This window comes from Ziziphus jujuba, chromosome 1 (assembly GCF_031755915.1).
Source record: "Ziziphus jujuba cultivar Dongzao chromosome 1, ASM3175591v1".
In the NCBI taxonomy this organism is placed as follows: domain Eukaryota; kingdom Viridiplantae; phylum Streptophyta; class Magnoliopsida; order Rosales; family Rhamnaceae; genus Ziziphus; species Ziziphus jujuba.
The window spans coordinates 19,639,865-19,711,953 of NC_083379.1; the positions used below are offsets into that span (position 1 = coordinate 19,639,865).

General features: G+C 31.5%; 3 protein-coding genes across 3 annotated transcripts; all 3 read right to left on the bottom strand.

Moving 5' to 3' along the window:
• Positions 1-16,650: 16,650 nt before the first annotated feature.
• LOC107422027 (uncharacterized) lies at positions 16,651-22,113 on the bottom strand. The gene is made up of 5 exons (XM_016031423.4): positions 21,858-22,113; positions 19,928-21,266; positions 18,343-18,612; positions 17,845-18,000; positions 16,651-17,067 (listed from the first exon to the last, which is right to left on the bottom strand). Exons 1-5 carry the CDS (start codon positions 21,863-21,865, stop codon positions 16,948-16,950), a joined length of 1,893 nt encoding a protein of 630 aa, XP_015886909.3. The 5' UTR covers positions 21,866-22,113; the 3' UTR covers positions 16,651-16,947.
• Positions 22,114-53,453: 31,340 nt separating this feature from the next.
• Positions 53,454-54,906, bottom strand: LOC107421990 (protein MOTHER of FT and TFL1). Its single transcript, XM_016031366.4, has 4 exons — positions 54,526-54,906; positions 54,208-54,269; positions 54,085-54,125; positions 53,454-53,888 (listed from the first exon to the last, which is right to left on the bottom strand). The coding sequence occupies exons 1-4, from the start codon at positions 54,724-54,726 to the stop codon at positions 53,662-53,664; spliced, it is 531 nt and encodes a 176-aa protein (XP_015886852.3). The 5' UTR covers positions 54,727-54,906; the 3' UTR covers positions 53,454-53,661.
• A 10,550-nt stretch (positions 54,907-65,456) lies between these two features.
• Positions 65,457-67,178, bottom strand: LOC107421995 (transcription factor MYB102). The gene is made up of 3 exons (XM_016031375.4): positions 66,866-67,178; positions 66,587-66,716; positions 65,457-66,437 (listed from the first exon to the last, which is right to left on the bottom strand). The coding sequence occupies exons 1-3, from the start codon at positions 66,996-66,998 to the stop codon at positions 65,603-65,605; spliced, it is 1,098 nt and encodes a 365-aa protein (XP_015886861.3). The 5' UTR covers positions 66,999-67,178; the 3' UTR covers positions 65,457-65,602.
• Positions 67,179-72,089: the final 4,911 nt, after the last annotated feature.

A 72,089-nucleotide genomic window follows, 5' to 3' on the forward strand; every position in this document is an offset into this window, starting at 1 on the left:
TATATATATATATATATATATTGTGTATTTGACATAGATTTAATGATAAATATATATTCTATTTTTTATTTGGTTTATATTTTGTACATGAATTGTTAGATTTATTATATTAGATTTTAATGGAACCTTTACCTTAATGATATTTGATTGATGGATTTATTATTAATTTGTCTCTATCCAATTTTCTTGTGTAAATCTTGCAATTATTGTTTTAATATATTCTTACATTTGGGAAATTCCTTGGGTGTTGGATAGATTTACTATTTTATACTTAAAAAAGTTTAATTTATTAAATTGGTCACTAAATTAGATCCTAATTGATATTGGAAAGCTTGTTTGGAAATTGGGTAGCCACAAAAGAGAGGGCTAAAGGCATGAGAACTTAGGAATTTTAGGAAAGAATTTTAGTCGAACGAGGAGCCTAATAGAAAAAAAAAAAAAAAGAATTAATCAATAATTTTGATACTTAATGATGTTTTAAACATTAACTTTCTAAGGAACAATACTCATTTATCATTTTATTACTTGAGCAACCCGTATATTTGTAGAAATAACAAATCAAGTTTTTGGCACTGTTGCTGGGGCTTGAGCATATTAAACTATCTTTTGAGGATATGAATTGAGTATTTGTAAACAAGGTCCGAAATAGGATGAATGAGTATGAATCTTGGATAGACAAACTTCGAGTATTTTGGTTGATTTAGGTTCTTTAATGATAGCTTTGGAAGTACAATTGGGACAATTTGTAAATGAAGTTAAGGGTAAGAATTAGGGGAAGATTACAAGTGAAACTAATTCCAATCCTAAAAAATGTATGCTAAACACTTTGAGAAGTCAAGAGGACTTTGAATTCCCAAAGATCAAGGAAGATCAATCTATTGGAAAACTCATCAATGAGGAGTACGTAAAGTGAGAGATTGATAACAATGTGGAATTTCCAATAGAAGTTCAAACTTGTGCTACAATTGGGATGGTTAAACCTTGTGTGGGGTCAAACATTTCTGTTAAGGAACCTAGAACCTTACATGATTATGAATTAGAGAATTCTTCAACTAATGAAGAGGTTGAAGTTGAGAGATGTGCTATGGTTAAGGTTATGGACAAGAGTTGTGAATTAGAAGCTATACCATTGTCATTTGTAGATCTTTTCAGGAAAATGAACCTACAGAGGAAGTTGAAGAAGGCAAGATGATGTGGGAAGCTTTTCAAGCCTTTATGGAAAATTCTATGAGTCCACCGGCCATTGAGTTTGATACTAAGTATATCAATATATTAGAATTTCGAAATTTGATTTTGAATGATCACTATAACTATGAAGCAATTCAAAGAGATGGAGGAAATTCAAGAAAAGGACATTGGATATAGTACTATGGTTGAAGAAGAATTTCATGTTCCCAATGAAAAGCTTGGGGATGTGAATAAGTTTGTCACGGATATTCCCAAAGAGGATGGGTCACAAAATTCTAAGAGTTAGAAGAATATCACAATTATGCCCTCAAGAATGTTCAAGCTAGGAAGAAGTGAAAGAAGAAGAGGAAAGCAACCAAAAAGTGAAATGCAACCTCATTCCTGGTGCTAAAGTTCACTTCCTCACTCCTACATTGAAGCATGATCCAGAAAATGTTGAAGCCAAGGGTTCGGGAACCTCCACAATAAGGCGATTACTCTCATTTGGTGTAATTGAGCTTCAAGGTGAAGTTGGTGGTTTATTTCTAATTTATCGGTAAAGGCCAAGAGTTCTTTATTGAAGAAGAGCATATAGAACCAAAGTAATTATTTAGACTTTTAAATTTGGTTTCTAGCTCGGCTATGTCTAGCTAAAAATGTAAAACCAAGCACTTCTCGGGAGGCAATTCAAGTTCTTTCTAAACCTTCGCTCTTTCTTTTAAAATTTTTTGCCTTAAATTTTATTAAATCATAATTAGATTTGATAGGCTTATTTTGATATTTTAATGCTAGTTTTGTGAATCTTTTTCTTGCATTTTGTAGGATTCTTGATAATTGGAGGTTCATATTCCAAGTTTTGAAGGTGTGTTCATATTTTGGACTAGTTTCAAGCATTGAAGTTGAAAAATTGAGTGAAATGTTGAAAAAGAACTGTGTAGATAGGTCAAGTTTGAAAAATTACCAAACATAGCAGAAAATGATATAGTGCAATATGTAGATGGAAACTGTGGATGTCTAGTTTCTGCAGAATTTTATGAAACATCATTTGGAAGTCTATAGAGAGAGGTATTGCCATTTTAGTGACTGATGTTCAGTGCAGGAAAATTTCAGCATGCGTCCTCTAATGTCCATGCCTCAGAAACGCCTTTTTCTGTTCAACAGCAGCAATTTCACAACTTCCTAGCATGGGCACACTCATCCAACACGCTATGGAAGACTTTCAAGCCCCAGAACAGGATGTTTTGCGTGCCAACATGGCAAGACTGGTGTGTTCATTCCAACAACTATTCAGCAACTTCAACACTTCAAACGAAGGGTTCTCACCCTCCTAATCCATGCCCAAGCATGCGCCTCCATTTTGCTCCACGGCAAGCTTCTTGAGTAATTAAATTCTAGAATTAATGGGCATCAATTTGGCAGTTTTAGTGGCATTTACTTACGGCAAAATGGCGTGTCCTGCTGAAGCTCCCCACCGTGCTTCGTTAAACGAAGAGATGCTCTATGCTTTAATTTACACCAAGTAGGTGTATTCAACCAAGCTCCATACCAAGATAGGTGTGTTCAAGCCACTTTATGCCTCATTCCATGCAGCAGATGAAGCTTCACACGAAAAGAAAATGCATCTTCACAGTTTCAATGGCCTCAAGCTGTTCCAAGTTGGCGTGTACCCATTGAAGCTCCTTGCCATAGCCATTCATTCTCACACAAGCAAGAGCTGATTTGACAGCTTCACTAGCGTTTCCCTATGCCAAATTGGCATGACCATGCAAGCTTCACGCCAGATGAGCTACAAGACCAGCTTCTCACACCATCTCCTCTCAATTTCGCCATATGTCGATCATGTGATTTTTGTTATTCTCACAAAAATTTCAAGTTTGTCATTATTTAGTCATGTGCAACTCATGTGCTCTCTTAAAATCTATTTCAAAATTACAAAATTGCCATTGAAATGTTATGTGCATCGCATATGTGCTCCCATAAAAACTCAGTTTTATTTTATCTTCTTCCTCCATCGATTCCTACAATCTCCCATTCAAAGTTTCATTTTCCTTCCTTTCTTTCTTCTTTTCTTCTTCTTTGTTAAGAACACTTCCATATCATCATCTTTCTCTACCAAATCTATCATCAATTGTCACCAAATTTTCATCAAACTTAGTGATGAGAAACAACGAAGATTTTCATCAAATTTTCATGCAAATGAAGGAAATTCAAATGGGTATTTCTTAAAAGTGGAAAATTCTTCAATTAAAGAGCAATTTTCACCATCTCATCCCTTCATCAAGAAGCTCTCACCATCAAAAGATTAGAAGAATCAAAGTTTGAGGGTGAATTTTCATTCACCGCCCAAATATGTTTTCTTCAGCACTTCTCCTTAATTTTAAATATTGGGACAATGTTTATTTTAAGTATGGGGGATTGAATTCAAAGTTTTGAGCCTTTTTGAAAATTCGGTTGAAATTTGAAAATTTTATGCTTAATTGTTGAAACTTGAAATTTTTCAATCATCTTGTTTGAATTTTAAATTAGGTTTTTAATCGATTATTTTTGTTTTGAGAAAAATTTTTGAAAATCCATTAAAAATTTGAAAAATTCCAAAAATTCCAAAAATTTTGTACTTGCTTTTATGTTAGATTTTTATTTTTATTTTTTGAAAAATTCAAAAATATTTTAGGTTTTAGTAGTTTTTATTTGGTAGATAGAATAATTAGCCAATGATGAATAAATTAATGATTGGATGCATATTCTTATGATTATGAATTTGTGATTTGTTGTTTGATTACCAAAAGATACAATTTAATATTGTTATTCTTGAGAAATTTGAGCACTTAATGAGCATGATATATCTTGCATTTTGATAAAAATTTGAATGATTAGGGTACATTGTTGGATTAGCTCTAGAACTTACACGATTTCAACTCGAGGCGAAACATAGTTTTATATTGTGCTTAGGAAATGATTTAGGCCTTCCTTATTGAGTTTGAGCTATTTTAAAGCTAACCCTGTCATTTTATATCACTAGTACCCTTTTTGAGCTTTTAGAACGCATATAAAGATGTGTTTAGAGCCTTTTGTTGATAAACCACATTTATCTATCTTGATGAACCTAATTAATATTTTTAATCCCACCTTTTTCATACTTAAGGAATCTTAGTATTGAAATGAGATGAATTTTAGCTTGGAGTATGGACTAGGTAAGGTGAGTGAGTAATCTAAGTTTGGGGAACGAGAAATGGGGAATTGGGCTTTAGTGCACTCTCTATGGGGAACTTGAATGTAGTTAAAGAGGTTAGAGTTCAATTTTGAGGAATAAAGGGGAGAGGGAGAGTGTATTTGAGTTTTTAATTAAAAGAAAGTCAAGTCCTAGTTTTTGACAAAGAATTTAAAGGTTGAAAACTCAAGGAAGAGCAAAGAAATGTAATCTAGCTATTCCCTTTATTTAGGTTTTTTTTTAAAAAAGAGAGAGAGAGAGAGAGTTCAATAAAAAGGAAAAAAAAACTGTTTGTAAAATAATAATAATAATAAAGAAAACCAAAAAAGAAAAGAGAAAGAAGGAAAAAAAAAAAAACAAAAACAAAAAGTAAAGCATAAAGGATGAGGGACTAGCTTTCTTGAGTTGTTAAAATTGTCATTTTTAATAAACTTAGAACTCATTCATTGAGAGATTGAACTCGAATATTTAGAAGGAGCTTCACTACTCTGAAATGAAGGCTTATTCTTCAATGAAAAAATGTGTGTTGTGCATTAATGGGGAAAAGTGTGTGAGTGAGATTGAAGTAAGAAAATGGGAAATAAGGGTTAAAAAAGGGGTAGAGCTTTCATTCATGATTTTTGGTACTAAAAATTCTTCATGAATATATTTATCCTTTTCTTTTCTTTCTATGAACCCCCACTCCAGAGCCTTCCATTACAAGCTTATAAAGTCCTTTTGATCCTAAGCATGATAATAATTCCACATTAGTGGAGAGTTTGAGATTATGTTTTGCATATGAAGCTAAGTGCTAAGTTTTAAGACCCTTGTTGCCTAAATTGATTCAATTTCTTGTTATTGAATGTCTAAATCTATTCATGGACACCTTGAGAACAATGATATGTAGTGAAAATAAAGTAGTTGGATGACATTTTTACTTTGAAGCTCTCATATAAGGTTGCATTTTATTATTCTTGAGGCCAATCAAATTATAATATCTACCTTAACTTAGTATTTATATTTGGAACTTATGGGCAATTTGCATGGTTTTTAAAGCTTTAGGGATCACCTTGGAGAGAAAGAAAGCCACCATGCCTGAACCAGTCAAACATGCCATCCATTATTGAAGATTTTCAAAATGCTAATCTTCCATGCATTGATTTTTAATTTTGACTTTCATTGACTTTGATCAAAATGGAGCTTTAATGATAGCATATGCAAGGCATGTGCCTTTAGTGTCTAGATTTGCATGTCCAAATCATGTGATCTCATTCAAAATATTTATGTGAGAGCCATGTGCATATCTATGACTCTTTAATCTTGATTTAAAGATTGGATTTACCTAAAAAGAGTAGTATTTTGGAGATCATTTTAGGATACTTTATTTGGGTGGCCTATAAAAAGGGCTTGATAAAGAAAGGGAAGAAATGAGCCACCATTGTAGATAGCTTGGAGAAGAACTAGAGAACAACACACTCAATTTTTAGAGAGAGAGAGAGAGTGAGAGAGAGCTAAATCTAGAGAGAGAAAACTTTGGTTTGGAAGAAGATTGAAGATTGAAAAGATTTCTCTACAAGATTCCTCATCCTTTGAGTTTTCTCTATCTTTAGTCACTCTCTAAATTGTATTTACATATATATATATATATATATGTATATATATAGATATATATTATGTATCTAACATGGATTTAATGATAAACTATATATTCTCTTTTAGATTTGGTTTATATTTTATACATGGATTACTTGATTTATTATCTAGGATTTTGATGGAGCCTTTACATTGACAATATTTGATTGATGGGTTAATTATTATTTTGTCTCTATTCAATTTTCTTGTGTAAATATTGCAATTATTGTCTAATATACTTTTACATTTGGCAAATTATTTGGGTGTTGGATAGATTTACTATTTTTTACTTGGAAAAGTTTGATTTGATAAATTAGCCATTAGCTTTACAGAATTTAGGTCCTAATTGATATTGAAAAGTTTGATTAGAAATTGGAGAGCTACAAAAAAGAAGGCTTAAGGCATGAGAACTTAGAAATTTTAGAAAGGAAATTCTAATCTTCACTAGGGACTCATAAATTCTAATTTCATTTTGAAAAAAATGATTAAATTAAATTGAAAATTCTCTAGGATAGAAATTGGATAAAATTTAATCTTTTGTCAACCAAATTAATTAAATATAGGAGAGGTAAAGGAGAAGTCAAAGTCTTAGAGTTTTATATTAAAATATTTGCCATTTCCATTACTTATGTGTGTTGTTTCTCTTAATTTTTTGTTTTAGTACTTTAGTTTAATGTTAATACTAGTTTTAATTTAAGTTTATACTATTTTTAGTTGAACTGGATGCCCAAATTAAAAAAAAAAAAATAATCAATAATTTCGGTACTTAATAAAATTTCAAACATCAATTCTCAAGATAACGATACCCACTCATCATTTTATTATTTGTACGACCTATATACTTGTAAAAATAATATATCACTTCATTTTAATTTTATTAGACTACAAAAATATTTGATAGTTAATAATCCTTTGAAATTATCTAGGCATTTAATTTATTTGATATTTGATTTAATTGTATGTCAAAATTCAATTAATTGGAAACTTTGTATTTTGAATGATTGAAAGCCATTTAATGTTTGAATTAAAAAGTCTATTTGATTTTATCCAAATTATAAATTTTCTATTTTTTAATTTCCAAGAAAACTTATGGTGCTTATTTGTGTAATTTTGAATTTCTCATTAATCTTTTGTACAAAAAAAATTAAGCTTGGAATTGATTTTGTAATTTTGTTTGAGAAATGTATGTTTTATTAAAATTTCAAGTGTAAATTTTGTACTAAATTATTTATCTTGTGAACTAAGAAACCTTATATTATAAATTTTGAGAATTCATTTATACCTGGTATATGCTTAATTGTATTTTTACTTTTAGCAAGATTGAAATATCATTTTTAATTAAATATTAGTTTGGGAAAATTGATTTTGGACTTAGAGGGAATTTTTAAGAGGTGCAAGGGCACTTTTGACCTTTTGTTCCAAGAGCTTGGAAATTTGTCATTCTATCCTTCCACCTACATGCCTATATAAACTAATCTTTAGCATTTTTTTATCACTTTTTCCATTTCTTCAACCCAAAACTGGAGACACCCCCAAGCTCTCTCTTAAAAATTTTCCTTATTCCGTTTCTTCTTTTTCCATTTCTTCTTCTTCTTCTTCTTCTTCTTCTTCTTAACTAGTTTCATTTCTTTACCAAGACCATACCCACTTCTTATTCTTCTTCTTCCCCCCAATATTTCTTCTTCTTCTTCTTCTTCGCCTTCTTCTTCTTCCCATATATTGGAAACTTGTTTCATTTCTATACCAAGACCACACCCACTTCTTCTTCTTCTTCTTCTTCTTTTTCTTGTTTCATTTCCTTGCCACACCTACCCATACATTGAAAACTTGTTTCATTTCTTCTTCTTCTTCTTCTCTTGTTTCATTTCTTTGCCACACCCACCCATATATTGGAAACTTATTTCATTTTTTTTCTTTTTCTGATTCTTCTTCTTCTTCTTCTTCTTCTTCTTCCCATATATTGGAAACATGTTTCATTTCTTTGCCAAGACCTCACCCACCCATATATTGGAAACTTGTCTCATTTCTTTATTTTATTTTATTTTTTTTCCCAAAATCATCCCGTGACCTCAAGCAAACACTCTTTTCTCTTATTTTTGTTTGATTTGAGAAATTTGTTTCTATCTCACTCTTGTAACAGCCAAGAGGTACTTAGTGCTCAAGAAAGATTCTTTTTTCTTTTTCTTTTTTCTTTTTTTTTTTAACATATTTGCTTGGATTTTTGTCAAAATATTTTGAATAGCTTAGTTTCTAACATTTTGATTGTGTTGCATGTGGAATCTATTGAAGTTTTTAACATGAAACTCTTGTTTGTTGGTAAACTTGGGAAACCGAGAGATGCTTAAGGTTCAAACATGTTTCGATCTTGTTTTTCTTTCAATTTTCACTCAGATTTAAAGTTTATACTTTGGTATTTGTTGTTGAAGTGTAGATCTTGCATTACATGTGTTGATTTAATAGTTTTTCAAACAAAAATCAACTCAAAGTTTTAATCTTCTTCAAAACTGAGAACTTCTATGCTTGTTTCTTTAAATATTGTTTGATTTGTTTTGAAATTTTAAGTTGGAATTGTTCTATATTTTAAGTATGTTTCTAGCTTTAATCTTTGGTTGCATGTTGAGATTTATGAAATTTTCAAAGGAAAAATTGTTGGTTCTTGGTAAGTTTTAAAACCGTGATTATTGCTTGGAAATTTTTCATGTTTTTCTTTAAGTTTCTTTAGAATCTAAACTCTAAATTTTTGTATGTTGTGGGTAAATGTATTTAATGGGTAGATCTTGTCTTGCATGTCGTTTTTATGGAGTTTAAAAGGTGAAACTTGTTTATTCTTTTTTTCACTTTCAAAATTAGATTAGGATCTTTCATTCATAATGATTTTCTTTTTGGTTTTGCTTAAACTTTCTCAGGAGAATCCAATGCTTGGATTGCAGCACTCAACTCCTTATAACCATGATACAAATTAAGGGAAATTTGCACTCTTCGAGTTAGTGCCCAACTCCTCTCTAAAGGATTTTCTTCATTCAACAACATCTTTACAGAATGCTTCCTTAGACTTTATAGTTCCACCTTACACAATTTTTCAAATATTCAAAATTACAAATAATAGAAAAATAACATAAATCAAATCACACGTTTCCTAGCATTCCGAAGCGTGCCTGCCTCTCTTAATTTCATCTTTAGCCTTGACTTGGGTCTCTTCCCCTTGGGCCTCAATTCTAGCCCACTTACCCATCTGTTCCTAGACCTGGTTGCTGTCCAAAATTACTGCAGCATTACTAACACTTCCCCCTCCCTCAAAAACGACCTTGTTCTCAAGGTCGGGCACCTTGTACAGCTGACTGAAGGTATGGAGATCCTCCCAAGTGGCATCTTCAAGTGAGCTATGAGACCATTGCACCAGAACCTGTTTCTGAGGTTTATTTTGCACCTGTACTATTCGGCCAGCCAAGACAGCAATGGGAGTGAGCATTGGTTTGTTAGCATGACTTACTTCTAGTAGAGGATAGAATTGAACAGGAATATCTCGTTTGAAGGGCTTCAGCAAAGAGACATTAGAAGTTGGATGTATCTTACTGTCTGCAGGCAACGCCAAGGTGTAAGCCACAGGTCCCACTTGTGCCACGATGGAAAAGGGTCCGAAATATCGACGACAAAGCTTAGAATTGAGACGGCTTGCTACCGTTGACTAACAGTATGGCTGAAGCTTCACTAAAACCCAATCCCCAACCTGAAATTAGAGGTCTCGACTTTTCCTGTTAGAAAGTTGTTGCATTCGATTCCGGGCTTACTCCAAGTTCTGTTTTAATTGCTTTAGAATGGAGTCTCGGTTTAGCAAATCTGCCTCTACAGCTTGTATTGAAGTGGCACCTCTAACATAGGTGGGAATAGTGGGAGGAAGTCTACCATAAACAGCTTGGAAGGGAGTCATGTCGATGGCCGAATGGTGACTGGTGTTATAATGATATTCAGTCCAACCAAGAAATTAACTCCACTGCCTAGGATTGTCTGCTGTGAAAGCTCTTAGGTACTGCTCTAAACACCGATTTGTCACTTCTGTTTGACCATCGGTTTGAGGATGGTATGATGAACTCATTTTCAATTTGGTTCCCATTAGTTCAAACAGTTTCTTCTAAAATTGGCTTATGAAAATAGGATCTCAATCTGAAACCAATGTACATGGCACACCATGTAGCCTTATTACCATATGAGTAAAGAGTGCAGCTACCTTAGAAGCTGTGTAATGCACCGATAGAGCAACGAAGTGGGCATATTTCGTGAGTCGATCTATGACCACGAGTATGGTAGAGTTTCCTCGTGAATTTGGCAACCCGACTATGAAATCCAAGGCGAGATCTTCCCATACTCACCCTGGCATCTCTAGGGGCTGTAGTAGACCCGTAGGGGCTATGGTGGAATACTTAATGGTTTGACAGGTAAGGCATTTTCCGACAAAGTCTTTCACATCCTTCCGCATCCCCTCCCAAATAGGTCTTTTCTACTCCAGCGTGACCTCCTATAGGAGTTTCATGAAATTCTTACAGTGAAAGAGGCTTCAAGTGTGAGTCTTTGCTAATCATTAGCGGATTCTGGTACAACAAGAGGTCGTCCCGTATACTGTAGTTTGAATCAACCAAGGTGCCATCAAGGAGTCGTTGCTGTAACTCACGGAATTCTGGACATGTCTCATTCTCTTTTTGCAAAGCATCTAAGAAATCATACCTCCCAGCGGAAATGGCTGCAAGGAGTGCAGGACCTGAATTTTCATGACAGCGGGACAATGCATCTATTGCGAAATTCGCGGTGCTAGTCTTATATTCAATTAAGAAGTGGTACCCCGACAATTTCTGAAGGTAGTGTTGCTGTTTCGGAGTCTGGATAACTTGTGTGAGGAGTTCCCGTAAGCTTTGATGATCCGTACGAATAACAAAGTGTTGTCCTAACAGGTATTGTCACCATTTCTTAACCGCTTCAACCACAGCGCGTAACTCGCGCAGATAGGAGGAAGAGCCCATTAAACGCGGTCCCAGCTTCTTGCTGAAGAAAGCCAAAAGGTGGCCATCTTGCATTAGAACCCTTCCTATTCCCACATTTGATGCATCTATTTATACTACAAACGTTTTTGTAAAATCAAGAAGCCTTAAAACAAGAGTTTTAACCATAACCTTTTTTAGGCGCACAAATGCTTCGATAGCTGTGGCTATCCAACTGAAGTTATCCTTTTTGAGTAGTTCGGTGAGTGGAGCTGCGATGGTCGCATAATGTGCAACAAAGCGGCGATAATACCTTGTGAAGCCTAGGAATCCACGTAACTGCTTGAGTTTCTGCGGTTGAGGCCAGCTGGTCATTACTTCTATTTTTGCGGGATCTACTCGGACACCTTCACGTGAGACTAGATATCCCAGATATTCAATCGTGCTCTGAAAGAATTGGCATTTACTGCCCTTGGCCAAAAAGTGGTTCTCCAAGAGACACTGCAGCACCAACTTCAAATGGTGAACATGATCTGTCTGGCTTTTGCTGTAAATAAGTATGTCATCAAAGAAAACGATGACGAACTGACAAAGGAAAGGCTTGAAAATCTGGTTCATGGCAGCTTGAAAGGTGGATGGGGCATTAGACAAACCGAAAGGCATCACTACAAATTCATAGTGACCCTCATGGGTTCTAAAGGCGGTCTTATGCACGTCCCGACGATCCATTCTCATTTGATGATATTTGGATCTGAGATCAAGTTTAGAAAATACTGCTGCCCCTCCCAATTCATCCAAAAGTTCATCGATGGTTGGAATCAGAAATCGATCTCTGATTGTAATCCCATTAAGGGCCTTCTAGTCCATGCAAAACCGCTAAGAGCCATCTTTTTTTTTTTCATCAGCAACACCGGAGAGGAGTAAGGACTGTTACTGTGTCTGATAAACCCACATTCAAGCATCGCTTTGACCAAAGTTTCCATGATGTCTTTTTGAAAATGAGGATAATAATACGATCGAACATTTATTGGAATGGAACTTGGTTACACATGAATTTGGTGGTCAATGTTGCGGGCCGGAGGTAAGTGCTTTGGTTCATCAAAAACCTTCCGAAATTGCTGTAAAATGCCCTTTCCCGCATCTGGTAAGGCTACTTCTAACAAAGCAATCTCGTCAGTCCCTGATTGTGCTCTGCTACTACTGAATCCGAAATGGTGGACAATCGATCGACTCCTCTCACATCACCTTCTAAAAGCATTGTGCTGAATTAAGCAAAAGTAACTTGATGGGGTGTGAAGTGATAATCACTAGCCAACTTCACCTATTGGCCTTTCCAGTTGAACTCCATAGTCAGTGCATTGTGACCATGTAAACATGGTCCTAATGTGCGCAACCATTGCATTCCTAGCACCACATCCAAACCCCATATCAGCAATACAAATAAATCTACCTCAAAATGGTGACTCTGCATCTCCAGCTGCGCCCCTAAACATTGTTTGTCACAAACCATATGCTAACCATTTCCCATGTATACCTTAAACCTTTGAGTCTCCTCCCACTTCAGGCCTAGTTTTTCAGCTAAGGCTTCTTGAATGAAAGTATTATTACTGCCCATATCTATGGTGACTTCCAGAGTTTCGGTAGCATGCTTAGTTAGTAGGCGAAAAATATGGGGGTTTACAGAGTTTGAAAGGGTGTTAAGACTTACCTCAAGTTCATCCTCCTCTGTGTCAGCTTCGTTGGCTAGTGCGATTACCTCTGGACCAACAGGATCATCATCTTCCACATACATGAACATTACTCTGTTTTTGCGTTTGTGGTTGTTGTGGTACTTTTTATCGCAGGTAAAACATAGGCCCTTCTCCCTCTTTTCCTGAATTTCTGCCAATGTCAAACGTTTAATTGGCAATTTGGAGTTTCCGAGTTGAGAAAAGCCAGCATGATAGGTAAAAGATGCATCTCAAGGCTCCGATAATGCCGGTTGGGTTCCAATGGTTGGACCAATCAAGAATTTGGAGTTCCCAAGCTGAAAAGAACCAGATCAATAAGTAATAGATGTATCCCTAGGCTCATGTAATGCTGGTTGGTATCCAAAGGATGAATCAACCCTTGTACCACGTGGAGATGACTCTAAGGTGCAATAGTCTTCCTGCCGGTGACACCCAAATAGATCCTCATTCCTATCCTCAAACAATTGTGCCTTCGCCATAGCATCGGCCAAATCATGTGGACGAACTAGCAAAATCTCCCTACGAATATCAGATTTCAAACCCCAGACAAAAAAATTGAGGAACATAGACTCGGCTACACCTGTAATTCGAGTCATGAGTCCTTCAAATTCTGCATGTTACTGAGAAACCTTGCCGTGTTGGACTAATTTAAAGAGGCGACCCAACGGATCATCATATATGGAAGCACCAAACTGCTTACGCAACTCGTGAAGGAACAAATCCCATGTTGGTAGAGCTCCTCCTTTCTCCATCCACTGGTACCACATTGATAGTTCCCCATCCAAATGATAAGCCACCCTTGCCAGTCTCATTGCCGGTTCCACATGATGTAGGAAGAAAATTTTTTCGATCTTATAGATCCAGTTCTCTTTATTGATGCCATCAAACCATGGTATATCCACCTTCAAAGTCTTAAGCAACCAATTGATGTCTTCCGGAAGAAGATCGATTGTGTGTCGAGGATTCCCAATCTGGATAGTGCCAGCCCCAGGATTGGGTGAGCCGGATGTGAACTCTGGTGAAAAGCCCCTGTCTCGTCGCATCTGTGACAGTTGATTAAGTCGCTGATCGGTGGCCGTCATATGTTGCTCTAGTAAGGAAGAAAATTTGGCGAGCTGTTCTTCAGCATGTTGTTTGAAGCTTGCCTTTATGGTCTTCATGATTTCTACAATGTCTTCGTTCCTCATGGCGCCTCTCAATGAAAGCACAGTTGATACAAATTAATGGAAATTTGCACTCTTCGAGTCAGTGCCCAACTCCTCTTTAAAGGATTTTCTTCATTCAACAACATCTTTACAGAATGCTGCCTCAGACTTTATAGTTCCACCTCACACAATTTTTCAAATATTCAAAATTACAAATAATAGCAAAATAACAGAAACCAGATAACAGAAACGGTTATGAGCCAAGGCTTCCCGCAAATCTCAACTCTGCCTTGGCATAACAAAATCGTTGAGCCAGCGAGGTTTCACACATTTCCTAGCATTCCGAAGCGTGCTTGCCTCTCCTGATAGCTTCTTCCCATTTTCAACAGCTGCCTCTTTGATACCAGCTTCAAAATGACCCCCTATTCCCTTAATTTCATCTTTAGCCTTGACTTGGGTCTCTTCCCCTTAGGCCTCAATTCTAGCCCACTTACCCATCTGTTCCTGGACTTGGTTGCAATCCAAAATTACTACAGCATTACTAACAAACCAGGTCTAATTCCATTGAGTACATGGACCATAAGTTCATCATCGGATAAGGGGTATCCAACAAGAAGGCCATCTGATATCCTTTTTATATTCTGAATATCACCATCAACAGACAAGTTATTCTTCCGCGTCTGCATCAAACTATTATGAAGACACATCATGCGAGTTTCGTAATCAATTTGCATATGTTCTTTCCAATTTGATTCAGCATTCATGAGATATAGCTGCAGACGTGACAAGGGAAGAGAGAGTTGGTACAATATATTCAGTAATGGCTGTCAGAGCGAAGCTATCTTGACGCTTCCAAAATTTGCAATCTGGATTTGTGACAAAACTTATTTATCCAGATGGTGTAATAGTCTCTGGTGGACAAGGATAACTACCATCAATATAACCCACTGAATCATGCCCGAAGAGAATGTTGCAGAACTGAGCCCTCCAAGCAGCATAATTGGCCTTTTGCAAGCTTGAATGGCATTTGATTGGCATTAATTACCATGAGGATTGAAGTTTGAGTGGTAAGTGTGTTGCATGGGGTGGTGATAAAGGTGCGATCTGCACATTGGGTGGATGTCATGGTTTCTTTAGCCATACCTAACGTGTGATAGCCACGAATGAAAGAGAATAAATAGAAAGTTTTAGATGAGAAAGAAAAAAAAAATGCTAGGGTTAGGGTTTCCAAAAAGAAAAAAAAAATGCTAGGGTTAGGGTTTCCAAAACTTTCTTAAAGCAAGTGGGGTTGTGATACCATGTAAAAGAGAACAGAACGAAAGAAATTGAGCACACTTATTGATATTGTTAAGAGTATATATACATGTTACATGAGACAATAAGGGACCTTATTACCCTACGAGAATCCTGAAGGCAGAAATAAATTACATACATAACAACATCTATGTCAATATATAAATTTGGTATCTGTCAAGGAACGTTTTCTTTCAGATGTGTCAATTATAATAGGTGAAACAAATGGAGGACACATGAAAAGAAATATAAAATCCCAGTCTAAAAGATCATAAATATAAAGTCGATTAAGCACGTAAACATTATTTTGAGTCCAAATTCTTTTGGATCATATTTTTTTAAAAAAATTGTTTTCGATCATACTAAACCATCACATTTTTATAATCTTCTAATTAACATGGTGAGCAACGGGAGAAAAGAAAAATTATATGTTAAAATATGACTTTTATATTATAAAATTGATAATTTCTTTTACTTTAACATCAATGGAATAACATATAAAACAAACTATGAGCCAAATGATTCAATTGATATTTAAGTGTCAAATTCTATATCAATGCCTATGAGCCAAATGATTCAATTGATATTAAGTAACAAATTCTATGTCAATGCCTTCACAATCATGCTTTATATAATCTTCATCTTCAGGAATCAAATGAAGTCCTAATACATCTAATAAGGTGGATGGACATCGAAAGTCTCTTGTAAAAATCTCTTGGAGATGCCTTAAATAAAATGAACCAACTAGGCATGTAAAATCTTGTCTTTCCTAGAATAAAAACTTGTTTTATTTATGATGCCAAAATAAAAGGATGTTTTTAAGTTGGTGTCACTGTTGATGGAGGCTAACCAGTATAAACCCATCCTCAATTTTGATTTCGTTTTCTATATTTACCCAATTACAATAACTTTTTTATTTGGATTCCGTTATGAAAGTCTACTCAATTACAAGAATTTTTTTTTTTTTTTTTCAAGTGATATATAATGCATGTGGGAAAACATTTTATTAGAAGAATATTTTTCTGAATACAATCTTTTAAGTTGCATTTTGTTTCATCATTTTCTTATTCCATCTCCGTACCCATACCGAACACAAATTCCATATATACCTCATTCAAAATAAATTATATAAAACATCCAAACACTAATTAAAGAGGTACAACTTTATTTTCAGAAAAGGCAAAGTTATCTCTTAAACTACCTCGTGTCATATATCCTCTACAGCCAGGCGTCAGGCGAAGATTTTTATAGATTGCTCGCCCCAAGAAGTTATTGAAATCAAGCATGTACCAAAAAGCCTTAAGTATCAGCATCTCCCAGAAGACTCCAGAAGACTATTGAAAGATGAGTGAAACATCATAGCATATAGCATACAAATTATTATGCAACAAATTGTTTCAAATATACAAAAGTCGTATGCAGTCACCAAAATATAACACTGCAAAGTGACCAATATTTCATTAAACAACAGTAAATATTCTTTTCCTGCTTAAACACAATGCAACCGTACAAAAGGTAACCGAAAATGAAAGAATAATGTCACCATTTTATTTCTGTCTGTCACTATTAATGTTTTTGCTTGTGAAAGTGTGACCGGTGGGAATAAATAGTAAATGCCTGAAGGAAAGGAAAAACAAGATTAATACAGAAGGATTTACCTTCAAAAATAACATATGAAATAGCAGCATTTTTCAAGAGCAGACAAAAAAGAAATGGCAAAAAAATTAACGCCTAAGATACTCTGTGTCATTTCTTAGGACTGGTATATTCTTGGCTTTAGTAGTGTCAAAATTGTTTAAAGAGTATTAACAGAGGAGTTCTTCTCATGGGGCCATCAACCCCTCAATTGTGTAGGAAAGAGACTTTGCCCAGTCAGCTTTGAGTAAGAGCGTTTGCAATGTTTCCATCACGTTGTATCCAGGATCAAGTTTCCGCTGCCAACCCTGCAAAAGAAACCGAATATTACATCAACTTTCGAAGACCACAGCAACAAAGGCACCAGATTGAAGATTGTATCTCCAAAGTACCCGAGCCATTTCAAAAAATATGCCAAAACCCTATTTTTTAAACGTATCTAAGAACATGCAAAAATTAAAAAAGATAAATAATAGAGTTAGTGGCACTGTTAGTTTTCGAACTATGTTCATTTTTGCACTTTGGTCGGTTATTGAACTTTTTTTATTCTTGGCATTTTGATCCCTAATCTTCAGTTTTTGTTAAACTTTGATCCTTGAAACTATTTTTAGTCTAATTTTTAAAACTTGAGGCATGTAGTGCACCTATTACGGCATGAAAACAACAAAATTACAAATTTAAACAACCTCCCTGCATGTTGTATCAAGTGTATTGCACACCTTAAAATTGGTAAGTATTAGACTAAAATAGTTTCAAGGATCTTTAAAGGTAACAAAAATTAAATTTTAGGATCAAAGTGCAAAAAATAAAATTCAAAGGACCAAAGTGCAAATGTATAGTTCAAGGACTAACAATGCTAATCACCCTAAAAAATTACATAAATAAATAAATCAAGAAGTGGAGATTATCAAATAGCATGGTGAAAAAACAAAATAGTGAGAAAAACAAAGAAATGAAAATAACCAATTCTTTCTTTTTCATTTTTTTTTCGGGATCACCAATGCATTCTCAAGTTCTTTGAGATTTACAATATTGGTACTGCTTGTCATATTTCATCTAGTGTGTACCATAGCACAGAATATTACCTCAAGAACCAAAGTTGTCACCAGGACAGTACAGACATTGCCATCAACGTTGACTTTATGACGCCTAACTTTCTCAAGCAGTTGCTGCATGCACTCAGCAGGATGGACTAAATCACCTTCTGGGGTACCCCAAAAAGTGAATGCATCTTCCACTTCCTGTGAACACAAGATATTAATGAAACAAGTGTTGGAAATATATCAAAACCATGTACCAAAAGTAAAAACACTTTAATTGTTGACAACTATAAATTAATGATAAAGAAAGTTATGAATTATATAAATATATATATATATATATATTCAACATCAGAAATGTATTATTGAAATAACAGAATAAAAGCAGAATATTTCTTCAATTATCATATACAAAAATGTTGCACTTTTAGGATTCAACTTTTGAGACTGGAGAATATCAATGTTCTCTATGAACTTCGCTCCTGCATCCTCCTTATAGCCTAATAAATCCAACCAATTTAAATCTTGTGCATAAGATTTTACCTCAATAAAAGCCTTAGGATTAGGGCAGTTTTGTTGCTTAGATAAGCTGAGCGCGCATTCAGCAGCAGTCCGACCATCGCGACGAGCAACAGCCTTGAAAAATTCCAGTAAATTTACTCGGTCACTATTGGAAAGTTCAGCAGTCATGCCTACATCAAGGAAAATGACATGCGGCTTTGATTTGAAAAGCCGTTTTCGAGGAGACTTGCTCTGACCCACCCGGACAAGGATATTTCCAGGATGCATGTCTGCATGTATGAAGTTGTCCACCTGAAAGAAGAAATTATGATGTCATCCAAGACTAAATTACATCCTACTTCACTTTGAACCTTATGAAGCTAAAAACAGCTTAAACTTGTGACTAAAGATGACCACATAATTGGTAAAGAGATTGAGCATGATCAGAATATAAAACATGCAAAGTTATACAAAAATAAAAGGACCAAACCCATCCATGAATTTAACACATCTAAAAAAATAAAATATTCAAAAGTAAAAAATAATCCATATTCTGTTGTAGAACATAAAAATAAATACATAAATGTTAAATCTTAACATAATAAGTTCAGGATTAGAAAATTAACAACCACTAAATGAAATTATTGTACATTACTCCAACTATGTTTTATCAATAAGCAGTTGTCTGACTGATGGTAATAGAATTGTATTTAAGTACCAAGAAATGAAGGCCATTAACATGCACCATAACATAGCAATGGCTCTGTTGGTTACCTTCATTTGGACATAAAAGGAAACTAAGAATGAGTAATATATGCTACTAGATGTTACTTAAGTAAGTCAAATTTGAATTCTGCAAGCAAACTTTGCGTAATCAAAAAAATATCAACAAAGACAGTGATACAAATCTAAAGAGATAACTATGAAAAATAAGATGATACATGCATGCATGCATTTTATTGTTAATCCAGATAACTTATGAAACATAGTAGGACTTAAATCACAACAACCCATACAATTTTCTGTGGCTGCATCCCGTTCTTCAAAGATAGTAATTTATCAGGAAGAAGAAGAGAAGTTGGGGAGAAAGAGATTCTTTAGGGGAAAAGGTAGAGAAAAAGTCTGTTTATTGTGTTTCAATTTGTGGATAGGGAGGATTTGGATTTCAGATTTGAGTATAACCTGCATAATGTATCTGCAAATTAATATTTCACGCTCTTTTCGTTGAACAATCTAGAATAACGCACCATTTCAAAATCCATTCTCAAATTGCTCAATTGAAGATCTTCTTCTCGATCAATGTAATACAAGTTTTCTTTTAAAAACTAGAAAGAAAAAACACACTTAAACACATCTTTCTCTTTATTTTTACATTTCATATACATAAATTTTTCCACAAAAAGCATGTAACAAAGACCTCAACTTTTCACGCTGTTAGAACAATTTCATGCTAGTTATTCAGCAACCTTTGGTGCAAAACACAAAACTCTAATGCAACAAAACATTCCTATAAGACATACAAATCAAAAATCAAACAACCATTATGTCAAAACTCAAACAACACAATCACCAGCAGTAGAAGCATAAACCAATAGGAAGCAGATATCAGAAGCATGTTTTATTTTACCAGAAGCATCTTCAACAGTGCATGTGTCCCGATGTGAGCAAGTGCAGATTTAATCCGAGCATGTCCTTGAAGATCATCGACATAGTGCGAGACACTTTCACCTTGCTCATAAGTTTCCACCAAGACAGCAGGATGCACAAGTGGATACACAGGCTTAGGGAATGAAACATCCTTCCATCGACGGAAATTATAAATAAAGCGGCTCAAATGGGCAGCTTCTCTTGCAAGATCAACTTGAGACATCATGAAAACTGCAAACTGCTGTACACTTTCATCCAATCTCAACCACTTTAGTGTAGGAATGAACTTTGAAACTTTAGCTACCATATTTATTATTACAAAATCTCTCCTAATTGATTCACCAACACCAGGATGCCTAACCTTTACAGCAACTACCATAGGTTTCACCTTTTGACCAGGGTACCGAAATCTCAAAGAAGCTCGATGCACTTGTGCAATACTTCCAGACGCAACAGGTGTCTCCTCAAAATTTTCAAAAATTTCAGAGAGCTTACGGCCAAATGCTCTTTCGATGGTTTTCTTCGTGTAAGCAAAGCTGTGTTCAGGAGCTTTCATGTGAAGCTCTGAAAGCTTTGTGCACAAATCTCTAGGGAAAAGATCCGGGCGTGTTGCTGCCCACTGGCCCCATTTGATGAATGCTGGACCCGCTTTCTCCAAGGTTCGGTGTACAACCCGCAGCCATGTTTTCCTGAACTGAGGCCCACAGCAATCTGCCAATGGTGCCATCACTATGCTGGGTGTGAACAAAACTGCCAAATACAGAGCTCTCAGTACCAAGATTAGACCTTCCATAGCGGACCACAGTAATGAGGTCATAAAAGCATGACCATCTTGAGCACGCATATACAAAGTATTCTGTGAAGGAAAGCGGTCTGAGTCTGAGGATGATCTCTGTGCCCATGCTAACTGGCCACAAGGCAACGCAAAAATGCTAGGAACTGCTAGGTGAGAACGAGTTATAGCCAAGCTGACTGCTTGAGCAATCCTATTTATGGCCGGAAAAATTCGGGCATTAGACAAACAATTATGAGAAAGCCTCGTCCAAGCAATTTGAGCACGATGTGTCACTGCACTACTCGCTGAGAACACACGGAAGTTCCTGGAAAAACTACCATGTCCAAAACTCTTGGCGGTATTGTACAATGAGAGTGAAGCATACTCTCTAGTTTGAAATCTATAATGCAAGTATGCTCTGTATTGGGGAAGATGTAACCCAATTGAGACAGTTGCCACATACTTTCTCGCTGCTGAATTTCCCTGCCTCTGGCTTGTAATGATTGAATGTTCAACTCTCTTACTACATCTAGAAGTCAAAAATCTGCATTGTAAAAATCACTCCAATCAGAATCCAATTCTTTCCTCATTATAGAAACATAAAAATTAGACAAGGATCAGAACCCCATATAAGCGGGCTACATTTTTTTTTTTCTTCCTCTTCGAAGCTGGAAAGCAGCTTCAAGTGCTACAATGTGGGAACCTCAGCCCACAGACCGAATTCATTCCAATTTTTGGAGCATAACCTCCCATATCAACATAGCTGCTTAGGGGCTCTTCACGCAAAAATTGCACCCATAATTTTCCCACTGCAGTTTCTTACAAAATCGACGATTAATCGACAAAGTCTACAAATTAGTGCACATTAAAAAAGATTAATGACGTCCCAAATCAATTTACCCCAAACCCTTTTATTTTTTTCATTTAGCTTATGAATTAGATTGCAAATTCACAAAAATTTAAGGACAAACACGGTGAGCTGGAAAACAAAACGGAGTTTCGTCCCAATCCTAGACTCATATAGCTCTCCAATAAAAAATAATAATAATAAAACCTGAAAAAAAAAAAAAAAAAAAAAAGACAAAATTGAAAAACCTAAGGAGCGTATGTCCCCAGAGAAAGAAAGAGCACCGACCTTAACATGGCGATTGAATATGATAAGTAGTGGTTGTAGTTATCGTGCGCAGGCAGTATGTGTTTGTAGCAAGCATTTTTTGGTCATGGACTCGGCGTTCTTCGTCACCGTTTGGTTTTCACGCCCCTAAAAACGGTTCGGTTTGTATTCCCCAAGTTTTCGGACGGCCAAATAATCCCTGTTACAAAGCGGCGCAACAAAGAAGCCGAAGAATGAAGAGAGCTCTCCTCTGATGGGCCGGCAGATTGGGTCTTCTCTCTGGCTTTTACCAATCTCTTACCTTGGGCCCACACTTTAGACGGTGCTTGGGCCTCACGTTTCACTTTTTATGAGTTCACCCGTTTGCCTGCTTTCCTTAAATTTTTTTTTTTTTTTTTTTTATCTCATCTTATTTTCTACTTTTTTTTGGACAAACCGTCAAAGTTGACTATTTCTGAACTGTACCGAAAAAAAAAAAAAAAGTCTATTATTTTGCATTTCCCGGGATCATTATGGAAAATGAACAAAAGTAGGAACAAAAACGAATTTTATGGAAAATGGTACAAAATATAAGTCCTTTTTGGTAATATTTTTTACATGGAGATTTTCTGTCTTTTTTTCTATTTTTATTTTTATTTAACAAGTAATAATTCTACCTCATCTTATTCATTTTCATTTATAATTATTTTATTTTTTGTTAATATTTTTAAATTCAACAGCGTCATATTATTAATGAATAAGGATTGGATTAAAAAAAAATGAAAATGAAAAATCCAGATACATGTTTTCGCAAAATTAGTTTTTATATTGTAATGTTTTTTTATTGCAACATTTCTGTCATATATCATTTACGGAAAATATATATATACATATATATAATGTCAAATTATAATATATTATTCTTTAGTAAAAGTATTTATTACTACTATTATTATTATTATTATTATTGTTTGTTTAGATGCAAAGAAAAAATGTTTTAAGGTGGGGAAGAACACCTACCAAGCATGCCCTACATTTTTGTTTCCAAATATTTTGAAATAGTAGTAACTTTTACATATTCGAATTCATTAATTAAATTTTGAATTTTGAATTATGTATTGAGAATGTACCATACGATTTATTTATAAATAAATAAATAACCAAAGTATTTTTCTTGTTCGGTACGAGAACCTAGAGAAGAAAGGGTCAAAAGTCAGTCATACCAAAAGCAAACGAAAATTCAAACTTTCTTTTTTTCTATTTGATCATGAAAATTAAAACTTTAACAGAAAACTGTGGTGTTCCCGGATCGATGGTACTGTCAACTTCATTAACAAAAGAAAGTCTCCCAAACAAGAAAAGGACTTAGATGCATTTTGTGGATGCTTCCGAGCTAATTGACTTTTGTCGGCATCCAAATAAAATAACAATAAAAATTGGGAAAAGAAAAGAATTTTTAACATATTTTTTGAAAATTTTCTTTAAAGAAACTTTTTTTTGAAAAATTAAAAAATATCATATTGTATTTCTTTTAAGCTTTAATTCTCCCTTTAAACTTTTTTTTTAACCAATTTCCTCACCAAATTTTAGTGCCATGTAAATTTACCCCTTCTCTAAAAGTTTTTGATAAAATTTGAAAAAAAAAAAAAAAAAAGATAGAGAGCACAAATAGAAACTTGGGTGAAAGTGTAAGGGAATATTTTGAAAATTTTCTTCTTCTTTGTTTTTTTGTATTAAAAACTGGGGATGTATACAAATTGGGTTAGACAGGTTGAAAGCTAAAATCATTCATCAAACTAATCAAATAGGGTAGGTCATGATTCAACCCGATGCAAACCGAGTTAGACATAAATGGAACCAATCCAATCCAAAAAAAATTAAAAAAGGTGTATTTCATTAAAAGTTTGATGGATTTTAAAAGAGTTAATATGTTTAATGGAATTCATAGATTTTCTTAGAATTCTACAGACTCCATATAAATTTTATCAGAATTCTATATTAGTTTAATAAAGTTTGTAGGACTTATATTATAGACTTTAATAAATTTTTATGGAATTCTAATGATTTCAATTTTTTTTTTTTTCATATAACTTATTTTACTATTTTGGTGAATAATATAATTTATTTTACTAGAACAACTATACCATAAGCATAATTTTTTTATTATTTTTATTTATTCATTTTTATCATACCATAAGCATTGTAAAACATTTATCATATCAGACAAATTAACAAATGTTAACAAACAGGCAAACAACATATTTATGAATATTAAACTTTAATAATATCATCATTGAAATATTTTTTAAAAAAATGAAAAATAGAAAGAAAAAAACAGCTAACAAGATGAATTAAAATAAAATTAGATAAATATATCAAATAGTCTTGTACCATCTCTATTATTTATTATTATATGCAAAATTTTATTTTAAAAAAAAATTTTGTTCATTACTTTGATTTCTTATACTTTGGGCATCTATCAACATATTTTAGCCATTATTCTCCATTCATTAGAATTCTCTCGTTATTGCTCTTGACTTTCAAACAGCTTTCCAAAATGATTTTCTTCAGTTTTTTGTATTAATATCAATGATAGAAATTCATCATTTGGCTCTATAGAAAACTCATCAGAACAACATTCCTTACAAAGAAAATTATGCAATCCTGCAGACTTAAAAATTATGAATCTAGATTTGAATATACCAAATATCCTCTCAATTACATTTCTTAAAGAAGAGTGACAAAGATTGAACAATTCAGCTACAGTTTCGGGGTAATAACCTAGACTAGAAAAATCTTGCAAATGGTATTGAACACCTCGAAATGGAGCTAAAAATTAGTGACGATTTGGAAATCCACAATACACTTGAAAATATTTACCTAAAAATATAAATCTAATAATTAATTTGTAAATATTATTTTTGTAAAAATTAGTACGTATTGAAAAATATATATATCATGTGGCACTTTAAATCCATTCCTCCTTCATAAAGCATCATATGGCAATTTTGAATCATGTGCCGAACCCTCCCATCTACTAAGCATGTATATGAACTCCAAATCAAAGCTACAAACTGCTAATACATTTTGTAAAATTTTTTCATGGCGATTCTGGTAGCCACTTATGTCATGACCCTTTACTGTTGCTGGTATGTGTGTGCCATCAATAACTCCAATATAATTCTTAAAAAAATAATAAAATTTATAATTAATATAAAATATAAGATGTTAGAATAATAATTACAACACTAATAATAACAAAACTATAACAATAATTATTATTATTACTAAAAAAATAAATAGGTAAAACATCCATTATTTATCTTGAAGTAAGGGTAAAATCTTGTATGTTCTCTTATTTTACTTGGCACTATGGATTTTGGTTTAACCATCATATCTAGTGCTATTGTGTTCAAAGCCCTCAAAACTTTGTTAAAGTTTTTGCTCACTGTGAAATGTGAACAACTAAACATTTCACAAGTCATACGATAGCTCGAATTTTGACTTATGATAAGTAAAAGTGTTGCATGCATTTCTTCAATGTAAATGAATCTTGTATCCTGCAAATGTATTTTTTTCTCTATTAGTTTTACATAGCTTCAAAAACACATTATGATACATCCTATATAATTGTCTAAAATGTTGAGGATCTTCTTTCAATACTTTATGAATATAATTATACCTCTTAAGAGTGATTGGTCGTCAAGCCATTGGACGTTCGATATATTCATCACATATGCTAATCATTAGTGCATTTAATACTTCAAGTATTGCTTGAATTACCAACAATATTAATTTAATGGTTTCATAATATTCTCCATCTTCTTGTGTATCTCTTTCTTCCACTTCTTCTCGTTCCATTTTCTCTATTGATCTAAAACATAACATCAAGTATTATTAGAAAAATACAAAATGTAATAAAAATAATAAGATCATGAAGAAAAAAAAAACCTTTTTAATGAAAAATTCAATTCACTACAAATTTAAGAATAAAGCAAAGGAAAAAAAATTTACTTAAACAAACTAGAGAGAAAAATATACCAAAACTAAAAACATATTTCGTAAAATAGTTAATAATGTCCAAATAGCTGAATATATATTTTAACACTCATTCCATATTAAATGATATCCATTCTAACCACTCTTCAATTAACATCTTCAAGAATGCATCTTTGACTCCCATTTTCTAAATCAACGCAAATGCATTATAACAGCCACGATTATCCAAATTTGGAGTCTCCTTAATAGCATTTCAAATATCATTCTTCTTCTCTTTTTCACTAATTTCCTTTTCTGTTTTCTCCATTAGGCTATACATTTCTTGAATTTTAGTGGCAATTTTTCCAAATCCAAACCATGAGAAAGTTTTCTAGAAGATCAACTTGAGTGGCATTCTGATCAAATGAACGAGTAGTCCCTTCATATTCACTTCTAGTTTGTTTTTTTTTTAACTTCTAAATTTGGATCGAGCCCTGACATTGAATTATGCCCGAGTAAAGGTGTTTGGTATGATGGATCGAGGTGAGTTTGCACGTATGCCTCGTTAATCTCATCATATGCATAGTCATCTATCCAAACATGTGTATTTTCATCTTGCCCATAAATTGTTGCATCTATGTCCTCTCCCAATCCAATAGAGTTTTTTCCATTGGTTCCATTTCCAACAGTAATTTTCAAATCCTCAAAGTCAGCAAAAGTGTCTGTTTGAAGGTGATTTTGGTTTGGATGAGACTAACAAATATAAAAAACAGTAAAACAAAATAAAATAAATATAATATTTTGTTGACATATAAAAATACAAAAAAAAATATATAAGATAATATAAAATACATTTTTATGAAAATTTATAATCTCACCTTAAAGTAATTACCCTATGTTTCATCTGTGGCAGTGAATCTTTGCGTGGTTGCATCCTATCCAAAACAGGAGCTGAATTGCATGAGTTGAGAAAGTGTTTGACAACGTGTTTTAAACCATTTCAAGCAAATTTGATACCCAATATAATTTTTATTACACCTAAGTGTTTCATTAAGCTTAGGACGTATATTGTTTTCCACAGTTAGTTTGCTAAATACACCATTATTGTCACACCATCCACAATTAGCAGCATCAACCATCACTTCCAACAACATATTATTTTCTTGTGAGGTCCATGTGTTATATGCAATTTTACATTTTCATTGTGAATCTCCCATTGTAATAATAAATATCTAAATATAAAGCCCATGAATAATTGAAAACTCAAGTTTATATATTTATATGTATATTATAAATTAAGCATATAATAAACAAGATCAAGATCTTCACATTCAAACTCATCATGCTATAAAATCAGATTAAAAATATTTAATAAGTCATGTTAGATTCACGATATACTTTAAAAAAACTACTAACTGGAGCCAGAAATAATTTATTTTCCTACTTTTTCTTAAATTTTTATTTAAAAATCATATTTTCTACTTGTAACTATATACACTTTTTTTTTTCTTTTTATAGTTTTGCTTACACCCTATAAAATGATAACCTATATCTTGATTTGCTAATATTTTTTAGAGCTACTATTTTTTAATCACACTATGAACAGGTTTTTGGGGAGCTTTTCCTCCTAAAAATGCATTCAAGAAATCTACTCCAGAGGAACGCCTAAATGTTGGTGTTCTTGGTTTGAAGGTGACTATCTAATTAGTAATTGTACTGGCAAACACATCCTTTTCTACATTAGCAAACTAGATTAGATTGAAGGAGTAAGGATGATTTCTAAAGATGATTACTATTCCATATTCTAAACTCTATAGCCTATCTAAAAATCCACCACACAACCAAAACAACAGTTGCATAATTTAACACAAACTAATCTAAGCACCACCAAAAGTATCCAAGGAAGTTAGCTCAAGTAGTCAAGATTCTATATTCTAAAGTGGCAAATTAAAAACACCCAAAAATCAAACATAATATCGATATTTATATACTAAAATATTTTTCTAAGAAATTTATGTTCTTCTTACATAGTAACAACCAAATCATGAAAATACTTGCAATTCAAATCCTATTTATAAGGAAAAGCTTGGCTTTGAGGTTGTAGGCTTTGGAGGCTTCCTAAAGCTAAGGAATCTTTTTTTCTATATGTTTTACATATGTCCAACATTGGAGTCAAATCAAACTTTCCATCCTGAAAAAATATATATATATATATTATTAAATAAAATTAAAACCAATTACTTTTTCTTTTACCATGGACGATAATTTACCAGATTTAGGAGATGAATGTTATTCTTCTTTGTATTTTCCAAAGAACAGCAGTGACTCAACACACACAAAGCATATTACTAACATAGGCTCTCTCTTTTTTTGATACTTAATTGTATATAATTTATCTATCTCAAATGTTTATTAGTATTCATTAGTGGTTGTTATAATTTGTTAGATATTTTAATTAGCTACTTAAAGGAAGTGTCAAAGAAAATACCAGTAAAAACACAATGCTCATTCAGGTTTCAGCTATCACTTCTCACTCAGGATTCGAATTTTCAAAATATTGATTTGGCTTTTCATCAAACAACAGCTGGAGGATGGGAAAAAAGCAGAAAAAAAAATTGAATCATACCCAAAAGCCCAGATCAAGAAAGGGAGCACATGGGGTCTGTCGATTTCATCTGGCCATTCGTCCGTCAGGTTGGGTTTGTCCGTTCATTTTTCATTCTGTCTAAAGGCAGGGGTCTCACTCAGTGTTAGGTTCTCAAATCGATGAAATCTGTAGGGAAGCTAGATTTGTGAAAGCCTTGACTATTTATACCTAGCATCCCAAAATCCAATCAAATCTATCAATTTGTAAAATCCTTCCAAGTTAATGACTTTTTGAATGCTAATAGACTTTTTATAGACTTTTAAAAAGTCATAATTGAATACCACCAAATTTATATGGATTTTATAGAATTCTGAATTGAATACCATAAGACTTTAATAAATTACATAAAAATCTTAATTGAATATCCTTTAACTTTTAAAATCTTTTTAAATCCATCAAATTCATAATTCAATACACCCCCCTAAGTCAGGTTATTTAGGTGGTCAAATTAGGCTTTATTTGGAAGGGACCTTAAACAGTACAAATTCAAATTTTATTAATATTATTTTTTGGGCCTTATTATTTTTTATATATATTTAAAAGTTTTATCTTTTAATACCTGCCAATTCAAATTTTAACATGCCAACACAAAATTTATACATTCGTATCTATTAATATTTACACATAACTACCTAAAACAGCATTACACATAAAATCAGTAATTCATTACCTAAGAGAAAAAAAAACTCAACAAATAATTAAACATAAATCCATATATGTCAGTATGTCATTACAAAACAAAAATAAAATATAACTAAATGACTAACAAGCAGCAAAGCAACTACTATTATTAGTATTTAAACATTACAAATTAGATAAAAACAAATTACAACATTTGAAAGTATAAAAACTCTAATCTCCATAGTCCAAACTCTACAACAACAAATCAATAAAACTTTATTACTCTAATGCCTTCAATTTCCTACCTCCAAGTTGTAAACTTTTAAACAAGATACTAATTAAATTAATTTTACAAAAATAAACAAAGCATAAAATATTGGAAATATATATATAGCTATATAGCATATATAATGAAATCATAATATACTTACTCAAAAACAGTTACATAACCAGCAGCATTGCAGTACCAAGCTCAATCAAGAACATCATCAATCTAAAAATTAAGGAAAAAATAAATTCCCAGTAGCATTTATAAAATATATATATATATATATAGCATACATAATATATATATATATATATTTATTTATTTATTTATTTATGTATTAAATTTATTAAAAGAAAATAAAAAGTTTCTAAAATTATTGCAAACATACCTATTTCAATTTCTTAACACATCTTACATATTTCATCATAAACATGAATATCAAATGGGACAAAGAAAGCTTTAATCCAATCTTGAGAGCATATCAATGTTTATAGTATATTGGGAGGTAGTGAGCTTCAATAAGGATCTAAAACACACCCTCCACTACTAAAAGCTGACTTAGAAGCTTTTATGGATAAAGGGATAGCAAACACTTCTCTTATAATAGATGATAAAATCTTTAATTTTATGCAATTCAACTTCCATCAATCCAACAAATCAAACATTCGATTGCCTATATCTTTAGCAACTTCATTAAATATTTGTCAGCTTCATGTCTAACTTTCAAGACAATGTCCAATTTTCGTTTCTACTCTGACATCAAATCATCTTCCTCACCATCATCATTATCATTACAATCCACCACATTTTTTATTTGGACATCCTTAGACTATGCGTTAGAAATTTTATCCCTTGCAACATAAAAATCATACAACTTATACAAAGTTTCTTTCACTTTTTAACCATATTTCCACTCACATTTACATGATACAATCTATCAAAATAAAGCGTCACATAATCCAATTTGTATTGAGGATCATGGACAACAGCCACAAATAACACAATATTGATTGTATCAATTATGCGCCAATATTTGTCCAGCTTCTTTTTCATATTGGTAGCCATGGTTTTCAAAATTCCATCATCTTTTAATATCAATTTATTCAACTCTATTTTAATTTACAAAATTCAACGAAATACATATTGAATGTAACATGAAAAGAAGAACTAAATTTCAAGATAACATCGTAAAAAGACTTCAAAAATTTAAGAGAAACGTGAGCATTTTTCCAAATCCTTATCCTTAGGTAGTCTAAAATCAAAATGAGAGTAATAATGCTCATTCTCTTCTTCCAACATTTTAAAAGCCTTTTAAACTTTACAAGCAGATTGTAACATCAAATAGGTGAAATTCCACCTAATAGGCACATCCATAACTAGGCCTTAGATTCTCTCTCTCTCTCAACACATGTTTTAAATTTTTGTAACATTAAGTGAAATGATCTAACATATCTCACAGCAATACGAATTATATCAATTAAGATATAATATTCTTTCAATCTCTCAACTACAATTAAATTAGTGATGTATGCACAACATCGCATATGGAGAAATTCACCTTCTAAAACACAACCATTCCAACTTTTTAGTCTTCTTCTTATGTAAGAAACAACAACTTCATTAATAGATGCATTATCCATAGTTATTATAAAAACTTTCTCAATGTGTCAATCAATCAAACAACTCTTAATTAACTTCCTACTGTTTCACCTTTATGATTAGCATCTTAACAAAAGCTTAATATCCTTTTATGCAACTTTCTTTCACTATCAATAAAATGGGCCATCACAATCATATAACTAATTTTTTGGTTAGAGGTCCACATATCAGAAGTAAGGCCAACCATTGGTGAATTTGCCATAAGTACACTTTTCAACTTCTTATTCTCTTCGAAATCAAATTGATACAAATCTCTAGCAATTGTTGTTCAAAATGGTGGATCAAACTTTGGACACACTATACTACAAAAGTCTCTAAACCTATCCCCTTCCACAAATATAAATGGTAATTCGTTTTTAATAATCATCCTACCTAATGTAGCTCTACATGCTTCTTTACTAAATTCTATAACACTGTTTCCACTACCTTCACTATCATTTTTACCTTTAAAGCTTATGATTGTTTAACTTTTGTTCTTAACTCTATGTGGATTTTTCTTGCATTGAAATTTTAAATGATTCAACAAAGTATTAGTTCCACATTTTTTCTGTATTGTAACAATAATCTCTTTTATAATAATTGTATGTGCATCTAGGGTCATCGGAATCATCTTCTTCAATTTTAGTGAAGTGTTGCCAAACCATTGATACAGACCTTGTTAGTTTTTTTTTATTAATAGTTGTTGCTTGAGGAGGCAAATGTGGCAGCCCATGATCAGATTCACATGGTGTATTAGATCGATCAATGATATTTGGAGATAACTTTGGAGTACATGAAGTCTTAGATGAAGTTAATTTTGCATCACTTTCCATTTAAAAAAATAAAGAACAAAAAACCATACACTATAAATAATCAACCCATTAAATTGAAACAAATAGAGAAAACATACTTATGCTTTTTTGTTAAGTATATATGGACTATATGCCTAAACATGAGTTGCATACATGTTTTAGATTATTTTTAATATTCTACATCTATAAAAACACCACAATAGTCATTTATGTGAAAATTAAAGTCTTTAGGCTACTCAATTGCATTTACACTATTTTAAAATTCCATTTTTATTAGTGACAACTCTAAAGCTAATTAGAAATATCTAGAAGAAAGAAAAGGTGATCCATTAAGGATTATTTGTGATTGGCGCACCACACAACTTCGGCTTTCCGAATAGAATTAGGCAGAAAGAAGAAAGATAAGGCTAGCTGTGTATTAATGATCTTTTTGCTACATTTAATTGCCCATTTGGTTAAGTATCATTGGTTATAAGAATAAACCAACATAATGCAGCTTTATAGTTGTGTTTAATCTAGCATTATGCAACTTTATAGTTGCGTTTATGCTTGTGAAATCATTCTTTCAAGGCGTTATTTTATTGCTTAATTTTAATTATATAATGTATTAGTTAATTTCTTTATAATATGAATTCCCTTCAAAATTTCTTTATAATGTAGCTAATTTATTTATAATTAAGCACACGCCAAAATTTTTTTAAAAAATAAATAATTTTTAAGTCTCCATCTCAGAGTATCCACCCTTTATAAAAAGGAAAAATGATAATAATGATAAAACATACAGCAAATAACAGTAAAAATAAAATAAAATAAAATCAATAATAAGAACAAGGATCCTGAAAATTGATTTTCATTTTGAAAGAATTAGTCAAATAGATAAACAACAAGAAATTTAAAAGTACAGAAAAAGTTTTTCAAATTTTATATAATTTTATAAAAAGTATGGATATGATTAAATTGCCACATATTCGCAGAATCATCAACTGACACAAAGATCATGTGCGTTGTGTGAGCTATAAGAATATATGATGTGAGAGAAAATGAGAGAGAAAGAGAGAGAGAGAGAGAGGAGAAGGACCAAACCTTGACTTTCTTACACCTAGTAGAACAATGGTATCTTTGATATCTAAGCAAGAGAAATGGAAAGGGTTACCGTCAAGCAAAATAAATATGTAGATTATGGCATTCAAAAGAGTAAATAGGTGTCAAGCATAACCAACTGAAAAGGGTTAGTAAGATTGGCTGCAAGCAAAACTATGAGAGGCTAAGACTGATTATGGAAGCTGCGACTATGGATGTGGAGGTTGAGATTGAGAGAAAAATATTTAGGTGACCTAGGGCTTAAGAAATTTGGACATTTTACTATTCACATGAAGAGAAAATGGACTGAATAAGTGAATGAAAGAATTTCTTAATATTTTTCCTTTTTTCTTTAAATGCTGATAAAGAATTATAAGTTTTGTTATATAGAATTATTGCAATTTAATTTATGTAATATGTATATATATACATGGATTGATTTAAGTTAGTATGATTTTTTTTTTTTAACTAAACTCGAACTCGACATATAATAATTGGATTAGGAAATTTTCTAACTGCCACTCAATCGACCAACTTGATTACCCATCCAAAATGGAGAACTCGAACACATATTATTACTTGAAAAGACAATGACTTTTGCTACTTTATAGTTCCCACAAAAAAATAAATATTAATAAAAAAATGGATTCTTTGTAATTTCAATTTTTTTCCCCATATCTAATTACCTTATAACTTGAAAATCTTTAATAACAAAGTTCAACTTTTTATAATGAAAAAGAATATGCTCAATATAAAGATTAGAATAAAAAAGGAAAACTACTCATTAATGTTCTAATGCTTATCCAACTTTGAATATATTTAATAAGAACCAAGGTGATTATTGTATGGAATAAAATATGCATATTAAAGGAAGAATGAATGATAGTATCATTTGTTAGGGAATCCTATTTGGACTACCCTATCTATACAGCCATGTGGATCTATTCAGTCGATGAATAAGTATTATGGCTCGATAAGAATAACAATTGGCTTTGTTTTGTTAATGTTATAGAATTGAGTTTAATCATTAAAGTATTTTACCCTTATTATATTTCAACCATTTTTTTATTTCAACTCTTATCCTATTCCAACTCTAATTCTATTTCTACCTTTATCCTATTTCAACCTATAAATCTAATCTAGCTCATATCCTATTCGCTCTACGTAGGAATATTTGGGAAGATTAGTATTTCAATCCGTATTCATCTGTTCAGTTCCAACCCTATGCTTCACATACAAAGGATGGTTGAATTAGTTTTCTTGAAAATCAACTAGTAATATATGGAAAAATTACCATATCTTGAGTATTCCATGGTAGAATGTGAATCTTGGATTTCTAGTAATTAAATTTAAAAAAGTTTCATTTTCCTTAATAATAGTGAATCTTGCAGATCAAGGAAAAATAATACAAATTTCTGGAAGATATTGAATTAAGGATGAAATATATGGTGTGTGTATATATATATATATATTTTTAAAAAGGTTTTATAACTATTTATTTTTAAAAAAAAATAGAGTTTTTATCCTAGTAGGTTTGGTTATAAGTATATTTCAATTTTATTAGAAAATTGAAAAAAAAAGGGTATTTACTTTATTTTTGGTTTTATAAAAAGGAAAGGAAAAAAAAAATACATTTTAATTTTACTTTGTTTTCAACTTTACGACACTAGGGTATCGGGTAAGTCTTCTTCTTCTTCTTCTTCTTTGTCTTTTTTTTCTAACCCTAAAATCTATTAGAGTTAGTATTAAAGACTTCCAATCTTAATTTAGGATTTTGGTATCCATTTAAGATTGTTAGAGATCCAGTATCTTTGAAATTTTCGATTTCTGATCAAGTTTTGGAGAATAGGAAAAAAGATCCTAAATCTTTGAGGTTGATCAAGGTTGGTTTTTCTAATCCATTTATTTATATGAGATTGTTTGAGATGTTTTGGGGTTATAGAAGCATTGATTAAGGCTAATTTGAAGTATTATTGTTGATACCCTAATATGTAATTTATATGGGGATTTATATAGAGTGAATATTTGAATTTATTTGAAATATTTAAAAGTTTATTTTGGCTCTAAATTCTATATGAATAAAAATAGACATGTTTATGAATCCATAGAAATTTATTTGGGGCGATTTGGATCTGTTTTCAATTTATTACGAAATTTTGAATTTATGCACTCCGTATGGTTTTCCTGTGCGACTGCAATATGGTTTGTATGTAAAAATTTTAAAACAGATCCAAACAAAATTATTTTTATCTACAAATTTTTATAATTTATTCTCTATATATCTAATATTATTATAAAACAATTTAGCTTCAAATTCTTTATATTTTGGCCGTGGTGATTTTCTGAGTTACCTACATCCAGCTGTTTGAATTTATTTTCTGGTCCATTTAGTAAAAAATAAAATTTGATTTAAAATAGTTATCAATCTCTATTTGACCTAATAATTTTTATGTAGCATCATTACTATATATAGTTAAACTTTGTAAAATATTATTTCTTTTGGCGATGTATTTTATTTTTAATGAATTTTTGTATAGACGGGTTTCCCTCTGAAATGCTGATTTTCAGTTTCTATCAATTAGATACTAAATTTAATTTGACCATATTTTTTACCTTTTTTGGGCTTTAAAATTTTATAGTAATATATATATTCTAGTTTAAATCTGTAAAATTTCAAATGAATACAAAATTTCATGAAAGAGAAACAATTTGAGCATTGAATGAAGGTTTCTGAAAATCTAATAGTTTCAGTATTTCTTTGTTAACTTTTCAATGAATTTTGAATAGTTTTTCATTATTATTTTATGAAATTATTTTAATCACAGTCACTTATGCATGTATCCATTATTTTTCAGGCTTAGATGATGTCGTTTGAATAAGGAATTGAATTTTTGTTTAGAGACTGTTTATGGATTAATAGGTTTTTATTCGGCTTTTGGTGATTTGATCTTATTCTTAGCTTTATGATTTTAAGATTTGGAGCTTAGGCTATGGTGATCTTATGGTATCAACTCTTATTATTTATTTTGGATTTAAAAGCTTGATTTTAGGATTTATACTTAAGATATTTATGCTATATAATGGTTCTGTTTTACATTGTTGAAAGACTATTGGTATTATTCATAGATTATTAATCTTTTGTAGACTTTACTGATCAAGGTAAGTTACTGGCCTTTTTAAAGAACTGAAACCATAGCAAATATGTACTTATGTTATTGATTTATTTATGTTTTATGAAATATATATGTATTGTACAAATAAATTGTTGGATAATTGATATATGTATTTTTGCTCTGGTTGTTGGTATTTAGTAGGCATTTATGGATATGCTATGATTCAGGTGTTGAGATGAATCATGAAAGGGTATTTTCTAGTGATTTATGGTTCTTTACCTTCGGGTTTAGACATATTGTTTCATGTGGGAGGACCGACTTATGATCACAGTAGGGATATGGCTCATACTCTCGGGTGTGAGTGTTTGTTTTTAAAATTTATGTTTCCCCACTTGTTACATGCCTCACACACAAGTTTATTCAGATTTTGGATTACCAACGGGTAATATTATGTTATGCCAAGTCCTGCTAGGTATTTAACAATTAGAGTTTATAAAAAAATTATGTTTACGTTGCTAAAGGTTATTTTTTGCAAATGTATTTGTTATTATTTTAAGTATTTTCTTATTTTTGTATTTCTACAAAACCCAATAGTTTGAGGTAGCTGGATTTGGCATATGATAATAGTGTTTAGTTGTTTTTATTTTTTTTATATTAGTTAGCTTGAAAGACTTTTTGGATGTTAAAAGTTTATTTTTGTTTTTTATCTTTGGAGATATTTTAGATATTATTTATAAATGATATTTGGAGATTTTTTTTTTATGTTCCACATTATAAATTTTATTGAGTGTTTTAAATATGATTTTTATCACATTTCAAGTATTTAGACTTGGGGTGCGACAAAGGATACTTACCTTAAATAAATGAATTAGTATCTTTGTGATTTAAGCTCGTTAATATTGGAACATTTAGTTCAAATGCACTCTGTTAAATCTTATTCCTTAACCAAATCAAGGTATGTCAACAATAGCGTACATTAAACACCAACTTTGTAAACTTCTCATTGACTTAAGTATTGGACTGTCTTTGATTGTTACCCCAAGATTCTTCACCTTTTATTCTTTTGCAAGAAAGTCCTATTGGGCTCTATGTATTAATGAACAGAAATCACCAAGGTATTTGTGCAAATAGGTATAATCTATGAAATCATAGAAATTATCAAAATGGAAGAACTAACGATAATAAGTATATGAATGAAAAAGAAATCCTTTTTTTTTTAATAAGGAAGATTCCAATATTTACATCAAGATCTATGGGTTAAATTTAATGTGCTAGGTAGAAGCGTGGCAATCAAAATAACACCTCGTTGTGATCCAAAATCTTAGTTGGATCGGTGAGTGTTGTTGTTCAAATTTGAAACAATGGTGGAGGAATCTAATAATCACAATCATGTTGATGAGGACAACTAGCCATATGTTTAAGAAAATGAAGCAAAAAGATTGGCTTCTTTAAAAGATGAATTAGCTACAACCAAAGAACAATTGGTTATGGCAATTGCAATTAATGAAGTACATAGGATAACAAATTTTCGATTAATAAGACAGTTAAGTACTCTGACAACACAAAGAACCATAATCAGACAATTGATGTTAACATGGTTAATGCAGATAATCGGAATAAAACAAGATTAGCTTCAGAATGGCTAGAATCGAGATGAAAAGAACATAACTACTAAAGATAGGATATCCCAAAAGAATAAAAACACTAATATGCCTAAGGTCAGAAAAGTAAGAGGTAAGATCGTGGCAAATTCATCTTTAAAAAGTGTGTATCTATCTAAAAAAAGAATGCACTCACAGAAGGAAGAATGAAAAAAGAGATCATTCAGTCTCAATAGAAAGCCATCCAAACTAGAAGCGCAACTACAGAGATCAAGATTATAAGATAAAACCTCTTAGGATATCACCAGACTTACGCGAAATGATAGCTCAAGAGATTGAAATACAAAAAAAGGATCAAGAATACCAAACCAATAGAGAAATGTTTAGTATTTTGTCTCAAAATCCTTTTAATGAATGGATAAACAATACAAACCCTCCTCCACAATTCATGATGCCTAAACTTGATCACTTAGATGACACTACCAACCCTAAAGATCATGTTATCCTATTCGAACATGATATGTTTCATATAGGAATTCCTAATAGTAAAATGGAAACAATGATATGTAAATTATTCCAATGTAGTTTGAAAGGTGCTACTCTAAGTTGGTTCCACCAACTTCTATCAAGGTCTATCAATTTTATGAAGAGTTGATAGAGGATTTTGCTCATGACTTTGCATCTAGCAATCAAATGAGAAATAAAGCTAATGACATTTTCTTTATCATTCAAAGAAAATGAGAAACGTTGAAGAGTTATGTGTTAAGTTAAACAAAAAAAATTGTGGAAATACAAGACTATAAGGAATCCATTACTGTAATAGCTTTCAAGAAAAAGTTCTCAAGAGACTACTCTATACTATTTGTTAGTAAAGAACCGACCCCAAACAATGGCTGATCTATTGCTTCACGTAAGGAAACAAATAAATCTGGAAGAAAACCACAAATAAGATAGATGCAGTGAGGCTGAAGAATAGAAGAAAAGATAAATGCTGATGAAGGAAGGATTGAGGAAGTAAGAGTCAATGTGAGATTTTAAATGTATAATGGAGAAAGAAGATCACATATTGAATCCCTTCAAGAACTATTCGCTCAGTATTAACCTTGAAAATATGATCTAGCATCTATAGGATAACGATTTCATCATGTGGTTAAAGAAGATGTATTTGGATCCATGGGATTGAAACATGTCAAAGTTCTACATGATATAGGTCACCTAATTGAGGATTACACAAGTAACTCAAGTGGGAGATTCACAACCTAATTAAAAAACGCTACCTCAATAAATTTTTACTAGACAAAAATAACAAAGTTGGAAAAAACAATAATGAAAAGATACTATGGGAAACAACTGAAACACCAATGACAAAAGCAACTCAATAACATATTGCAATGCATGCAATTTGTAGAGGATTCACAAGCGACAGAGATACAACGACAATAAAAAAGAGGCATGTAATCATAGTCACAAGAGAAGCGAAAGTTGTGGAATCGGACCCAACACTTGATATCATATTCACTAGGAATATGGCAAAAGGGATTCACATGCCACATGACGATAGCAAATTTCAAGTAGTAAAGAGAATACCAATAGACAATAGAAACTCCAGTGATATTGTCTTACTTCTAGCTTTGAAACAGTTAGGTGGTGATAAAAAGAATATTAAGAAGTTAAATATAAACCTAGTTAGATTCAATGGTGTAACAAGTGTGGTAGTTGGAAAAGTAATCTTGCCCATTACAACTCATATAGTTGCTTCTACGATGATGGTAATAATCACTCCCTTAGCCTATGAAGTAATCCTAAGAAAGCCTTGGCTAAATTAATTACAAAAATCATATAGGATTCACTAAAAACTACTACAAATAAATTGGAGTGTTTTTTCCTCTAAGTTAGCTAAGATTGGTTCTATTTGAGAAGATGGATGGTACACATTCAAATCTAATTAAACATTGCTGCTTACAACTATCTAGGGAAAAAGTAAAAATTAAAACAAAGACATGTGGAGTATGAAAAAAAATGATAGTTAAATTGAAAGAAAGAAAGAAAGAGACAAACTAGCCTAAAGATCAACAATAAACAAAAGAAAGATCTAGAAAGGAAAGATATCCCATGCAGTGGAATTAAAATATATTCCTCTACTTAGTTTCTTAGTAGTTATTATGCTTTAGTATTTCCATTCATTCATATTTCATTGCATCTTTGTTGTTTGAAATTGTAAAACTCAAAAGGAATCTACACACCAAATGCATTTCAGGACGACAACTATTTGGTCTCAAATTAAAATGAATATAATCCAGCCTAAGGTTAGGATGACTACAAACCGAATCAAATATTCAAAATAACAACAAATCAACCAATTAAGGATCTCTAGTTAGGAAAGCTACAAACTGTAGTAACTATAGTAGTCTAATAGAACAGTGCTACAAACTGTAGTAACTACAGTAGTCTAATAGAACAGTCTATCTTCTTGAATTGATCATAAAATACTAAGTCTTTTTGAAAAGATAGATAGAATGACTACTAATAAGAATATGTTTCATCTCAACCAATTTGTTAAAATTATAATTTAAAGCACATAAAGCGAAATAAACATATAACTAAAAAACTTTAGTAGTTTTAGTTTTAGCCAAGCGGAAGAGTAAATTGAAAGAAAATACAACAACTGCTCTCATTAAGCCAAAACAAAAGTGTTAGTACCCAAAAGAGGTACTCATTGAAACAGATATCACTAGTAGCAAGGGATAAAAAATGGTTCAGAAGCAAAGAAAAGTAACAAAAAATATGAAAGGACCAATAAAGTAAAGCAAGCTATTAAAGACATCAACAAAGCATTAAAGTAATAGAAATTTAGTAACATATAATATTTTAGCAATACTATCTTTGGCCAACTTAATAAAGATGCAACTAAAGTAATGTAATTGAAATAAAGGTAAGTTCAAATTTTAAATTTCATAAGGAGACATAGTTCAAGTATCATTCATCAGGCAAAAGCTGTGAAAACAAAGGAGAATTCTTAATCAAGATATTGAATCATCCTACAAACATTACTGCTGGATTGATGTATGTTCGAGTAATTAATCTAGTCTACGAAATAAATTGATTTATATTCTTAGGATGGTGTTCGAGAGGGAGGAAATGGCTAGCCGTATGAGATAAAATATACACACTAAAGCAGGATGACTGACAGTATCGTTTGCTAGGAATCTTGCTTGGACTACCCTATCTATTCAACCATGTGAGTTTATTCAATCTGTGAATAAGTATTATGGTTAGATTAGAAAAACCATTGACCTTGTTGATGCTATAGGACTTGGTTTAATCATTAAGGCATTCCACCTTTATCCATATCAACCATTTTATTATTCCAATCCTTATCCTATTCTAACCTTTATCATATCCAAGTTATAAATCTATTCTAACTTGTCTTTGACTCAGTCTACATAAGGATGTTTAGGAGAATTAGTAACTTACAGTGAATGAACCTTGTCAAATAAAGTATTCCAACACATTTGTGTCTATTCAGTTCCAACCTTGCTTCACATGCATAGGATGGTTGGATTAGTTTCCTTGAATATTAACCTAGTAATATATGGAAATATTACCATATCCCGAGCATTTCGGAGTAGGACATGAACCATGAGCATTAAATAATTGGATCAAGGAACGCTTTCATTAATAGTAATGAATCTTGTATATCAAAAAAGGATAATATAGATGGAAAGAAAGATATTAAATTAAGGATACTTTCCTTAATGACCATAAAGATTGAGAGATTTATCTCAAAAGCACTTTATAAAAGCTCATTCTTTAAACAAATCAAAGTATGCAAACAACAGTTAACATTGAGCACCAAATTTGTCATCACCTCACTAACTTGAGTGTCAGAGTGTTTTTTACCGTTACCACATCGGCACCCAAAAATTATTCATATATTCTATTCTTTATAGGCAATTCCCAAGGAAGATTCCATATTTGCATCAAGATTCATAGGTCAAATTTGTGCATCAAGAGTATTTTTACATTGAAGGTACTTTCATTATTATAAAAAATAAATCATTTTGACTATCAAATTTCAAAGTTTAATTGTAACAGTTCAACCTGAAAAATGCCTAAAATTTTGAAACTTTGATCGAATTTGACCTATTGGACCTTTTGTGGGTCCTATGTTTGACTTTTTATATGATCAAGATTTTGATTTGACCATCATATCAATTGTGTAGAGCACATCAATATGAGTTTATAAACTAAAGGCATGTTAATTTCAAAGTTACAATTAAAAAGTAATTGTTTGAGAAAATTTAAATATCAATATTATATCAGTGTTCGAACTAGTATCGGATTTTTATCTGCTAGTGACCCAAAAGCTTACATATACATTTGGAATTGTGCCTCCATTAAACAATTGTAAAAATATCTAAAAATTCCCCAAAACATCTTTAGACCTGAGAGAGATCCAAATAAGTTCAACCCAAACCCATTTGGACACCAACCGGGTCAATCGAATTTTACCATTTTTCAACCACCCTAACTCCACATGTGCCTAACCTCTTACATTCCCACCAATTTTTTGGCCATTTGGCCATTCGGCCTCTTACACTTCCCTTATGGGGCATTCCTACTCAGGCGATGAGATGGATAACCTGTTGAGATTGATATATGTTCTTTTACTTAATTGATATGGATAGAGGACTATTATGGGGGCCCAATTAGAGGGACTAGCTTCTTCCCCTTAAGAAGGGACTGCATTAGTAGAAAGCACAGGCCCTGCTTCTAGTTAATTCACGGAATCACTATAAGTGTTGGTTTTGAGAAAAGGCTCGATTAGCACCAACTCTTCAAAAAAATCCTTCCCCATTCGAGGTCGAGTTTGACAAGCCTAAACCCCCCAAAAGGACAATCATCATCTTATGTACTTAGGATCAGCGACCCATAGCCGATGATGGCGAGTTGTGGTTTTTCAAGAAGGTTAGCCATTTTTCAGCCATTCTAGTTCGACGCATACCTCTTTCCCCTTAATTTGCCACTAAGCTAGAATCCCACCTCCTTTGTCGAAATTCTCTATATCTGAAGAGATCCATCAACATTAAGTTTAGCAAAAATTTTGAGGAGTTTTTTGGGCCACCAATGAGACTTTTGGACTAAGGTGAGTACACCAATATATTCCCCATCTCATGAGCTTTCCGTTGACATATAATTTGTGAATTTTGAACATCGTTTAATAATTTCCATTTTTGGATCAATTAGTTAAATACCAAAAAAAATTAAACTGTATTTGGACAACTTAAGATCAAATTGGAGTTAGTTTTGTGTAATTCAATTAAAATTGGAGTTAGTTTTGTGTAATTCAATTTTATAAAATTGGCTTTTGGATGAAAAATTCCAATTTTGGATACTAGATCCTAAAGGTTCATCGCATAATTGGACCATTCGGTATCCAATTTATATAATGTTATAGTTATATAAATTATTTTAAGACATTTGATACTTAGAATCTGACAAGTATTTTATTATATTATAAGCACCTGTACGGCTCTTGGAAATGACCTTGCAGAGGAGCAGAAGTGATCAGCGACAATATATGTGAGTATTTTATGTTTTTAAATGTTATGGGCATATTAATACAATATATAAATGGTTTGAATATATATATATATATATATATATAAGGTTTTATTTAAATGATTATATATGCATATATGAATATCTACTGTTATATATATATTATCATTTTATATAACTTTTAAAAAAGATTTTAGGTAGTTTCAAATTTTGATGAGTTCATAGTAAACTTGTAGATCTTGTTAGTTAAATATAATGGTATTTGAATTGATATTTTGATCCTTTTGTAAAATAATTAATTTTGAAAAGTCTATTTGGAAATTATATATTTTAAAGCATTTTTTTGTGTTTTGAATTTCAAAGTGCTTAAAATGATTTATGGTAATGTATATTTCATTCCTAGTATTTATGATTTGACATGAAATGATAATTTATAAATTTTTTAATATTTAAATAAATAGTTAGATTTGAATATTAAATTATATTTTACGGTACAATATTGTTTGGAAATGTGGAAAAGTATAATCTTGAAAACATTGTTTTATGAATACTGTATTTTTTATTTTTAATTGATGTACCATATAGTATCAATGGATTTGTTATGTTATTAGCACTATAGGTAACCACAATACCTTTGGAATATTAAAGGTCATATGGGTTCTTCCCATGGTTTCTTTGTTGCCATGACACATTTTGGGTTGTTAAGGTTGTGAGATGGATTATTCCCATGATTTATTTCTTGCCACGATACCCTTGGGATGCTAAGGGTCATGAGATGGGTTCACCTTATGATTTTTATTTTTGTTTCTCTTTTGTTAATGTCAATGGTTATCCAAAATGTCGAGCATTATTTGGTAGCACTAAATATATTGTATTGTATACTATTTATTTTTCTGGTACATCATTAAGTTTCTATTTGTGAATTTTTATGGATTTTCTATGATTATTTTATAAATTTATTTAAGCATCGGTTTTATGATATTGATTTAAGGTGCAAGATTGGATTTTGTGAAAAGGATTTTAAAAGGAAAACTTTTTAAAAAAGTGGAATAAGAGGTTTTAAGAAAAAGGTTATAGAAATAAAAGTATTAATTTTCTATTGTATTTTATCACTTACTGAGATATCTTCATCCCACGTTTTAATATTTTTAAATCTATTCACCTAGATCCAAGTAGTTAGCCAAAAAAAAATATTCGTTGTGCATCAATTACCGTTTCTATAGTTTTCCACTACAACAATAGTATTTATCTTGCCTTGTTTTGTCTTTATCTTTCTCTACTCATTCATATAATTTGTATAACTTTTATTTATATTTACTTTTAGAATGCTCTGATATAAAATTTAAACATAGTAATGACCCTAGTATGTATGCATAGTAATGATCATACTATAATGGGCTATAATTGTTGGGTATAGTTGGCACTTACATGCTATTATGACTTTATCTTTATACGTTAAAGTATTATTTTATAGTGATGTATTGATTGTTTACAATGTAGATGAGATTCCATTGGATTTTCCTTAAAGATTGCTCAGTGAGATTTTTTAGGCAAGACCATCCAAGAGTCTTGAAAGGATTCTTAGAAGGGTTCTACCATTAATTGAAGGAAAGGGAGTGGAGCATGTGATAATGTGAGAGAATTAAAACCACAAAAGGAGTATGTATAATTTTTTTTTTTTTAAATTGTAATACTACTTTTAACAAACAAATTGAACAAGAAACAAAATAAAATAGAACAAACCCATTTATGTCAATTTGCCTTCGCTTTATGTAGTTTAGTTTTCAATTTTCTTGGCAATAATATATTCTATCTAAAACAGAAGAACAAAAAGAAAAAAGTAAAATAAACCTCCAACACCTTAAAAGCCTGTCTAACTAGCTATTTTTATTCTATCTAAAACAGAAGAACAAAAAGAAAAAAGTAAAATAAACCTCCAATACCTTAAAAGCCTGTCTAACTAGCTATTTTTAAAATAATTTTTTTTAAACACTTATAAAGCATTTAACCATTGTTTTCTTAGAGTAGTTTTTGAAAATAAAGACAATGAAAAAATAAAAATTAGAAAACAATATTTTATTATTTTCCATTGTTGTGGATAATTTTAATACAGTTAAAATTATCCAAACCAATAATTTAGTTTACCCAATAAGATCAAAATCTGAAAGGGTTTTTTTGAAAAGTAACCACCTTCTAAATTAACAATTGAAAAATAACAAAAAAAATATTTTTTATAAAAAATAACCACCTTTTTATGTATTTGGACTAAAATACCCTTTAACAATACAATTTCATTTTTTCCACTTTCCTTCCAAAACTGCACGGCTGAATCTGTAGCTCACTCTCAGACACATCTCCCCTCTCCACCTCCTCTCTCTCTCTCTCTCTCTCTCTCTCTCAATTTTTTGCGTTTAAAGAGACATTTTTTTGTTGTACAAATTTTTTTCTCTGTGTTAGCGACTTGAGTGGGATTTTTAGTTTTCTGGCTGTACAAATTTTGTTTTTAATTTTAATTTTTTTAATTATTTAATGGGTTTTCAGAGAATGAGTTGCTTTTCTTACTTTATTTCTCATTGGAAGGATGTCAGCAAGGTTGAAAATAATTATGGTACTCGATCCTCAGGTATCTTCTTCCCTGTTTCAGCTTGCTAAATGTGGAAACCTTTTTTTTTATTTTTTGGGTATAGTTTTGCTGAATGTGGCAATGATTTTTGCAAAACAATGCTTAAAATTGTAGGAAGTGGGAGGGAAAAGGCAAGTTCCAAGGATGGTGGCATGAAGATTTGAAATTGCACTGTTTATCCAAATTCAAATTTTTTATATTAATTATTATTACTATTTAAAATTGTTTATTATTATTATTATTATTATTATATTTTGAGGGTTTAGTTTTTAAAGAATTTGTTTATCATGTGTAGAAATTGGGAGAGGAAAAGGAAATGGTAAAGGTGGCAATGGCCCAAAAAACAGTATGACTCATAGTTTCACTTTGAAATGTCACAGCCAGTTGAGTAGTTATCAAGTGAGGGTAGCCCTTCAATTTCCCCACGAGGTAGTGATGAAGTGAAGGTAATTTCTCCTTCAAGATCTACCAAGTATTCCATTAATTAATCTGTTTGGCTGCAAATTTAGGTTATCCATCCATCCAACATTAGCATTTAGCAATTTGAAATGGATTTAAGGCCTTCCTCCAAATTCAACAACCCAACGATCTCTTTGGCTATGAGCTTTATTATTTAATGCAATTTTAATTTCTAGTTGCAGAATCATCAAATAATTAATTATCATCGTCATCACTTATTATGAATATTTTTTTGGCTAAGCACTAGGTAATTAAGCATGCTTCAAACAAGTAACTAAAAATTACATACGTGATTATATATTTAACGTCTTATTTTGTTTTTGACCCACTATTTGTTGTACGTACATATGCATTACAATTACTTTATTAGTTAAGTTATTGTCCTGCTTTAATGGCTGACTTGCTTTTCTAATCCATGCAAAATTACATCAAAATACAAACAACGCCATGTTACACAAACCATAAAATCTGTGTAGGAGTTATTTTTACTTCACCAAGCACTCAATTTAGAGTTTCTTTCCAGCCAACAATTGTTCCAAAATGGGATAAACTCATCTTCTAGTCTCAAAGTTCATGTTTTTTCTCTTTTTTTTTTTGAAAGTAATTATATTTATAATCATCTTTTGTCATTTCTACTACTCTTTAGATATACAAGAGCATAATAAGAGGCAAAACAATTGGTAGGTGGTTAATTTTTAAGCTTGGTATGCATTCATGGCTGCTGGCTATGGTGGTGGCTTTAACCATAGATGGAGATGATTTTGTGGAGTGTGGGTAAAAAATATTACTATGTTTGGTTCGTTTAGAAGTCATGAGTTTTAATTTTGATAGATATAGTCTGAAGATTGGAATTGAAATTCTTGATTTTTGGAGATGTGGGAAATTGGATTTGGAAGTGGTATTGTAGAAGATGATGATGTGGCCATGGTGATGATATGGTTTGGCCAATCAAGAAATAGAAGTAGGAAAGTAGATTGGATATAGGACAGTACATGGTACAGGTTGAAGCTTGCTCTGTCGAGCTCTACTTGATATGGAGATGTCTTTACCATATGTCTTTGCCAAGTACAGGGAAATTTCTATATGATGTTGAAGTCATTTATTAGTTTGCTCTTATATATAATGTACTTCTAGCTATTTTTTTTAATACTTATCTTGTACTAGATTATTTTGATGTTCATTTATCGAAGATAATAATGGATTTTGGTGTAAAGATATCTAATTAACCGTCTACAAAATGTGGCATATTTATTATAATTCCATTTTTCACAAACCCCTTATATGTAGCTCAATTCAAGCTTCTGGATAATTTTCCGCTTGTCAGAAAATTTTTCCTCCAAGTGGAAAGCATTTTTTTCCTGTCGGAAAATATTTTTCTCCAAGTAAAGAAGTTTTAAAGGCCAGATGTCCTATATGTGGCTATTGTGATTTTGGGTAACTAATAATTTATTTTGTTGTAAGTATACATTGAGCAGTGTTATGGAAAGTTCCTCGCCAATCCATCTAAGTTCCAATTCTCATATGCAATGCAAGAATATGTATTGGGGATTCGAATGAAAGAGTCGAAGCCATGGAAATGCGTAAATCATGTACAATATACATGTCCAAATTGTGTAATGTTAACTATTTATTTATTCATATGCCTTCCTTTATTTGTTGTGCTAACTGAAATCCTATAATGTATTGACAGTTGTTGATTCCACTAAATAAGCGCAACATACATTGGCTGGTAGGGCATGTGGATTTGAAAGAGCATCATATGACTGTATATGACTCAGATAAGGCTGGCAACCAAAACATGTGAGAAATTTATTTCTAGAAATTATGCATTATGTTACCTTATTTACTGCGGTCTGCATCCTTTTATGAGCAGCGGACAGATTTTATAAACTCCGTTGATGAGTTTACATGTGAATTGGCACAAAATTCCCCTTAGCAAAGTAACGGGTAAAGCCCCTTAATACGTACATGTTTGTTAAATAAATATTAACTGTTCTAATAATACTAATATATGTTATAATAATTGTTTTTTTGTACTGGTGACTGTGGCATGTTTACACTCAAGACCATCGAGTTCTTACATGCTAGATTACTAGTGACATGAAGTTCTTTAGGAGAAGTATGCATATAAGGCTTACAACAAAGAACTAAGCATATGAGCTGGGTGGTGATGCATTTTTCTTTCCTTTTGTCATGTTTATAGATGCATATTCTTTATTACATTAGACTTTTAATTGTAAAGATAATGGTGGCTTATAATGTTCATTTAACAAAGATAACAATGTGTTATTGATGTAAGGATAACTAATTGACCTTATAGAAAATGTGCCATGTTTATTTATTAGAATTCCATTATGCACAAACGTCTTACAAGCTCAATTGCAAATTCTAAAAAATTTTCTGCTTATCGGAAAATATTTTCTCTAGGCGGAAATATTTTCCTCCAGTCAGAAATCTCATATGGAGATCAATTGAAGCCTCTGGATAATTTTCCGCTAGGCGGAAAATTTTTCCTCCTGTTGGAAAAAATTTCCTCCAAGCGGAAATCATTGAATAATTTTTACTCCTATCAGAAACTAATTTCCTCCACTTGGAAAATCAATTTCTAATAGATTATTTAAGTTAATAGTGGGGTAAAAAATTTGAGAGTGGAGACAAATATTATATAAGATGAAGATGGAATTAACAAAAAATGTATTGACATTTAAAATCAATAACCATTTTAAAGAAAAGAAAAAATGATATATATTTGTTTTTCTTTTCAAAATCATTTGGACATTTCATAAAATGAGATGTCAACAAAAGATTTAAAATCAACTCTAGAAAGCCTCTTTTCATTTGGGATTAAATTCAAAAAAAAAAAAGATTGCTAATAAATCTTCCACCGTGGAGTAGAAAATATTATATCCAATATATGAAATAATTATCAAAACCATAACACTAAATTAAAACTTTCTAATTCGAAGCATAAGACAATGGATTCGTACATCTCTGCCTATAATGTCCAACACCACCGCATCGGCTACATCTACATCCAATAACATCTTCACCTTCGGATGGTATGCGTTGCATCCTCGGTCTACCGGCTCGCCTACGTGTCCATCTTGGTGGAAGAACAATGCGACTTGCCACGTCATCCGGGACATGCCACTGTTTTTCATCTAACAAAGGATAAATGGACTCAGCATAAGCTGCACGATATGCATCCGCGGTGTAGTAATGAGAACACATGCCATAAGGAGCAATTTTTCGGTCTCTGCAAGCGGCAATACAATGATCACAAGGATATTGATCAAGATCGAAGACTTTGCATGAGCATGTTTTTGATTGGAGATTAACTGTACCCCTCAAACTCCCACCTTCCACAAAAAATTCATGCATATTAATGGCTTTCACACGTAGTCCGATGGACTCCAAATTTCGTAGTTTGAGTTGCTCTTCCATATGGTCAGTCACAGGCTTTGTCAATTTTGCACCTACAGTACGTCGCTCATAAAACCACCTTTGCAGTAAATCCCGTATGTGCTCTATTAATGCTACTATTGGCATCTCTCTAGCATCTAGCAGAATGCCATTCAAGCTTTCTGCAATATTGGTGATCATGATAGTGTACCTTCTATATGGACAAAGAGAACGTGCCCACCTTGTAGGGTCACATGATCGAATGTACTGGGCAGCCCTGCTATTTTTTGCCTCAATTTGCCCCATATAAAACTCAAAATCTTCAACCAAATATGCACTAGCTGCGAGCATGAAACATTGTATTATTGATTCATCTTTTGCATGTCCATTTGCTTTAATTTTTCTGCTTATATGGTACGTGCACAACGCATGGTATGCATTGGGAAAAACTTTGCGTAATGCCCTTTCAATAGCAGGGTGTCTATCACTCACAAACACCAAAACCGGAAAATCTCCGATGGCATCCTTGAGGTTTTGGAAAAACCATGTATATGCTTGCTCGTTCTCTCCATCTCCAATGCCGAAAGCCAAAGGATATATTTGCTTATTACCATCCATGCCCAATGCAATATACATGTACCCTTTGTATTTCCCTTTCAATGTAGTTGCATCAACAGCCAACACGGGTCTTATGTGCGATTTAAATCCCCTAATGCTTGCTCCAATCGCCATAAAGAAATATACAAAATTGTTATTATCGTCTGTTTTGATACGTGTAACAGTCCCAAGGTTCTTCGACACTAACTCATAACAGTAGGCAGGTAACTTAGCAAAATTCTCCTCTGGAGATCCCCTAACACTGTTAAGTGCATACTCTTTACCTCTCCATGCTTTGTTGTAGCTTATATTCACCCCATATTTCTGCAAAAAATCATGTTAAATTTCTTTGGGTTTGTAAACACGTGCAATACCTTCATATTTAGATTTGATACATTGCCCGATAACCCGGCTACTGGCTTGCTTGTGTTCTCGATGCACGATATCTAACGAGCAACTGTGTACATTATCAAAAATTCTCACAACAAATATTTCTCCTTTTTTAAATGTGGTTGCACGTAGTCGCCATTTACAAGTATTTTCCAAGCATACAACCTCATACCGTTGTGTAGTTGACCGTGTCACCTTGAACTCCTTATTTTCTCGCATGCAATAGATACTCAGTTTATTCTGTAGGTCACGTTTGTTGCGAAATAATTGTCCAACTACTATGCTCTCACAGCCAATGAACTTTGACGAAAATATGGCCATAGAACCACTTCTGTTGCTCGATGATATGTGGTCACTTGTAGCACGATGAACCCTAACATCATCAACTCCTTCATTGTTCATTTCAGGATGCATATCATTATCATTGTCCGACAACTCATGATCAAAATCTACATCATTATGATCAACATCATCCCCTGCTGCATTGTAATTCTCATCATGATCAATATGATGCAACTGCTCATACTCCTCGCCATTAGGAAACCGTTCAACATAGTCACCTCCAATATCAACTCCTTCGTGGATGTTAAATGATGTCCAGGCCCCACGAACATCAACTTGATCTCTAAACTGAGTTTCTTGAACCATAATTTCCTAAGATGTAGCCTGAATAGGTTCAGTACCGAAAGCTTGTGGTAAACGAGCGCCAATTGGAGGACAAAAAAAAGAATGAAGATTACTCCCACTGTCCGAAGCAAATGCTGTTTGATGAACATTTCTACATACATGTTCAACTTTCGAAATCACCTCAACATACAATGGAGGCCGCATCATTGTCATCCCTCCATTCCTCACTTCTTAAAGAAAGCATTTCACATCCCTATCATATCGTATTTCTGTAGGATCCAACTTTTCTGCACATCGTCCATATATCCATTTTAGCTTTAGCAAATATTCATTTCGATCTATCTCAATAGAATTGAAAATCTCATCCTCTAACTCTGATTTTATGCATCTCTTGCCGACAGAAACCATTATATTTTTACCATTTCGATATTCCCAATTACCACTATCATTTTGTACCAATGTTCCATTGTATAAAACCGCAATTACAATGTCATCATCTTCCATTTTACTACAAAATTAAATAAATAACGTTAAACTAAATCAATAAATATATAAAATTTTGAATAATACTAAACAAACATATTAACTGTATTAAAAAAGTTGATTCTGTTTTTTTTTTTTCGGCCAAATATAGCTTTTTTCTACTGGCGGAAAATTGGTGGAAAACTGGTAGAAAAATGGCGGAAAATTGGTGGAAAACTGGCAGAAAAATGGCGGAAAATTGGTGGAAAACTGGCGGAAAAATGGCGGAAAACTAGCGAAAATTGGCTGAAAACTGGCGAAAAATTGGCGGAAATTTTGCGAAAACCGACAAACTGGAGGAAATTGGCGGAAGTTCATCTTTTTCGCCAAATTTCCTCCGTTTTTATTGTTTTTCGCGATTTTTCAGTTTTACACAAAATTTCTCCCATTTTCAAACCATATGCCACCTAAGTATCTTTAAAATCACATATAACATCTCATAAATTAATTTCTTGCATACCCATATCAAATAAAAAGCTTAAAAAACCCTAAACTAATAAAACTTACAAGAAAAATGAGAAAGAGAAAAAATAAAAAAAACACATATTTCCTTACTTTCATCTAATAAGAAAAAAGATAAAATTTTTACCTGATTTTAGTTTGAGATATGAGAAAATACAAAAAAATGAGAGTGAGAGGCGATGAGATGCAAAGAGTGACCTTAGAGAAACCCCACGAATGGCTGTGTAGAAACCCCACGAACGGCTGTGTAGAGGAAGAAAGAAAAGGGTAAAAAAAAAACCTTTGGCGTAATTTTTAATTTTATCAAGGATTTTTTTGTCCCAAGGTGGCTAGTTTTTAAAAAAAAAAAAAATTTACTATTTTTCTAAAATGGAGTTGTAAGATGGCTATTTATCGAAAAAACCCAATCTGAAATCACCTTAACAGGACTGAAGTCCAAAATCACTCAAACAAGATTGGATCCTGAAACTGGGCTTCATTATCTGAGATCTAACTGAGTGGACTCAAGGCTTGGGACCGTCGGTCTTAAAACGTTGAACCATGAGGTGTTGGACACACAAGACGGTCCAAACAAATCAAGCACTTTATAGTGCCATAACATATCAGATTTTATATTGTCACACGCCTTTGATTTTTCTAAAATAACAAAAAAACTGTTTTTTATTTTTTATTTTGAAAAATATAAAATAATAAATACAGCCAAGCAGGCTAATTTTTGGCAGAATCTAATATGCATTTTTTTTTTAAAACAAAAGCTCCCCATTTCCAATCGTTTTTGTTACAAAATCACATTTCAAATTAAACTAATATTTTCTTTCAAGCTCTATGCCAAAATCCAAATAAACTAATCATGAGAAATTAGAAATTGACCTCTAAATTCACAGTGACTTTAGAATCAGAAACATTAATTCAACTAATCTTTAAAGCAATTATAAATTTAAAATGTTATCATAAGAACAATTTAAAATTACCTTTTTTCTTTTTTGGGGGAAAACATCAATTTAAAATTACTTGACATCTACTTTTATTACCCAATTTATGGGCTATATTTTCTTTTTAATTTGTGCACAAACTTGAAACTGAAATAAGTCCAATAATCCCAATGGCACTGATGCTACAGCCATATGATATGAAAAACATATAAAAAGCATTTGGCATGAAGCGCGTAAACAATGAGAGAGAAACCGCGTTACCAAAATCAATGCATATATGCACACGATTGGTTGGATCCTAAAGAAAGCAGAAGCAAAATTGAATTCTCATAAAAGAAAAAAGTAAATGAAAACAAATTAAGACAACCTAAAGAGAGCAAAATGCCAAATCAGTTTCGAAAATCATCTAAACCCCACCATACATATTCGTCCTATCGTTCTATAAATTTATGTACACAAACACCACCACATTATAATTTTTTGGTCTGCCCCATAACCAGAATCAAAAGCATCTAACTTCGTTTTTTGGTTCCAGGTTCCTTCTGCGAATTAAAGTAGAGTGCAGCAACTGGAAGTCCGAGTTCATTGTCTGAAGCAAATTGGCGGGTGCTAAAGTTGCTACGCCCCTCATCTAGTCGAATCTTTGTCATCATGGAACTTTTCTGCCTAAAGAGCACAAATACATAGCGGTGAATGCCGGTGGGTGGTTGCGGACCCATGTACGGCACCACTTCTCTTCCTACAAACATACAACGTGCATATAATAACAACACGCACCACTTCCTTTTAGAGCACAGATTATTGTAATGAGATTAAATATATATATATATATATACACACATATATACAATATACAAATACAATCCCACCGCTGCCTCCATTAGTTTTTCAAAAATGGAATAAATAATTTTTTACAACCCAAGAAAAAAACAAACCTTCAGCAGCATCCATTCCTTCTGGAATATCAACTACAATCCTGAAAATTCACCAACACTATCAATTTTACAAATTTAATTTATCATCTATATATACTATTTTTATGGGAAAAACTAATTTACCAATGAAGCCATTCTCTCAATGTCGGTTCACTAGGACTAGGGGCATCTGGATCCACCATCACCTACCAAAACCAACCATATAGTAACCAAAAATACATAAAATATAAAAAAAATATAAAAAAAATACATAAAAATACAAAGTCTATCATCTTCTTGTATATCTCACAAAAATATCAATAGGAAAGGAACTCCTCAACTTTAGCATTAGGATATCCTAATAAACCTACTGATACCAAGTAGTAGAATATTAATTAGAGAAATTTGGCAGGTCACCCAAAAAAAAAAAAAAAAAAAAAATGAAAAATTAGTGTAACATACTAGTGTATAATAATTGGAAGGATCACGAGGACCAAGGATTTGGGTCTTTGGCTTATCGACGGCAGCGGAGGGCTTGATTTCACACCCATTTGTGATCTGTTTTGCTCCATAGTGGATGGTGAACTCGGCAGCTGGGCCAAACATGTCAACCACATCTCCGATCACTTTTCCCACCACAAGTGGCTCTAGGGACCTAGCCATGTTATTTTAGATACTAAAAACCGGCGGTGACAAACCTAAATTAGCAACTGAGAGCTTGATGTGGCTTTATATGGCTATCAACTTGGTTTTTAAAGCAGAAATATTATACAGCCAGCGTTGAATTTGAAGCATGTTCTCCGAAGCTTTTGTTAGTGTGCCAGAGGAAAGAGGATGTGGCACTTGAACGACACGTCGCATTAATAACCTCTGCACGACACCTAGTGCTGACACGTATTCCTTTTATTTTCTTTATGTTCGTCGGCAGCCCGATGCGACGCTGGATCATGACATTCAATAGCCCCTTTGCTTGGTTAGACTATATACCCGTGATTCAAAATTACATGGCATGTCTAAAGTTTAGAACCCACAACCTTTAATTATTTATGGCTGTAATTATTGTAATCTCTGAGTCATCCCTTTCACAGCCATTTACAAAAAAGTATCATTATAATTGATTAACTCTTTCATAAGCCTTAATACCTTATAAAAGATTAACATTAATGAATATCCGATAATTTTTACTGCTAACAAATAATTGTATGTAATCTTGTAGTACAATAAATAATTAACGCAATGGTGTAAACAAGTTCGGTGGTCAACTTTAAAAATAATAATAATAATAATAAACAAGCATAATTAACTTGTATATATATATTTTTTTTGAAACAATAATTAACTTGTATTTTTTATGTAAATTATTAACTTGTATTTAAGTAAAAATCATTGTATATATTTATATTTAACTTAAATTATATAGGTCAAATCTGAGGTTAATTTAATATGATGAAGAGACCCATATGCATTTTTTTGATAATTTATCAAAGACCCATATGAATTAATAAATTTTATTTGAAACTGCTTTTGTTTGATTTTCGTCCATTATGAATATTGTTTATCTTTTATGCTAATATTAATAACCAAATTTCTATGTAAATTTAGTTGTCATCTAGCTCATATACAAGTTGTTCTTTTTTACTTTTTTTTAACAAAAAAAACTCGTATACAGGTTAAAGACATAAAAACCTCACATACGCGCAAAGGATCACAAGGTCTTTTTCCCAGAAAAAAGGTAAAACTTTTTCAACGAGTACGAGGCATTAAAAAAAGCAACCAATCAAATACTAAAGCAAAGTTATGGTAGGTGAGAACCCATTTGTCGAGTTTTTTAATTACTCCATTAAGTAGCTTTGTTCTAAATTAACGGCATGAAATACACCAAATAATACTGTTATGATTGGTTTAATTTATTAATTGTTGTTTTTTTGATAATGTACATTACTGAGGAGTACTAAGGAAAACAAATATAATAATTTTTTTTGTTTAGTTATTTATCCTTTTATTGTTCAACTCGGTACGTTACTTAAGTGGAGCAATTGGATTGCTCAGACGGTGGTCCATATAGAACAAGTAGAAGCGTTTGTATGGATGAAAAGAGAGTTAAAGTGGAAGCATACCAAAGAGATAAATTCTCCTTTTGGTCTTTTTACTTGATAGCAATCAAGCAAACCCAAAGTATAACCACTCTATATATAATATAAATTAAAGCCATCTTGATCAAAGTTCTTTAACACACCAACCATTTTAATACTCCAATTTGGTTACAACCTTTTGGTTTTGGATGTAAGATATATACTGTAACTATAGATGTAAGAAAAAACTTATATAAAAGTAATCTTAAATCTTGAAACAAGGTGAAAAAATATTACTATAAAGTAAATATTACTATAAAAAAAAAAATGATCCGAGTAACTCAAATCCCTCCAATATCAAAAGATAAAAAGTTAAAAAAATAAAAATAAAAAGGCGAAAAACAAAACATAATATATATATTATACGAGGAGCCATCTTAGTTAAAGTTTTGAAAAGTTTTAGGTTTTATTCTTAATGCATTTCCCCTACCAAGGCGAATTTCGGGCCTTGAGGGATCTTATTTTTGTATATATTTTTAAGTGGGCTGAAGCCCACCTCAGTCTAATAATTTGTGAGAAGTTTTGGTTGTGTTGAATTGAAATATTAAGTGCCTCAACTAAAATGAAATTCTTAAGGAAGGACCTCATGAAAACGGATCAATCTACAAAATACAGAAATTTTATTTATTATTTTTCTAGCCAGTTCTTAGTTTTCTTTAAGCATCCATATTCTTACCAATTCAAATCGAATAGTCTATGACTCTATGGTAGACTAAGTATGCAATTAGTCCAAGTTTCTAACCAAGTTGGCAAGTTGGACTCAAGTCTAAACCAATATATTACTATTTCATGGAAAAACTTATATTTCTTAGGAAGGAAAATTGCGCATCCTTTCATATTTAGACTAGAGCGTAGTCCCTTCCTAACTAGATAGTTTGGTAATTAATAATAACTAAGTACCGTTAAAAGCAAAACTACATGCAACCTATGGATGACCATATTCTTATCCATTCGATTTATATTCGTACATCCATTGATTATTTCATTTAAAGGTCGGTTTCTTTTTCTTTTTTTTTTAATTTAAATTTAAAAGCTGGTTCAAACTTGTACAAATAAAAAGAAGGCACATAAGGGGAAAGTAGACCCTCCCTGTAATAGACAATAACAAAAGGGTAGCCACGAGCCGCTCATGTTTAAAGAATGGCAAAATTGGATTTAATTTAGATCAGTGCAAAATTCTAAAATTCAATATATTTTAAGGCAGATACCAGGCCTTGTGTTGAAATGGGCCTTTCAGTTCTGATCCAAAAGTAGAAAACAGACATCGGCCTTTATTCCAAAATAATGGCCAACACCCAGCTTGCCAAGCTAATTCTGTTAATTATATGGAAATGAAATATTTAGCCCCGGTTTAGAAGAACTTTTGCTTCTTCTTTCTCCATAGCTTCCGAAAAGCTTTCTAAAGAGATACGTTTCACTAGTTTTGATTAAAAGTTATTTTATACATTTGAAGTTTTTTTCAATAAATTTGACCAAATATTTTTAGAAAACTGTACAAAACACTTTTAAATTCTTTTTGAGCTTTAAAAATTCAAAATTGCATTTTAGAAATCATGTCAAATAAGACCTTAATCTTAATATTTCACTTCTAGTAATGATATTCATATGGCAGACTTAGGCTTTCAAAATCCATATCTCTTGCAAAGGTCAGCAGGGATATTTTAGTGCAGAACAATAGCAGGAAAGCATCTACAATTTAACAAATGTTAGCTTGATGGTGGTTTATACATGATTCAACAGCCAATTAATAAGCCATAGCTTGGGTTGCACAAGTCATTTTCAAAGAAATAATAACATTAATCTTAATACGACTTATGTATACATTGAATCTCATAGTATGATCAATCAATCAATTGATGGGCAAGGACGTGGATTGAAAGGTGTAGCTTACTTATAGAAGTGATTAATTATAAGCTCGACTTTAATGAAAATGTAAGTCAATTTTTTGTCACAAACTTTCTTCAACTGACGAAATAGTCTTTATGTGGAATTTATTTTTGATTAGGACAAGAAAAGATGTTCAAAAATCAAAATTTCCATCATCCCGCCGAAAGCAATGTAGGTATATATTAAATCTACGGTTCTTTATCTTAAATATACAAATGTGTGTCTACAACGCCACAGATGAGTTGAAATTAAGTCATTCACTATTTCCACAAACAATGACTACCAATTCGAATCTTATATGCAATGTAAAGAATATGGAGATCAAGAAAAGAAATTGAACATTTTGGCTTTGAGTCTGTGACAAATGATTTTTCAAATAAACAGAGCTCAACTAAAAATATCTTGCTACAGTGAGAATTTGAGATGCCCACTTTTTGGTCCATGAATTAAGGTTCCTCCTCTATATTAGGCCTTTCCCAGTCTATACATAAACTTTGCAACTAAGCATAAAAATGTCTATCTCTATCATATGATGTTAATTTTTTTACCCCAAATTAATTATGCTATATGAATTAATCGATTGCTAGCTGAACGGCGACGAATTTATATTTTGAGGTAATAAATTAACTAAACCGAAAGCTTGTGATTAAGGACAGGGAGAATTTCTTTTCATTTTTTTGCCCTTTTCAAAATAGAAGTCTACAATATGTAGAGTCAAAACCTTTTTGTCTACACGACGCAAAATCACGAAGACTTTGTGGAAAGATTAACCACAACCTTATTTATTTATTGAATTAATTAATTGCACCTTAACGCATTTTGGCTTTTGAGATTCTACAATTTAAATCTTTAACTTTTTAATTTAACAATTTTATCTTTTAATTTTTTAATTTGTTGCAATTTTAATTTTGTTTGACTTTCAATAGTTATCTTACTATATCAATTTTTAAATTAAAAAATATTAAAATGTAAAATATTAAAATTATTATAAAAATTTTACACTTTACCCCTTTATTTTCAAAAAAGAAAAAAGTTGATATATGTCATCTGATTCGTTTTAAACTATAATAAATTTTTAAATTAGAAGATATTAATTAATGCATATTTTAAAATTTTACACTTTAACATCTTCTTAATTGAAATTTAATATATTTTAATATCAATCACACAAGATGATTATCAAGCTTTGTTAGTCAAAAGTTTAAAAAAAAAAAAAAAAAAACTCAAATTGCAATAAATTGAAAATTGACGGTTTAAATTGCTCAATCAAAAAATTAAAGGTTAAAATTATAAAATTCTAAAGTATAAAGTTTTAAAGTGTAATTAACCATTATTTATTTATTCATTATAAAATAAAAAGTCCAATTAAATGTGCAATTTCCTATTCAGGCATCCTTTCTTATAAGATGTTTCATTATATAAATTTTTTTTTTTTTTTGTTCGCAATAATTATATAAGTGCACAAGATTTTAATTATATAGTTTATGTGTTCATATTATAAGGTACAACGCTTTTTTAAAGATAATTAGGCTCTCACACCTTCAATGAAAAAAGACTAAATAATAGTATATGTTACTTTGCAGGACATCTCAGTGGTAAAACGCCACTATTTATAATCCAAATTTGAATCCTATATTTTCAATAAAATAATAACAATAATAATAATAATAATAATATATGTCAAAGATATATGATTATTAAATTAAAGAAACATAAGTAAAGAATGTATTTGTAAATTTGATCTAGTAGTAAAACTGTTATTGTGAATATATATCTAGATTTAGTTGAAATACTTTCTCTTTTTCATTTACAATATATTATAATCACATGATCAATAATGTGTATATATATATATATATATATAAGAAAAATTTTACAGTGCAGACCTCAGTATTCAGTATTAGCAATGATTTTTAAAGAAATTATTGTCAATATTTGTCCCTATATGATAGGATTGACAATAATTTTTTTAAAAATCGTTGTCAATACGGAGTTCCGTATGATAAAAATATGTGGACGTCCGCATCCGCATAGGATTGACAACAATTTTTTTAAAAATCATTGTCAATACGGAATTCCGTATGATAAAAACATGTGGATGTCCGCACAACAGATGGATATATATATATATATATATATATATGTGTGTGTGTGTGTGTGTGTGTGTGTAAAAATGTATTATTCTATTAGTTAAAGTATTAGTCTTTTAATATAAAACTATTTTTGTATATTATACCATTTTCAATTGAAGATGCATATTTCATTTCATTTTATTTTATTTATTATAAAAGGAGACTATGATTCGAACTTTGGTTCTTTGTTTAGTTTGAGGATTACATTTATTAAGAATTTTGAAAACCCATTTAAAGTAAATATATATATATATATATAAAAGAAAATTTTAAGTTATAGACGATCCGCACCATGTTGTGATGCGGACCTCAGTATTAACAAATATTTTTTAAAAAACAGTCATCAATATTCATTTATATATGCGATAGTATTGATGATGATTTTTCAAAAACCATCGTCAATACTAAAATATGCATAATAAAAATGTGCAAACATCCATACCATGAACGGACTATATACATATATATATATATTATAATATACTTATAGATCATGTAAAATGGTATTTAAACAATAATAAAAATGTATATTATTCAAATGGCATCAATTTTTATCCAAAAGAAAAGTAAATTTGGAATCAATATTTTATATCAATGTTATACAAAATACTGATTTAATTAAAAATAGGTAGATGAACAGTTGGAAAGATCTTTATCAGGGGATTATGAATGTGATAATATTTGAAAAAAAAAAAACCAATATTAGCTAAATAATTAATTACAATATGAATTATGAAACTGTAAAATGTTTAGCGAAATAATTGAGTAAAAAAGGTGGAAATAAGAACGATAAATACATGCAATCGTATTTGGTTGAATACTTTTTTTGAATATTTGAACAGAGAAGATGAAAGCTACTACAATGATATCTACAATGATCTTCAAATTCTTCTTTATAGACTTTATTGAAATTCATACTTCTTTTTTTCTTTTTATTATTTTATACCAGGTTAATTGAAACTTGATATTTGCTGATTTTTTTTTTTTTTGGGGGTAAATACTTGAAATTTGGTATATGTGAATACATGATATTGGCAACTTTTTACACTTAAACAAATGCATATATATTATTTTCCTTGCCTTGTGTTCATTAATTATAGTGTGGGACAGAATTCTCATCAAGAGAGTTGGCTGCTGGACGACATCACCAACCATAGAAAAATCTATGGGCTGAAAATAAAAAAAAAAATAAAAAAAAAAAAAGAAAAAAAAAAAGGGAAAATCATGCTAGAGTTTGTTTGAAAGATCTTATTTGTCTTGGTCATGAATACACTTAGGTACAAGTAAGGTTTATTTTATTTTAATAAAGTAACTTCTAACTTTGAGATCATTGGATCATATTACGGATTAAAATTTAAAATTTAAAAAGTAATTAATTATATATTTAATGATATACTAAAATCCTATTAAAATAAATAAATTTCATCGAAATCTAATAATTAATAAATGTAATTTTAAATCTCAACATATCTCATATTAAGAACTTTATTTGATATTGATCATATATAAAATATCAAATGTCAATTTTCTTTAAGTAAGAAAAATATTTTTTACTTTAGATATATATGTGAAAATGAAGTGAGAATGGAATCAGTTGAGCTGACCACTTATATTCAACAATACATATTGATCTTTTTGGACCTTTAGCTAGCTAATTGAGTAAAATCATAAAGAACGTCACCAACTTTACCACCTTGAAATTGTAATTTGTCGTTAAAGGTTGCAAGCGATATATGATTCGTCATATACATCGGTTAAGGTTTCAAATTGGCTTTCTGTCTGCTTTTAACCCGGACACTATTAAAATCGAAAAGCAAAAGCAAAGATAAAAAAGAAAACAAAACAAATCCAATATTGGTGATCACCTGGCAAACATAAATTTCCCAATGTGGGGAAAAAAGCATCCAAAAAGAGACAATTCTTAGTCAATGAGGCCATCTCAATTTTTATGGAAAATATTCATAACGAGGGCCCATTTGGCACTTCAACTTGCGCACATTTTTCTCATAGATAGTGCATATGATATCGATTCAAACATATACATATATATATATATGAAGAAACAAACAAAGGAAAAAATGCAAGAAAATCTTAGATGAAGAAAAAGATAAATAATAATAATGATTAAAAAAAAAAAAACTCAGGCGGAGCGAAGACATAAACTCACTTTAAGAGTTTACTTATTCAAAGCCATTGAAGAGCCTTTTTTCTTTGGACGGTCGAGAGGGAAAACGAGATGAGAGAGAGAAAGTGTCTGTATCATTTGTCCATGGTCGGCTGGTAGTCAAAAGCTTAGCCGTACCCCCTTTATACCACAAGTTCGTCTCAAATTTTAGGACACGTCAAGCTCCAAATTTGATCTTTAACAATAACATGATTACCAGCTTTTGGCAATACACATATACAAATAGCCATCCAAAAAAAAAGTCAATTTGGCGCCTGATACATACATTTTCCTTCTTATTATTTTTAATTTTCTAATGTAGAAAAATTAAATTATATGATTTTATATATTTTGACGTATAAATGATGTATGGCTTACTTATTCATGAATATGTATGGTCGAAATGATTTGACATGGATAATTGGTAATAAGATAGAACTTCTAATCGGCCAAGTAGAAAAGATAGAGATTGTTTGCAGCTTGTCTTGGCGATCTATTGACATTTTGTTTAGATGTGTGGTTGGTTAATTTATGGCTTTTGTAGCAAAGAGTTGACCATATTTTGTCAATATTGTCATAATCATGCAACACATGATTGAGATAAAAAATTAAATTAAAAAAAAAAAAAAATTCTCTCATCGTAAAATGGATCTCTCAGTTGGATAGTTCTCTGCACCTAATGTAATCAATCTGTTTTCGTATATAAATTGTCAGCTTGAATTTCGGCCAAAAAAATCAAAAAATAAAAAATTCCTCCTTTTGATTTAATGGTATTTCCAACTGGGGAACTTTTATCATCCATTGACACCGGCTTAATGTATCGTCTAAATAGGTCCATCAGCCTGTGTGAAGAACATTTCAAGTCCAGAACTAGTTCTGTTCAAAAATCTTTCTTCACCAATTTGACAATACCGCTAATTAGAATTTTTTTTTTCCCGCAAAAAGAAAATATTGAATATGCATGCCTGGTCCATTTTTGGACAGAGCTAGCTCTTATTCTTTTGTACGTAGGTGATTACAGATATTAGAATTGAATCAGAGATTGAAGAAGTTGTTTTTAACCTGTAATAAACTTAATTGAATTTAGCTCACATAGAGCTTATGCTCAACTGAAAATTTATGCTGGTCTTCTCGAAGTACTGATTTGTAAATTGCAATAACAAATGGGGTAAAAAAAAAAAAAAGTTAGCAGGAAAATTAGAGACGTGTAGAGACGAAAAAAAGCATAATATAAAGCACATGGAAATAAAGGGAAACAATGCGAAGCGGCGAAAACACCAGATGGGGACCCGCCTGAGACTAGACACAGCATGTTTGTTTTGTTGTCTTCGTGTGAAACCCCTCATCACCGCCCCGACCCAATCTTGGACGTAATATATATATGCATGATCTGTCACTACCTGATTCAGGGATATCTATGTATATACGTAATTACCAAGCACGTTGTCAATGAGTTCATTTCCCAAAATAATATTGCATTAATTTTTTTAATTGAATTAAATATAATTAACTCAACCAATAAACTTCTCACATCTACATTTGAAAATGTGGATTACTAAATAAAGATGAAAATAATTGTAAAAGAAAAATAATAGTAAATGATAAAAAAAAAAAAATTATGTTTGAATTTGCTTCCATTTTGCATTACTTAGCTACATTTTCTTTGAGATAGTTCATGAGTTTTGATCTTCTTTGTCATTTTTCAAAAATGAATAAATAAATAAATGGACTAATTACAATTTGATATATAATTATGAAGTTTTGTTATTTGAATTTTCTATTTCGAAATCTTGCATCAATGTCTACAAAATAAAAAATTGGCAACTTTCAATGTGCACCATATTTGATTTGTTTTAAAATCATAATTACTACTTAGACAAAGGAAACCAATTCAACCTCCACTTTTAATTCAGTGATTAAGATATTGATTCACTGCACATTTTCCAAAAGCAAGAAAAATTAAAAACGAAAAAAAAAAAAAACAGAAAAAAGTAAAACACAAAGTTAAATTGAATGCTAATGCTGAGAGAATAGGCGGGTGGTAGTCGAAATCCCAGGCAATCAGTTCTTCAAACTAGATAAGACTTCTCACTTCCTCTCTCTCTCTCTCTATCTCTAACCGGGTCAAACTCTCACTTCAAAACTCATGGAAGAGGACCCACCATTTTATAATTGAGTCCACGTGTCCCAGAGTGACGTAATTAATATTAGGTCCCTGGGTTTGACACTGGAGCAATAAATAAATAAGAGCACAAAAGGGACAAACAGAGCACAAGAACCACGCCATGATTTTTCAAAAAAAAAAAAAAAACACTTCCTTTGCGTGGTCCCCACCTCACCCTCAAGTCATGGTCACCGATCACGTGCCGACACGTATCCATAAACTTTGTCAAACTCACAGTAAAATAATAATAAACCCCCCCATGCATTATTACTTTATTAGTACGTGAAAAGGACAATTAGCCCCCCACAGGTGGCAGGGACAGGTGTCATCCCCGGATTCTCCGGCGGCTCTCGCCGGAATGGTAGTCTTCCTGTCGGGATCCACGAGACCAATTTTTCACTTCCTTTTTTTTTTTTTTTTTTTTTAAATTCCCTCCTTGATGGATTTGCTAGTTTGTGTTTGGGACTTTGATCAGTTAACCTTTTATCACATGGATTTTATCTTTCCACTTATAGATTGATGTTGGGCTATTTAGGGAAGCCTGACATATTTATTAAAATGGTGAACTTCTTGTGTCTGCCAGCAAAATATATATGTGTATATATATATATATATATAAATATACAATTTTGCAAACATTTGAATTGATTTTTGGTATGCTTCTTTTTTTGGTGATTGTTTAGTCATTAAGGTCTTCAATAAAATATAAAACATGTGCCTCAAGATAAGCATTTGATGTAAACCTAATGGTTAAAATAGAAGTTAATGAAATAAAATAAGATTAGCTAGTTTGAATAATATGGAAGAAAACGACACAATGACATATCTCGATAATGGAACCTTCCCATTAATTTTAAGGAAAAAAAAAAAAAAAAGAAGAAATTTAACAAGGGGCAAGATATCTTTCTTCAAGATACACAGTACTAGCGAGACTTCAATTAAAGAAAAATGGAAAACAAATTAACTAATATAGGAAATTTTACACGTTATCAACAGTACCAAATTCCCTTCTCTCTAAATTTTGGAAATCAGTTTTAATCCCTCTTTTCAAGAGATGAGACTACAAATTTCCTATGAATTCATTAACATCCAATATGTCTTGGATTTCAAACTTCAACATGCTGCTGCAATAGCTTTCACGTTCATCTTCGGTGCTGTTGTTGAAATTATACGTCGTCGTCGTCGTCGAATTCGAGTTCAATGGCGGTGGACTCGAAGACGGCGTCGACAAAACGGAAGCGAAGCCGAAATTCTGATTGCTGTTGTTGGACTGAAAGGTCGAGGTTTCAGAGGAAGGATCTAGTAGAGTCTGATCAGAGCCATAATACGTGCTGTAACTTGGTAAAGGAACATAGTCTTCGGTATAACTGGAAGGCATTCCAGTATTAGCACTGCTTTGTTGCCATTCGCTTATTTGAGAACTTGGGGAGCTAAAAGTTGTAATATTGGACAGATCACCATTAATGGGCTCGCCCAGTTGCGATTCATTAGGGAATTGAACACAAGGAATGTCCTCAACTGGGTTTTGAACATTCTGGTTGGATTGGACTAGGTGCTGAATCATTTGGGGATGGCAGAGCTGGTTCTCATGAGCATTTTGGTGGATGTAATTGTGATTATAAGTTTCTCGTTGCGACGAAAGCAGTGAAGTAGCGAGCCTGAGAAGCTCGGGGTTGACCAGTGGTTGGAACCCAATATACCTCGACATGTTCATCTGAGATGAGTTGTAGAGAGAAGAGTTTAGAATGGAGGAGATGTCGAGAAGATCCAATCTCGGACTGTGAGTCACCGGATCGATTCCCATTCGGAGAAGCCTCTTTCGAATGTGGGTGTTCCAGTAGTTCTTGATTTCGTTGTCCGTTCTTCCGGGTAATCGAGCAGCAATAGCAGACCATCTAGCATGGAAAAAATTGAATACGAGAAACATTAATTTATATTTGAAAAGTTTCCTCTAATAGGAATTGGTTTTTATTTTTTTTTATTTTAATACAGAGTTTAAATTACTATGTATAGAGATGTGACAAATTAATATAAGTGCTCTTACTTGTTGCCCAGTATACTATGCAGTTGGATAATTGTCTCTTCCTCTTCAAAAGAAAATCGACCCCTTTTGATATCCGGTCTGAGATAGTTAGTCCATCGAAGTCGGCAGCTCTTTCCACACCTTTGTAGTCCTATATCGATCAACAAGAGCAAATCAATTACCCATTTAGCAAAATACAAACTCCATATAAAGAATCACAAAAATAAGAAAAAAGTTGTTTTTTTTTAATAAGTAGCAACCATTAATTAATCAAGAAAAATGAAGAAAAAAGTGGTATACCTGCATTCTTTGGCAGTGTCCTCCAGTTGCCATAGCCATGCTTTTGAATATAATCAATGAGTTTTTGATCTTCTTCAGGAGTCCAAGGCCCCTTTTTGAGACCATTTTTGTCACAACACGGTGCTCTTCCCATGGCGTTGATTTCAAAAAGGCTAGATAATTCAGAAGTTTTGTACGGGCTTTTCTTTGAAGTTACTGTTGTTAATTGGTTTGCCAAAGAAGAAGAGGGAGAGAGAAATAGAAAGAAGATTTTTGGAGGAAATTAAGAAGAGAAGAAAAACAGAGATGGATATATTGTAGGGTCCGTATGGGAACGTACTTTGTATAAATAGCAAGGGGATAGGATTAGGAGGAGGGCAAAGAAAGAGTACAATTTCAAGTCAAAATGATTCGGTACCGCCCTCTGTTTATCACTTCGGCGACGTGTCCCCCTCTCCTTCGAGAAATTTTATACCCACAAACTTAATTACCGTATCATCTACATATATATACCAGTAAAAAAAAATTAACCATAAAAAAAAAAAGGGAAAGTCCCCATTTTTTAAACTTTCTTGATTTCTAAATTTCGTTTCGGAATCCAAAATGTGTAGGTTCATAAAATCAAGGAAAAATAATAATAATAATAACCAAAAAAGTGTAATTTTATTAATTGAAAATTTCGTAGGTAAGGTTACGAAAAAGGAGAGGGTAAATAGGCTATCATTTTCTGGCCGGAGCGTGTCACTCCTGGCTTTGTGGATTCATATTAGCTGTCATCAACATGGGTAACTGACACGTACCCCCCCCCCCCCCCCCAAAAAAAACAAATTAAAAAATAAAAGCCCTTTTTGAGTAAGACCGGCTTTGCGGGGACTTCACTGGCGCGCTTTTTTTCTTCTTTTATGCATGGCTCGCGCAGTAGCCACCAGCCACGCCTCGAGCCGCTGCCTAAATCCAAGAACTTTTTGGTTTCGGCTTTATACTTTAATTACCATTTTAGCCCCGCGAATGATGATTTGAGGGGATTTGATGAAAATGCTCCGAGGGGCTTATTTAGAATTTAAGCAAATATATTTTTGTAATTTGTGACTGTTGAGGGAACATATTTTTTCCAATCAATTAGGTCAAATTTGTTTTTAATGGGTAATTAATAAAAATAGTAATGATCAATAATAATAAAAGAGAGAGATTGAGGCGGAGCATTGAATACAAGGTGGCAATAATAGAGTTGGGTGGTGTTTGCCGAAATATAGGAGCATTTATTATGAACATAAAAAGTTTCCTCATCCAATAAATTTATAGATAAGTTTTTTTTTTTAATTATTAAAAAAATATAATATTAGAAAGTCATATAAGAGATGGATGTTCACTCAGACTTATAATTATATTAAATATTAATCTTGTTACTTATTATTGTTTTTATTGGATATGCTATTCAACTTATCACGAAAATCACGATATTTTTGTTTCCATCTTTTTCTTAATCGATCTTTCCTCTTTTATTTATTTATTTTTTTAAGTTGTTCTTTATACATGCAACTTTTGAACATAGTTAGTCCCCACAAAAATTATACAAACAAATTAATAGCATTTCCATTGGCATATGCCATTAATCAAATATATATAATTTTTCTTCCATTTAGCCTTTTCAATAGAGGATTGCAAAATTTGTCAAGGCTAAATTTGGCATTAAAATTTGAAATTAGCAAAATTTGATGTTGGATCCCATTTCCATACAATATGTGCATCTCATGTCATTTAATGAATTAATTAATATTATTTTATATTTAATTGGTAAAAAAGTAATTGAACAATAGATCCTATTATTATTTTATAAAATTTACTTAGCGTGTGCTATTAGAGCATGAATGCCAAAATTTGACATGTTGTCATTTACTATTGGAGAGCCATGTTAATTTCAAATTTTAAAAATATTAATAGCAAAATAGCATTTGTTATTGGAGATGTTCTAAAAAAAAGAAATGCAACTTAATTAGGTTTATATATTCCACTATTTATCTTAGTTTGCCTCGTAAATGCCTTTTATAAGAGTTTTGGAGGAAAAAAAAAATGTTATTTTAACATGATATCAAATGATATGAATTCATGAATTTTTATTACATCTAGTTTATTTTCACTGTTGGCTTCTTTATTTCTCTCTCTCTTTCTCTTTTTCTTTTTCTAGTCAATAAATTAATATTCTATACATGCTAGTGTAAACAATTTTTTTTTTTTTTTTAATGTTGTAAAGTTTATGTAAGTTCGTATTTCATTTAGCTGTTTTCCAAATACAACTTAGGCTAATATCCCTTTTTTATTTTTTTGGTAGTTTGCGATCATTGCCGCACTACCACTCGAACTTGAACTGAGATGGAACAGAAGCATGGCATTGACCAACTCGGCTGCTCTCTCGGTTGCAACTTAGGCTAATATCCTGATTGGTATGACTTTATTTATACACACACACACACACACACACACTACCGAGAGTAAAAAATTGAACTCAAATCATTGTTTAAGGAAATAATAAATTTTACCATTAGGGACCTGATTGGTATTGTCAATATATAATAATATATATATAGTCAATTATTAAATAGTGATCTTGTTGAATAATTAACAACATGGACAAGGTACACACACTTTTATATATATATATTATTATCGTACACATACAGACAATAATTTACAGTGCAGAAATAGAGGAAAAGAAATAAAGCACGAAACCATTTGAATAAAAAGATGGTGAGCTTTTTGGTTCATGAGAAAATTGTAATTTGAAAAACAAAAGTCCATTCGTTTGGTATCGAAATTTAACCTTTTCCTGATCATGGTAATGCAATTTGACTTTATGAAAATATTATTGGTCTCTCAAGCGTAAAAAGAAGCATGTTCTTTCTACTCTCTCTTTCTTTGCCGCGTTTGACTCTTGATCATCTGCCGAGCAAAACGTCAATAACTCAACCTCATTGACTTATGTGGAATTGTTTTCAGCAATTATTGTATTTCAGTTTCCTAATAATTTTATGAAAAAGACTATTCGTGGTAAGTTATAGGCTCTTTTTTCATCTTATAGTCTCTGGAAAAATAATAATAAAAAAAAGCTTACCTAAAACATATTAATTCCATCTCTCTAATTTGTCATTAAGCTATAATTAAGGCCCACAAGCAAATTAATTTTTCTTAGTTTTTTGCAATAACCATTTAATTACCTTCTAGCCTCTAACCTAGCTAACTTTAAAGAATCTTCATCGGCTGTTTGTAGGGAGAATTCTTCATCCTATCCACTGCATCCACACACCCTTTTTCTAGCTTATCAAAATTTCTATAGCGTCATGGCCTGAGAAAATGATCATTTAATTATTACGTATAGTTGATTGCATAAGTTGACAAATCTAATCAAGTCCCTTCTCCATTTTTAATGGGACAACATGGTATTATAGTATTAGCATTTAGCAGAACCAGAATTTTCACACTTGGGCACATTATAACATAAAATAAAATTTAAAAATTAATTTTTATTATATTATATGCAATAGTTTAAATAAAAAATTTATTTTTTTCACAATTTTAAATAAACTCTATACAGTTTTATTCTTTATGCACCAACAACAAAATATTCAAATTCTTAATAAACCTCTATATAGTTTTTCTAGTACCTCAATTACCCATACACATTCACATTTCATTCCAAAATGTTTCTCTCTCTTTCTTTTTCTTTACCTCACCCACCAAGTTGCACAAAAAGAAAAAGAAAATTCAATGAAATGAAAACAATGGGATCAGAGAATCAATCAGAAGCCACAATTTTGATTATCTAATTCGTAATATCGAGTTCGAATCTGTCAGTAACATTGATCGCACCACACCATAACACAGGCACTTGTAACTATTTCATTCCATTAAGACAACAACATTCTTGCACATCAGGAAAACAAATTAAGCCATAAATAATGATTTTCTCATTGTGAAGCATCCTAAATAATATATCTTTTACAATGTTTGGTTGTATTATTGAACAGCTTTAAAGATAACGATCATGTATTTTTGAACATATTTAAAGTTATTCAGTCCTGTACTTTTAAATTTTTTTGAAAAATATATTTTTTAAATTATTTAATTGCAAACTTCTAAACAACTTTAAATATTTTTAGTCAAATATTTCTAAACATATTCAAAGTTGTTTGGTTGTATACATTTGAATATCTTTGAAGATGTTTGATTGTACTTTAAGAACCAAATTAATGAATATTTTTTAATAGTAATTTTATATGAGGATAAAAATATAAATGTGTAGTAAAATTGTATTGATTTTATTTGGAAGTGCAACTAGAAGTTCTCTTTAAATAATTAATCGCAATAGAACTATAGTATAACATATTCATATTCAAATTTACCTCTACAAATAAAAGTACAATATGGCTCAAATTAATTTTATCTTTCTTTTTTCCTTAGTATTCAAAAATTACCTATGACCAATACCTTTTGCAAAAAACATTAAAAAAAAAAAAAAGGTTGATTGCACTTTGATATTTTTGACATTTATGGTTTTACCATTTAGATCCGCAATTTTCAAAAGTAGCAATTTAAATTCTTAATTTTTTAATTTGTTACATATTGAACAATGAAAATATAAGATGGTAAAAGAGAAAAGAATAAGAACCTAAGAAAAAGGACCAAACAATAAAATAAGACCAATTAAGTAAGCATTTTTATTCGAAGAGTTATACAATCGATTTCTATTTAGTTTTGCAAACATATATAAAGAATTATAATAATATAAGAATATAGCTATAATATAAGATTCAAAAGAAAAATGATTAATTGAAATAATATATTTTCAAACTTGTTGGAGAGTAGTTGGTAAATGAGTTGAACAAGCATAATTTTTTGAATCTAGTTAACTATTTGAATCTAGAAAAATATTAAAATCTCAGGAGGATGAAAGAAACTCTATATAAACTAGTATATAAATTTCAAATGCATTTTTAAATTTTAGTTTTTGAATCAATATAAAATCTCATAAATAAGGTTTTGAAAATTTTTAATTAAAGCAATTCTAAAATTTTAGAATTTATTATTACACCCACGCATATGCACGCATGTATATATAAATATATACACTCTATATATTAATATATATATATATATATATATATATTTATGTTTAAAATCAGATTATGAATTCAAACTTAGATCATTATTAAATAATAATTTTGCATTAATAAATTCAAACTAAAATAGA

What these genes read in the sequence shown, in the direction of transcription:
- LOC107421995 (XM_016031375.4), bottom strand. Translation starts at nt 66,998, where the DNA reads ATGGGAAGAGCACCGTGTTGTGACAAAAATGGTCTCAAAAAGGGGCCT. An exon ending in GACACTGCCAAAGAATGCAG is followed by an intron (nt 66,717 to 66,865) that starts GTATACCACTTT and finishes TGATCGATATAG; the next exon opens with GACTACAAAGGTGTGGAAAG. An exon ending in CATAGTATACTGGGCAACAA is followed by an intron (nt 66,438 to 66,586) that starts GTAAGAGCACTT and finishes TTTCCATGCTAG; the next exon opens with ATGGTCTGCTATTGCTGCTC.
- LOC107422027 (XM_016031423.4), bottom strand. An exon ending in ATCCTAAGGCTTTTATTGAG is followed by an intron (nt 18,001 to 18,342) that starts GTAAAATCTTAT and finishes TTGTGTTCACAG; the next exon opens with GAAGTGGAAGATGCATTCAC. An exon ending in TGACAACTTTGGTTCTTGAG is followed by an intron (nt 17,068 to 17,844) that starts GTAATATTCTGT and finishes TTTCTTTTGCAG; the next exon opens with GGTTGGCAGCGGAAACTTGA.
- LOC107421990 (XM_016031366.4), bottom strand. Translation starts at nt 54,726, where the DNA reads ATGGCTAGGTCCCTAGAGCCACTTGTGGTGGGAAAAGTGATCGGAGAT. An exon ending in CTTCCAATTATTATACACTA is followed by an intron (nt 54,270 to 54,525) that starts GTATGTTACACT and finishes TGGTTTTGGTAG; the next exon opens with GTGATGGTGGATCCAGATGC. An exon ending in AGGAATGGATGCTGCTGAAG is followed by an intron (nt 53,889 to 54,084) that starts GTTTGTTTTTTT and finishes GTATGTTTGTAG; the next exon opens with GAAGAGAAGTGGTGCCGTAC.